The following is a 72,089-nucleotide window of genomic DNA, read 5'->3' on the forward strand; positions in this document are numbered from 1 at the left end:
GGGCCTCATCTCTATGACTTGGGATATTTATTTTAGCATTTTTTTTATCAATATCATTCATCATTTGTTTGTTATGATTCTCATAATTATTATTTAGACATCGTAACCTACAAACTCAATAATGTTCATATGCTATTGAGAGTGAAGAATATATATATATATATATATATATATATATATATATATATATATATATAACTACACTTTTGTTCTTTTATGTGAGAGGGAACAAGAGCAATTTCTGTTGACACTTTCATCACTCACTATATAAATAAGCAAAACGTCACAAATGTTTCGTGACTCACTTTACCGAGAAGTTCGACATTGATCTTATTGTTTGGTGATGATCCTCAAAATAATAATATTTTAGTTTTATCAAAATCTGATGTGTACAGTTTGATATATAATTACTAGTTTAAAGGATACTCTGAAAATTGTGACAGTAGTGTGATTATATAGATATATAGAATTAAGGATGAAAATGTCTGATATTCGTGTGTACCATGGTATGAGTATTTTAAATTGGGATAGAAGATGAGAAGTGTGCGAAATTCAACCCTCAAAACCAATTATATTAATATTAAAAAAAATTGTATGTTGTTTTTGTTAATGCTTAAGGTTACTTCTAACATTTAAATCATTCTGCATAGTTACAACGAATATATATAATTTATTATATTTTTCTCAAATTTTATGTCAACATCACTTTTTCAACTTTTTTTTTATCTCACTATTTATTTTCACCTTTATTAATAACAAAATTTTATTTCATTGTCTTCCCTCTACCTATTCAATATTACTCTTAACTTTTTGTTTTTTTTTTATTTATTCTCTTTATTTTTTTTTCCAATTATAATAACAATAAAATTATTATATTTTTCATTATTATAGTAAAAGTGTGTAGGTATGTAATGTTTATATTTATTTTTTTAATTTTGATATTATTTATTTTAAAGTTATTTATAATTTTATACATATTTAATCCGGTAATTGGTACCTATCGAGGATCTGGCACGTATCTGATGAATCAGGAATGCTAATACAAACCATACATACCTGTAGGTTCGAAGTCAGGTTCGAAGTCAGGTTCGAAGTCAGGTTCGAAGTGAGAGTCAAGTAATAAAATAAAAATCGAATTTAAAATGTATTTCACAGCTGGTCCATGGGTAACCTTGCCATCTCTGTATAGAATGGTAACTTCCCCAGTGTACAAATAGTTAATTAAACGAGTAGTTAATATAGCCTAATTTTATGGTCATTAATAGTGGTAAGTGGTAACTACCAACAACTAGATAATGCTACTCATTAGTATTTAATATTTTTAGTATATAAATATATTCTCTTCATATTTAATAAACAAGAAAAATAGTGGTTTTTAATCTCTCAACAATTAACTTTCTATAAACTACTCTCAAATATTGTTATGTGTTGCTCTTATCTAATTTCTGTCTTTTCATGTTCGACTAAATAAATTGAGATTGGTCTATCTTCATTTTTGTATGTGATTAGTTTGCTCAAAAATATTCTTTTTAATTCAATATATCTCCACGAATAAACTTAAACATATATGTTATGCCTTTTAATTTTTGCCTAGGGAAATATTAGAGAGATAGATTAATCATTAGCTAAAATTCAGGGACTTACTTAAACCTCGACCAAATTTATCATAATAATAAATATTTTTTTAATATAAGATCTTATTATGATCTCCATAATCATATACACAATTCTTAAGGCGTTATGAGTGAGATTCATAATAATAACTATACTAACATAGGAATAACTTTTAACACAAATTTAGAATTAAAAACAATTAGGTGATCAATTAACAATGACTAAATTAAAACTACTACATATAGAATCAAGTTTGCAATGAGTTACTTGAATATATAGTTTTGCAACAACCATACATATATTCTATGGTATACTTAACCAAATCATAAACTTAATTTGAAAATATCAGTCCACTTGACCTTAAAAACTTGAAGCGTTCCAGCTTTACATGACTCACAATTGTAACAAAGAGTCCCCGGATCATTACTCCACAATTGACAATCTGAGTTTTCATGAGACCCATTAAATGTCACGTTCCAATTGGTTGGGGTCACATAAGTATAATTACAAAAGTAAGACGGCTTGCAACATCCTGACTGAAAATACAAATTAACCAAAAAATTAGCCATATGTTTATACTAATAAAGTCTACATGTGATTAAACCTAGTACCTCAATAGGAGACAATTCTTTTGTAGCAAACTCCATGAAAGTGTCGTTAGACTTGTCATGTGTGAGCCTCTTGCAGGCATTGGTTCGAATCAAACACTTATGAACCTTACCCCAATTGTGAGAATTCGTGACAAGCTTTCGCAAATTCTTGGAGTAAGCGTTTAGCTGATATTCGTCGTAAGCTCTATCGGGTAACTCGATTCCCTTCCCTTTGTTGGTGATTGCGGCCTGATAAATTGACATGATACTATAGGTGCTTGATAAAGGAATGAGGAGACACCATATACAGGCAGCACAACCGAGAAAGCTGGAGTGTTTTGAACCGATACAGCTACAGATTGCAACAGTTAAAGAAAGAACCATCACTGTTAAGGCAATTGCAATGAGTGGCGTTTCAAGGATGAGGAAACAGCTTGATTTTCCGGTGGAGATTGTTCCTACTCCGGTTGTTAAGAATGTGAAAAGGAATATGATGCAGCTTATACATGTGTAACACATGTTTATCTCGTCTAAAGCCATTGTTATGGTTAACAAAACTTAGAGCTTTTGATTGTTTAATTTGCTGGTGGAAAAGAAGAGGAGAGTAATTTAAATGTTAATATGTTGTTGCTTTGAGGGATCAATCTATGGTCCGGTGTTATTTAATTATTTAAATCAAATTTTAGTAATTTATATTATAATTGGTAATAAGATCTGAATTATCTTATGGAGGGAAAAGGCTTATCTGAAGGAATTTAATGCATGCATGTGCTGCTGGAGCTGGAGTAAAAAGTAAACTCTTACAGCTGTACTAGGTTGTTTTTATCTTTGGACTTCCTTTAATATTTTAAAAAATATGTTTTTACTTTTATTTTTATTAAAATTTAAATGTAAAAATTTATCTTACAAAAGTTTCAAATTATATATTTTTTTTTTCAAAAGCCTAATTATTTCAAATTCTAAATTACCCAAGATCAAACAAGCTAGGAACCATTTTCTGGTCCTAATATCTTTCAATTTTTTCCCCAAATTATTCACCTTCCTTCTCTAAATTATTAATTAACCCATTAATTAATTCACTAACTCTCTCTCTCTCTTAACCCATTAATTAACCCCTCTCTCTAAACTTAATTATTAATTACTCCCTCTCAACTATTAATTAACTTATTAATTAATCCCTTCTATCTCAATTAACTAATTAAAATATATTATATAAATATTAAAATAAAAAAAACACATATATATTTTATTTTTTTTTAAATTTATAAATACAATATATATAATATATAATTAAAACTAAACATACTAAACTAAATAATTTAAATAAATATTATAAACTAAAATAAAATATTATACACTAAAATAAAATATATTATATAAATATTAAAATAAAATATTATACACTAAAATAGAATAAACTACATAAACGTTAAAATAAAATACATATTTTATCTTTGTAATTCAATTTTATTTCTACAACCGTTCTTATCTTTTTAATGACTTGTCGTTTAACTTTTGAGTTAGATAAATCATATTAATGATTTGTCAATCAAAGTATATAATTAATATCAACTTTTAAGTTAAATTTTTAATTCAATTTTTTAATCTTATATTTGTATTGAATTGTCAATCCAACTTTTGTCAATCTTATATTTATAGTGACTTGTCAATCAAACTTTTAAGATTTATATCAATTTTTATAGTGATTTGTCAATCCAACTTTTGTTAATTTTATCTTTAGAGTGATTTGTCAATTCAACCTTTAATATTTATATCGATTTTTCTAGTGATTTGTCAATCCAAATTTTGTCAATCTTATCTTTATAGTGCTTTGTCAATTCAATTTTTGAGTTGATAATTCATATAACTTTTAAGTGTATTATCAATTCAAATAATTAATGTTAGTGCCAATTTTTTGTATAAATAACTCCTCACAGTATTGAAAATTCAAATAGATTCACAAGGTTAGATTTTTATTTTTAAACTATGTTAGTTTGAGTTTTATGTATTTACAATTTATTATAATACTTTTTTTTATTTGTGACAGATGGATAATCCTCTCAACAAAATTGAAAGATCAAATGCAATATACAACTTAAGTGGTTTTGATGCTGATCAAAATCATGAAAATGAGTTAGAAAGTGATGACTTTGAATGCGATGAAATACACTGTGTAGAGCAAGATGACTCAGATCATAGCACTGACAACGATGAAGAACATATTCCAACTGCTCATTGGTTTGAAACTGAAGAGATTATTGTTAATTCAGGTAATTGTTCAAACATCGGTCCACTCGATTATAATTTTTTTGAAAGTCAATCTTTTATAGAAAAACAATATGCAATAAGTGCGATAAAAGAATATCACATAAAAAGTTCGAGAAATTTTCATGTTGTAAAAAGTGATACAACACAATATGAGGTATCATGTGTTGTAAAAGATTGTCCATAGAGAATTCAAGTAATGAAATCAAAGAAATTTGGGTTATTTGTAACCACTAAACTACCTCTTGAACACACTTGTTTATTGATGACACTAGAACTGTTGATAACAAGATGGAAAAATATATCTTTCTTATTATCTCAAATAGATTTTTACAACTCCTTATAGGAAAGCATAGACTCTTCATATGCTTGGCTCTTCAAATGACAAAACAACATTATTCTGCATATTAAATAGCTCCCACCCAAATCTCTTGGTTATCCCACTCATCCCTAGTTATTACTCTATTAAACATAAAAAATACCTTATTAATTTAAGTTTATTCAACAAATTTCCCCTCTTAAACTTAAATATTCTTCCCATCTCTCATTCCAATCAGCCTTTTACAACTCTCCAGCAGCGTGGTCGGTAATGACTTGGTGAATATGTCAGCGTCTTGAGCTCGACTTTCAACATGCTCCAGCTCAACCTTTCCTTCTTTGACTTGTTCTCGAATGAAATGAAATCGTACATCAATGTGCTTGCTCCTTCCGTGATTAACTAGATTCTTTGCCAACTCGATCGCCGACTTGTTATCAACTCGAATCACAGTCCTTTCATCTCGGATCACTCACAAATGCCTTAGTAAATTTGAAAGCCATACTACATGACACACATTCCAAGAGGCCGCCAAATACTCTGCCTCGCAGGTCAACATAGTTACAATAGACTGCTTCTTTGACAACCAAGTAAAAGCAGTATTTCCGAGTAGGAATACATAACCCGAAGTACTTTTCCGGTCATCAACATCACCACACCAATCACTATCAGAGTAACCCACTAATCGGTAGTTATATGATTTTGAATAGAAAATACCAAGGGAAAGAGTTCCTCGAACATATCTCGGAATTCTCTTCAAGGCCTTCCAATGTGTATAGCTTGGATCCTCCATGAATCTTCTTGTTATCCCAACACTCAACATTAGGTCGGGTCTCGTGCTTGTAAGATACCTTAGACTTCTGACTAAGCTTCGATATCTCCCAGTATCAGCTCGTTTTTCTCCATCAAACTTTGAGAGTTTAGTGCCTGGTTTCATTGGAGTTGAAACTGGGTTGCAGTCCTCCATTTTTAACTTCTTTAAAATTTCAAACGCATACCTCTCTTGGGATATAAAAATCCCTTCCTCTGACTGCTTCACTTCTAGGCCAAGAAAATATTTCATCAAACCTAAGTCTGTCATCTCGAACTCCTTCTTCATTACCTCCTTGAACTCCTCAATCAGTTTTGTGTTGCTTCTGGTGAATATGAGGTCGTCGACATAGAGAGTGACTACCATCATATCATTTTCTGATTTCTTTGTGTACAAGGCATGCTCGTACGGACATTGCTGGTACCCATTTTTCTTGAAATACTCGTCAATTCTCTCATTCCAAGCACGAGGAGCCTACTTCAGCCCATAAAGGGCTTTTCTCAATCTCAACACCTTCTTCTCATCACCTCTCTTCATATACCCAAGTGGTTGCTCTACGTACACCTCCTCCTTCAGCACTCCATTTAGAAAGGCTGATTTCACATCCATCTGTAGAATCGGCCATTGGTTTTGAGCAACTAACGAGATCAGAAGTCGGATTGACTCCATTTTCGTGACAGGAGCAAAAACTTCATCATAATCGATTCCCTCCTTTTGTCTATAGCCCTTCACCACAAGTCGAGCCTTATAACGCTCAACCTCTCCTTCGACATTCATCTTTTTTTTGTACACCCATTTTACTCCAATGGGTCGAGTTCCTTCAGGAAGATCGGTTAGCTCCCAGGTTTTATTACGTTCAATTGCCCCAATTTTTCATCCATAGCCGATCTCCATTTCTCGTCTTGTACGACTTTCTCAAAATTCAAATCTTCTGAGTCGGCGAGGAGACATACAATGTGGACTTCATTTATAGTGTCATATATCTCCCGTAGACTTCTTATTCTGGGCTGTAGAGGCTCGGATTCATCTTCTAAAAGCTTGGTGGTTGTTGATATCGGAGGCATAACAACCGTTGAACTTGTTTCTTCCTCAATTGGGTTACTCCAGTTCCATGTCATTGATTCCTCCACGTGAACATCTCGACTCACCACCAATTTCTTATTAATAGGATCAAACAATTTATATGCCTTAGATTTTTCATCATACCCGATAAATATGTACTTCTTGCTTCGATCTTCTAACTTTGTCTTATGTTGACTTGGTACTTGCCCATAGGCCACACTACCGAATACCTTGAGATGAAAGACACTCGGCTTCATACCACTCCAAATCTCTTGAGGCGTCTTCTCTCATAGTTTGGCATGTGGACATCTATTTTGCACATAGACTGCGCACTGCACTACCTCTGCCCAAAACTGTTTCGGCATATTCTTTCCTTTCAACATAGATCGAACCATATCGAGTATAGTTTGATTCTTTCGTTCTGCTATACCGTTTTTCTGCGGAGAATATGGAGCAGTCAAGAAATGCTTGATTCCATGTTCCTCGTAGTATTTGTTGAACTCGTTAGAAGTGAACTCACCTCCTCTGTCAGATCGGACTGCTTTGATAACTTTGTTTGTTTCTTTCTCCACCATCACTTTAAATTTCTTGAAGTTTTCAAACACTTCTGACTTCTCCTTCAGAAAATAAACCCACGTCTTTCTCGAAAAATCATCAATTAAAGAAAGGAAGTATCTTTTACCACTAAATGATTCTGGAGTTATTGGCCCACATAAATCAGTGTGAATCAGTCTGAGTTGCTCCTTTGTCTGTATTCAGAACTGCTTGGGAAAGAAGTACTCTCTTGTTTCCCGATCACACATTCTTCACAAACCTCTTTTCGAATATAATGTTAGGCAGTCCAAGCACCATCTCCTTTTTCACCAGCTCGTTCAACTCCCGAAGTGAAGATGACCGAACCGATAATGCCACTTCATGGCCTCATCCTCTAGATCAAGTTGCATACATTTATCTTGAACTATTTTAAACTCAAGTTTGTACATACGATTTTTCTTCACTTCTACCTGGGCAATGAGTCTCCCAAGTTTATCCTTCAGCTGCATTTTTCGGTCCTTCATTATAGCCGAGTACCCTTTCTCCATCAACTGTCCCATGCTCAGTATGTTGCTTTTGAGATCAGGTACGTAGTAAACATCTCTGATTTCTCCGATTCCCCCATTTTTCTACTGATACCTGATCGTTCCTCGACCTTTGACGGCTACTTTTGAAGCATCGCCGAAAGAAATTGATCCGGACTCCACCTTTGAGAGTATTTTGAATAAGCTCTCGTCGCCGCACATGTGGTTACTTGCGCCAGTATCCAAGTACCAAAATTAGTTATCAGAACAGCTTGGTTTGATCTCAGTTTCTGGAATTTATGTCACCAACAACAACCCTTCATCTTCTTTCTCAGCAAAAAAGTTGGTTGGTTCCTCCTTTTTCTTCTCGAATCTACAATCTTTGGAAATATGACCCAGTTTTCCGCAATTGTAGCATTTTATCGAGTAACAATCCTTGGCAACATGCCCATTCTTTCTACAATTATAACACTCAATATTATTATTTGTGTTTGTCCGGCCACCCCGAGCTTGACCTCTGCCATGCCAGTTCTGTTATACGACTTGCTCACTTCCTCGTCCTCCTCTTCCTCTACCACCTAGGCTTCCGCCTCTTCCTCTGCCTCTGGTACTCTGAGCATAAAGCACCTTCTCCTCTTTTTTTGTCGCCTTCGCCTGGAGAGCCTGTTCAAGAGACTCCCCCTTCTTGTTTTTCCTTCTCTGCTCATGCGCTTCTAAGGACCCAACAAGCTCTTCAATGGTGAGCGTTGATAGATCCTTAGATTCCTCTATTGCGCACACAATATTTTCGAAACTATTTGTCAATGAATTCAAAATCTTTTCAACAACTCGGTTTGTTCACCACGGTCTCCACTCGAGTAATGAACTCAGATACGCTTTCAGACTCTTTCATCCTCATGTTTTCCAGATCTCCCCTTAGGTTTGAAGCCGGACTTGCTTCACCCGTTCGTCTCATTTGTTTGCTATTTCGAGTGTATCTCATGCCACTTTGGAAGATTTTGCATCAGCTATCTTCTCAAAACCAGATTCGTCGATAGATCGGTATAGTAGATATAGAGCCGCACTATCTTTAGCTCGAACGACCTTCAACGCGTTCAACTGGGCATTTGAATACTCATCCGTGTTCTCCGATTCCTCATACCCAGTCTCGACCACATCCCAGTTATTTTGGGAACCGAAAATGGCCTTCATCTGCACCTTCCAGTTGTCGTAGTTGACGCCTTTTGTCAACTTGGGTAGCGGGATGCCATTGGTTATACCTACCATTCCTCTTAAGTGTTTACACTCAACACACACCTCACAAGGCTCTCGATCACTCTTGTTTTTCTCTCTCGGCAGCGCACACCGCGACGTTCTCTTTTGAGACCAACAAGTTTTCTCACGCTCACCTCACACACAATAGCTCTGATACCAATTTGTTGATAACAAGATGGCAAAATATATATTTCTTATTATCTCAAATAGATTTTTACAACTCTTTATAGGAAAACATAGACTCTTCATATGCTTGACTCTTCAAATGACAAAACAAAATTATTCTGCATATTAAATAGCTCCCACCCAAATCTCTTGGTTATCCCACTCCTCCCTAGTTATTACTCTATTAAACATAAAAAAATACCTTATTAGTTTAAGTTTATTCAACAAGAACGAGATCATAAGAAACTAACATTAGATGACTGCAGATGTAATAAAACTACAAGTAAGTATATTGAATATTTTATATTACTTATAAATTTATTCATTTTATGTTGTCATATTATAAATTATTTTCTTATATTTATGCCATGTTACAGAGAGTCCTTATTTGAAAATAAGCAACATCCGTAATCAAATTACATCTACGTACAACTATCATGTTAGTTACAAGAAAGTATGGATCGGAAAACAAAAAGCAATATTAGATGTTTATGGCGATTGGATGACTTCTTATGCTAAAATTCCTAAATTTTTTTAGCGCTTTGATACATTTTAATCCAGACACAATTGCTTTCATTGATGCTGAAGCTCATGGTACAAAGCCCAACACATATGTGTGCAAATGTATTTGGTGGGGATTTAAACCAATGATTGACGGATGACAGCATGCTCCGCCTGTTATTAGCATCAATGGTACTTTTCTAAAAGGAAAATACAATGAAAAATTATTGATTGCAATGGGTTCTGATTAAAATAATCAACAATATTCCATTGCATATGCTTTAGTTCATTACGAGACAATCGTCAATTGGTCTTGGTTTTTACATCATCTCCGACTATGTATTTATCAAAATAGAAAGAGTGTATGCATTATTTCTGACCAACATGCTGGAATTATTGAAGTTATGAAAATAATAAAAAGTGGTTTCACCCATGAGTGAGGTATACATCGATTTTGTTTGTTGCATTTACGTAGTAATTTCTGTTCAGCTTTTCTAGGCGCACATTTGAAGATGCTCTATTGGAGGGCCGAATGTACTTCTCAGGTACAAAAATTTGAAGGAGAAATGACGCAAATTAAGGAGATTAATCTTGATGCCGAAATATGGTTGCAAAAGATTCCACTAGAAATGTGGACTATGTCTCATGATAGAGGTTATCGTTATGGCCAAGCGACAACAAATACGGTTGAAAGTTAACGGACTCTTACGCTCGACTAGATATCTACCAGTCACATCAATGATAGAGTATACATATTATCGATCTGTGAAATTAGTCGCACAAAGACGAACTGCGACGTTTAATGAACTTCAAAATGGTCAAACTTATTATCAAAGGTCAAGAGAATTATTTGAAATTGTTGAGAAGAAAACATCATCACACAAGGTTATTTCATACAATAAACAAAGAGGAGTCTTCAAAATCGTTACTGCACAATACAGAACCATAAATGGATATTGGAAGGATGGTAACACATATTATGGATTTATATAGAGGTTTTTACTCTTATGGAAAATGGAGTCCATATCATTTTCCATGTTCACATATTGTGTCAGATTTTTTGACATGCAACTTAGATTGTAAACAATATATTGAATAATGCCACAATTTATCAAAACTCTGTGAAATGTGGAAATATGAGTTTAACTCAATTCTTAATCAAGCATATTAGACGTTTCCACTCGCAAATAATTGGGAAAGGTACGGTGTTCTCATTGTTGATGAAGACATGAAGAAGAAAAAAAGCCTGGTATAAGGGGTCAAAGATCGCGTATTCGAACTAAAATGGACAACCCTCGAAAAGAGAGAACTTGTGGACGATGCAGACAAAAAGGACATACAAGACGGAGTTCGCGATGTACTAAACGTGATTAATATTTATTATGTATTTTATTTTATTTTATTGTAATGTTTATGTTATGTATTTTATTGTTGATGTAATGTATTTTATTTCAACGTTTATGTAATGTATTCTATTTTAGAGTACTTTATTTTAATTTATAATAGTTATTTAAATGATTTAATTTAATATATTTTATTTTAACTATATATATTATATTTATAAATTTAAATAAAAATAAAATATATGTGTTATTTTATTTTAATACTTATATAATATATTTTAATTAGTTAATTGAGATAAAAATGATTAATTAATAATTTAGAGAGACGTTAGATTAATAGTTAAGAGAGAGAGAGAGAGTTAATTAATGAGATTAAAGAGAGATGATTAATTAATTAGTTAAGAGAGAGAGAGAGTGAATTAATTAATAATGTAGGGAGAGTTAAATGTGTTTGCAGACTACATACTTCATTCATCTGTTGTCCCATTTTTTATGTTATGTTTTTTAATTTTGCTTAGGGAAATATTAAAGAGATAATTCATCATTAGTTTAAGAGAAATAATATATATACAATACCCTTATACAACACCTTCATACAACACCTACCTGATTTGATAAGAAAAAGAAAATATTTTTCTCTCTTTTGTATTTTTTTCAAAATATATTTTCTCTTTCTTAACAAATTAAGTAGGTGTTGTATGAAGGTTCTCTATATATCATTTCTCTTAGTTTAAATTCGGGACTTACTTAAATCTTGACCATTATGTCATTAAAAATTCAAAAGAAAATGTGAAATAGTGGGTCTTAAATAAATTTATCATAATAATACTATAGTAATACTAGAACATATGAATAACTTTTAACTTGAATTTAGAGTTAAAAACAATTAGGTTAAGTCAACTAGCAATGAAAAAAACTACTACAAATAGAATCAAGTTTTCAATGAATTACATGAATATATGAATATATAGTTTTGCAACAACGATACATATAATATATGGTATACAACCAAATGATAAACTAAATTTGAAGATGTTAGTCCACTTGACTCACAAACTAATTTTGTAGATGTTAGTCCACTTGACCTTAAAAACTTGAAGCGTTCCAGCTTTACATGACTCACATTTGTAACAAAGAGTCTCGGGATCATTGCTCCACAATTGACAATCTGAGTTTTCATGTGACTCATTAAATGTCACGCTCCAATTTGTCACGCTCCAATTGGTTGGGGTCACGTAAGTAAAATTACAAAAGTAAGACGGTTTACAACATCCCGACTGAAAAAAAGAAAAGAAAATTAATCTTATGAGTCCACATGTGGTTATTAAATATAGTACCTCAATAGGAGACAATTCCTTTGTAGCAAACTCCATGAAAGTGTCATTAGCCTTGTCATGTGTGAGCCTCTTGCAGGCGTTGATTCGAATCAAACACTTATGAAACTTGCCCCAATTGTGAGAATTCGTGACAAGTTTTCGCAAATTCTTGGAGTAAGCATTTAAATGATACTCGTCGTAAGCTCTATCGGGTAACTCGATTCCCTTCCCTTTGATGGTGATTGCGGCCTGATAAATTGACATGATACTATAGGTGATTACTAAAGGAATGAGTAGACACCATATACAAGCACCCCAAAGGAGATAGCGAGGTTCTCTTGAATTAATACAGTTACAGATTGTAATAGCCAAAGAAAGCACCATCACTGTTAGGGCAATGGCAACTAGTGGCGTTTCTAGGATGAGGAAACAATTTGATTTTCCGATGAAGATTGTCCCTACTCCGGTTGTTAAAAATGTGAAAAGGAATATGATGCCGCCTATACATGTGTAATACTTGTTTATCACGCCTAAAGCCATTGTTATGGCTAACAAAAATTAGAGCGTTCGGCTGTTTTGCTGATAGAAATGAAGAGGAGAGTATTTAAATGTTAATATGTTGTTGGTTTGAGGGATCAATCTATTGTCCGATGTTATTTATTTAAAGTAAATTTTAGTAATTTATATTATAATTGGTAATAAGATCTGGATTATTTTATGGTCTGAAGGAACTTAATGCATGCATGTGCTGCTGGAGCTGGAGTAAATTAAATATTCTGATCAAGTCAACTCTTACCTGTACTAGGTAGGTTGTTTTATCTTTTGACTTTTTAAAGATTTTAAAGAAATATTTTTACTTTTATTTTTATTAAATTAAATTTTAAATATAAAAAATATTTTATAGTACTTCATTCAAATTCTAAACAACCCAAGATCAAACAAACCAACTTGCTCTATTCATCTTAGGTGAGAATAGTATTTAACTATTAATGCATCTCCATTTTCCACACAAGACTTTTCTTAAAATAAAGAATCCTATAAATACTAAGAAAAAAACTATCCCAATACAATTATTCTTTAATACTAGATTTGGTGATATATCTATTTACTAACATAGATTACCAATGAATTGTGATTTCTTTCTTTTAGATACTAAGAACAATAGTATGAATAATTGTTCTTACTAAAGTAGTTTTGATCGATAATTTTTTTATTTAAAATATTGTTCTATTTTCAATGCATTGAATTGAAGTAAAAAATACTTATTTAATTTAAGATATTTTAAATAAGAATTAAACCCATAATTTTTTTCTCTTAGAAATCATTTTTAATTACTTAGCGGGTTTAAAATTTGATAAACAATTAATGTGGATAAATAAATGTAATTGCTCAAATACATGTAAATAAATTATCTATTGAGAATTTTGTAAGATTAAGTTAACTAGCATTTAGCCCGTGCATTTGCACGATTAATAATATAAATCTAGCATTTTTAATTTTATTTTTAACCGTTTTAAATTTAAAGGCAAGTCAACCCACAATCCGACCCAAGTATCCAAATTAACCACAGCTCTCGACCCGGCAATCCGGACACTTTAAAAATTAAGCATCATTATATATATATAGATTAGTTAGTTAAAAAGTTGAACTTATATTAATATTAAAACGTCCCGCGTTTATCAAATTTGGTGTTGAATTTAAAATATAAAGTCTTTGTAGCCTAGTTGGTTAAAGAGTTCTACTTGATTTGTTAGGTTGCAAGTTCGAAACATACCTCTAGCATTTTTAATTTTATTTTTAACCGTTTTAAATTTAAAGGCGGGTCAACCCACAATCCGACCCAAGTATCTAAATTAACCACAGCTCTCGACCCGGCAATCCGGACACTTTAAAAATTAAGCATCATTATATATATATAGATTAGTTAGTTAAAAAGTTGAACTTATATTAATATTAAAACGTCCCGCGTTTATCAAATTTGGTGTTGAATTTAAAATATAAAGTCTTTGTAGCCTAGTTGGTTAAAGAGTTGTACTTGTTTTGTTAGGTTGCAAGTTCAAAACATACCTCTAGCATTTTTAATTTTATTTTTAAACGTTTTAAATTTAAAGGCGGGTCAACCCACAATCCGACCCAAGTATCCAAATTAATCACAACTCTCGACCCGGCAATCCGGACACTTTAAAAATTAAGCATCATTATATATATATAGATTAGTTAGTTAAAAAGTTGAACTTATATTAATATTAAAACGTCCCGCGTTTATCAAATTTGGTGTTGAATTTAAAATATAAAGTCTTTGTAGCCTAGTTGGTTAAAGAGTTGTACTTGTTTTGTTAGGTTGCAAGTTCGAAACATACCTCTAGCATTTTTAATTTTATTTTTAACCGTTTTAAATTTAAAGGCGGGTCAACCCACAATCCGACCCAAGTATCCAAATTAACCACAGCTCTCGACCCGGCAATCCGGACACTTTAAAAATTAAGCATCATTATATATATATATAAATTAGTTAGTTAAAAAGTTGAACTTATATTAATATTAAAACGTCCCGCGTTTATCAAATTTGGTGTTGAATTTAAAATATAAAGTCTTTGTAGCCTAGTTGGTTAAAGAGTTGTACTTGTTTTGTTAGGTTGTAAGTTCGAAACATACCTCTAGCATTTTTAATTTTATTTTTAAACGTTTTAAATTTAAAGGCGGGTCAACCCACAATCCGACCCAAGTATCCAAATTAACCACAGCTCTCGACCCGGCAATCCGGACACTTTAAAAATTAAGCATCATTATATATATATATAAAAAAAAGTGATAATTTGAAATATATATTGATATTCAGAAAAAAAAAAATTTATTCAAGAATTAAGTTATTAATCTGAAAAAAAAGGATAAGATGAATTCCCAAGCATTTTTATTTATATTTAAAAATAATAAAAGGAGCAGACAGAATTTCTTTGGTCAAATTTAGGACCTTACACTCGATTTTTACTTTATTTTATCTATCCTAGAAAGAGATCAAGATAAATAATATCAAATAGGTTTTTGAATTATTTTGTGACCCTCGAGGAGCCGTATGAGGTGAAAATCTCATGTACGGTTCTGGAATAGCGACGGTAATAGTGATGTTATCTCATAATTGGGGTTTTGAATAAGACGACCTTTTCCTTTTTTTTCTTTGAAAAAGTAATAAGAATGAGGGGTGTTAAGCTTTTTATCATCCTGGCGTCGAGCTATTTTTCCGCAGGACCTCCCCTACCCAAATGAAAATGGAAAGTGTTCAATTGGAACATGAAAACGTGACTAAATTGGTCCTAATTACTCTTCGGGACGGAGTGGAAGAAGGGAGGATATTTTCGAACGAAGAAAAGGATCCAATGACTTCGAAAGAATTTTTAAACGTTTTAAATTTAAAGGCGGGTCAACCCACAATCCGACCCAAGTATCCAAATTAACCACAGCTCTCGACCCGGCAATCCGGACACTTTAAAAATTAAGCATCATTATATATATATATAGATTAGTTAGTTAAAAAGTTGAACTTATATTAATATTAAAACGTCCCGCGTTTATCAAATTTGGTGTTGAATTTAAAATATAAAGTCTTTGTAGCCTAGTTGGTTAAAGAGTTGTACTTGTTTTGTTAGGTTGCAAGTTCGAAACATAGCTCTAGCATTTTTAATTTTATTTTTAAACGTTTTAAATTTAAAGGCGGGTCAACCCACAATCCGACCCAAGTATCCAAATTAACCACAGCTCTCGACCCGGCAATCCGGACACTTTAAAAATTAAGCATCATTATATATATAGAGATAAGCCATATAAACATATGGCAATTGCAGAATTAAGAAAAAAATAATAACAAAAAAATAAAAACACAAGCTGCAATTAATGTCTACATTTACTTTGAAACACAATAAACTTATAACACTTATCAAAAATGTTAATTGAAAAGATAAAATATATTATTCTGGGATGGGCTACTAAAAGACTTTCTTATGCAGGTCGCATTGAGCTGGTCATTAGAGTCGTTATGAGTATTATCGAATACTGGGCGCAACAGATCGTCCTCCCGAAGAAAGTCATACAAGAATTTGATCAGCTTATGAGGAATTTCATTTGGGGGACTCAAGGGCGTGGTGGGAAAAAGATGATCAAATGAACGGACACATGCAAGCCCAAAATCGAAGGCAGAATCGACATTAAAGATAGTGTCTCCTGGAACAAAACTCTCACCTACAGGCACTTTTGGGCGTTGGAAAAAGAACAGGATTTGCTTTGGGTCAGATGGGTACACTCGAGGTTCATCAGAAAAGACATCAACATTTGGACATGCAAGATCAGAATGGATATGGCGTGGTCCCTTAAAAAAATTCTGAAGCTTAGAGACAGCGTGGACAAGATGATCAACATTCAAATTGGAAACGGTAATAACACCCTGTTTTGGCATGACCCTGGTTTGAAAACGGACCCATCCTTCATAACAATGTCTTCTCTATCACTCATATTAGGCGAGAATGTCTATTGGCCACAGTTCAACAAGTTAAAAGCGGCAATTGGAACAACCTTCTGAGTACTATTCTAAAAGGTGCGAGAATCTTTGACGCACTTTCATCCTATAATCTGAATAACCATGAGGACTCTCGTGTCGAGAAAAATGGTAGATTCAACTCAGGGTGTTTGGGATTGTGTTCGTGATCATGGGGACGTTGTCCCAGGGTTCCACTTAGTGTGGTCTACCAAAGTGATCCCCATACAACAATTCATTTTATGGCTCGCCTTCCGTGAGAGACTCAATACCCGTGATCGGATAAAGAAGTACATGAGCATCCCAGATCCTAATTGCCTTCTTTGCTCGGGAAATGAGGAGTCCATTGAACACCTCCTTGGGAACTGCCATTTTGCCTCCTTACTTTGACACAGATTCTTCGCATCAATGAGCCTCCTCAACTTCCCAAACGAATGAACCTACATCAAGGACCTCGCCATCATCAAGACCAAGAGAAACGACTTCAGCTCCAATACCTTTAAGTATTTTTTTCGCCAACATTGTTTATCACATTTGGATGGAGAGGAACACTAGAGCCTTCTCAGGTGTCCGCAACAATGCGAATACAGTTTGGAACAATATTATCACTGACGACAACTCTCTCATCCGAACATGGAGACGTATTCCCACAGGTGAGAAGAATTTGTTAATCTGTAAAAACTGGAACATCGTTTACGAGAAAGTCACCATGACCACTGATTTCATTGTACTTTAATTCTCAATTCTTATTTGTCATCTTTTATCTCTTTTTTTTTTGTACCTCATTCAGTTTGTTTTTACTCTGATTTTCTTTAAACTCATGTAACTCCTTTGCCTTTTTATGGCTTTTATTATATTGACACTACGTCGTGTTTCAAAAAAAAAATGTTATGCGAGTATTACAATAAACTAGATCAATGAGATGTAAGCGGAGTATTTTAACTCATCATAGTTTCAAGTCTTTAGTGTGAGGGATGACAGTTGTTTTAAGTTTATTTTTTTGTGCCGTATTTGAATAATTTATAACTAATTTTATTATAATTTAATTTGTTATGATTCATATTTTTCCAGTTAATCAAAAATAGTATCAATAAAATTCACAAAGAAGTTTTTAATGCAAGGCCTTCACATCCATGGTACAACTCTACCTTTATAGAAGTGAGACCTACACAACATAAAGTATGACCAACATGTGTTAACTCAACTAAGAGCTAGTTGGAATGTTGGTTTTTATTCGAAATTTTTATTTAAATTCTAATTATCTCATTATATATATTTTCAATCATTAAATAATTAAATTCATTAATTAAAATATACTTATTTTATTTTTATAAAATTTAAATTTTAAATACAAAAATATTAGTAATTCAACCCATTACAAACGGGAAATTGGATGAAATGACCCTACAAATAAGGGTATTTGCATCCGTGGTAATGTTTAATAATTTTTGATCTGATGACCACTTATTTTTTTTTTGACGATTTTACCCTTTTCGCGTAACGCGAAGGGACTTCGCGTTTCGCGAAGTGAAACGGTATTGATATATATACTCAAATTTTTTCATTTCTCTCATTTTCTTTCTCTCTCATCCTTTCTTTCCTCCGGATTTTGTCGCCGGCGGCGTAAACTCCGGCGACGTCGACTATTATGAATGAAATCTACAAGATAAGAAACCTAATCCCCGAATCTATGTTTATATTACACATTTATGTTATTATTTGTATTTCTTAATGAAACCCTAACCCTAAATATGTTCTTTTTGGTGATATTGGTTCATATTGAATCATATTTGTTCATATTGGGTTATATTTGTTCATATATGTTCATATTTGTTCATATATTGGTTTATTAGTTCATATTGGTTCATCTTATTGATTGTTCTTTTGGCTGTGATGATATTTGCAGATGATATCGTTTCTGGTAGTTACTTAACGAAGCGTTAAGTACTTAGCGAAGCGTTAAGTACTTAACGAAGCGTTAAGCACTTAGCCAAGCGTTAAGTACTTAACGCTTCGTTAAGTACTTAACGCTTCGCTAAGTACTTAACGCTTCGCTAAGTACTTAACGCTTCTGCACGCGCGCGTAGGAAGACGAAGAGGCGCGCGTATATGCACGCGTCGTACCATATATTTTAAAAAATAAAACATTTGGACATTCATTTCTTTCCCTCTTCTATCCTCTCGATTCCTCTCTCTCTACAACCGTCTCACTGAAGAACACATTGACAAGGCCGATCTTCCCGTCCCCCTCGTGTCCTCCCTCTCTATCATTCATTCCCCATAAATCTCAGGTTAGTTTTATTTTGGTTGTTGCATGTCTTTTTTTGGTTATGGGTTTTCATATTTGCATGTTTAGTTTTAGGGTTTTGGCTGTTTCAGTTCATTTGGTTAGGTTTAGCGTTTAATGTTTGTTTCTGGTTATTGATTATTGCATTATATTTGCATGTTTGTTTCTGGTTGTTGGTTATTGTTTCTGGTTTATGGATTCGCGAATTACTTAACGCTTCGCTAAGTACTTAACGAAGCGTTAAGTACTTAACGAAGCGTTAAGTACTTAACGAAGCGTTAAGTACTTAGCGAAGCGTTAAGTACATAACGCTTCGTTAAGTACTTAGCGAAGCGTTAAGTACTTAACGCTTCGTTAAGTACTTAACGTTTGATGTGGTCTATGTATATGAACTTACATTTTTGTTGTTGTTCCTTTTGTAGATGGCAGAAACCACCGTTCGTGATTTCCCTGGACGGATTTCTTGGAAAAGCGCCCTCTGCCTGAAGAAGATTGTTATGAAGTTTGAGGAAATGGATCTTGTGGAGAAGGTGTACAATACCCAATTCCGATATATAGTCTCTGCTCCAGTGTTGCAGTTCTCAGGAACTATTGTACATCACATGTTGCTTAGGAGGGTAACCTCAACCTCCAAGGAGATTACTTTCAATATCAATGGGCAAGAACTTGTGTTTGGTATGAAAGAGTACGCCTTGGTGACGGGCCTAAACTTCGGAAGGTTTCCTGAGGTGAACGAAGAAGAATGCCGAGGTTGTCCACCTCTGTTGGTAAAATATTTTAAAGGGAAGACGAGTGTAGTAATGCAAGACTTGGAGACTGCTTTTTTGAAATGTAGAGATAAGGAAGATGCCTGGAAGATGGGGCTGGTATGCTTGATTTGCCAGTACCTATTTTCATTTGACCCAAGGAGGGTGGTATTTGCCAAAATCCTCCACATGGTCGAAGACGAGGAAAGTTTCCTCCGATTTCCTTGGGGGAAGGTGACCTTTAGAGCCACCCTCAAGGGTTTGAACAAGAACATGAGACATCTCAGTCACACATATTATAAGAAGAAGAAGAAGAGTACTGATCCTTATGCTCCTTTTGCTTATAACATTTATGGGTTTGCACTGGCATTTCAAGTGTGGACATACGAGGTCATCAAAGGTTTTGTTCCTAAATTTGCTAGAAAGAATGAGCTTAATGATCCTCTACGCCCAAGGTTGTTAGTCTATCATTCCAACAGGAAGAACACCTTGATCGAGATAAAGACTGCCCTGGAGACAACGGATCTGACTGAGATGGAAGAGTCCTCCATGGAGAAGAGGTTATACAGTGGTGAGGACTTTGAACAAATAGATGAGTCAACTGATGAATTTTTTGAGGGATTTACAGAAGGGAAGTTAGTGAAGGAGGATTATGATGATGAAGAGGAGGGAAGTGAACCTGAGGATGAACATGAAGAACCTACTGCCAAACCAAACACCCGGAAGAGAAAGGCTGCGCTTAATCTCAAAGAAGCAGTAAACCTGAAGAGGAAGCTTGCTTATGAATCTAGTCCTGCCAACATTCCTAGCCCCCCATCCGCTACTACTCCTGGATTACCTCCAACATCTTCTGTTGGATGCAAATGTGAAGAGCTGAAAGAGGAGGTAAAAGCGCTGAAGGAGGAGCTCATCAAAGAGGTGAAGGAGGAGCTCAAAGAGATGAAAACAGCTTACGAAGAAACTCAAACAAATCACAAGGCTTATATGAAAAAGTTGGTTGTTAGTATGTGCGAACAGTTATTAGCCAAATCCAACCAAAGGATGGCCACTTTATTTGTGAAATTAGATAGTATGGAGGAGGAGAGGAAGAAGAAGAAGAAGAAGAGCAAATTGGAAAAGAAGGCCAAGACTGAGGTGGGAAGGTGGAGGAGGAGAGTGAGAAGGTGGAGGATATGATGACGAATGAGATGGAGATGAAGGATGGGAAGGTGGAGGAGGAGAGTGTGAAGGTGGAGGATAAAACTGAGGTAAGTTTTGATTAGCGAAGTCTAATGTTTCGGGAAGTAAACGTTAACCACACTGTTATTCTATTTTTGCAGGATAGGAAGGCGGAGGATAGTGTGATGAAGGTGGACGAGACTGAGAATAGTAATGAGAAGGTGGATGGTGGGGAGATTGAGAAGGTTGAGAAGGTGGAGAAGGTTGAGATTCAGACTGATGTAAAGGTGGATGGTGGGGAGATTGAGACTGATGTGAAGGTGGATGGTGGTGAGACTGAGAATGATGTAAAGGTGGATGGTGGGGAAATTGAGAAGGTGGAGAAGGTTGAGATTCAGACTGATGTAAAGGTGGATGGTGGGGAGATGTTGCTCTACGATATGATGCAAGAAATAATTGACAAAAAGAAGGATAAGGTCAAGGTTGAGAAGGTTGAGAAGAAAGCCAAGGTTGGGAAGGTTAAACTCAAGGTTGAGAAGGTTGAGAAGACAGTCAAGGTTGAGAAGGATGCCACGGATGGGAAGGATGAGAACGATGGGAAGGATGGGAAGGATGGGAAGGATTCGAGGGATGGGAATGATGAGAACGATGATGATGATTTCCAATTATACAACACTCCACCTAAAGGGGTAGTTCCCAAAAAAAGAGTGAGGAAGCAGAAGAAAGATGAAGACTACACCAACCCTTCTTTGTCAAAACAGCCAAAGACGAATGATCCATTAACTATCAATCCCCTTCAAAAATTTGATGATGAGTTGTTGGTTCAATTACAGAATTGGTTGAAAGATGAAGCTACCAATGATGAGACAAAGACTGTGTTTACTTGCGAAGCACGAAAGAAGTTGTTTGTTAGAGTTCTAACAAAGTCCACATGGCTTAAAGATCCTGTAAGTCTTGCATTTCATATTAATTCTTTAAGTTATGAATAAGGTTTTTGATATATGCTGCCTTTTCCCCCATTTTGTAGGAAATCGACGCAGTCTGCCACTTGTTGCGCAAAAGGATTGAGCAATATCCCAAGACATATAAACATTGCAAAGTATCAATAGGGGATTGCTTATTAGCAGATATGATGAGGCGAGAGTACCCGAACTATAAAAAAGATCTTGAAAAATTTCAATAGCAGACGTATTTTCTCAGTACTTCTGGGGAGCGCCTCATAGACATATGCCAGACTGGCCAGTAGTAGACGATATTTACGTGCCTTTGAACATTGGCAACAAGCATTGGGTACTGTGCGTCGTTCGTGTACAAGATAATCACATTGACGTTTATGACTGCGACTCGAGTATTTATAGGAATCTCGATCCATACATGAGACCTTTGTGTGAGATGTTCCCACGAATATATGCAATGGGAGCCAGTGATGCTGAGCTAAAACGGTATCCTAATTTCAATTTCCAGAAACTGACATATAAAAGGTTGCCACACCCAGCCAAAAATGCAGTCGCCAAATATGGGGAAGTCCCGAGAGCAGATGAAAGTGGGGATTGTGGTGTATTTATGCTTATGCACATGGAATACTTGACTGCTGGTTTAGGTGTAGAGAAGGTGACTTCCAATGAAATGGAGTTTTTTCGACAAAAGATGGCGGTCCGGTTATTTCATCAAATTACAGAACCTTAGTTTGTATTGTAATCGTTTATTGATTTTTGGATAGAACTTGACTTGTGATTATGTAATCTGAACTTGTATTACTTTTTGGGTAGAACTTCAACTTAAGTTACATTTAATGTTAAAATATTTGTAGTTTTAATGTAGTCTGGTTGGTTGGTAGTATGATATTTACATACCAAAGAATTGAACATATAAATCAATGTATGAACATATAAATCAATGTACCAAGTAACTAACTTAAACTCACTTAAACCAAGTTTTACTTAACGAAGCGCTTAACGAAGCGTTAAGCACTTAACGAAGCGTTAAGTACTTAACGAAGCGTTAAGCACTTAACGAAGCGTTAAGTACTTAACGAAGCGTTAAGCACTTAACGAAGCGTTAAGCACTTAACGAAGCGTTAAGCACTTAACGAAGCGTTAAGTACTTAACGAAGCGTTAAGTACTTAACGAAGCGTTAAGTACTTAACGAAGCGTTAAGTACTCCTTCAGTACACAGATAAACTAGATACAACATACAGATTACAACTTATCCGATTACAACTTATCCGAGTACAACTTATCCGAGTACAACTTATCCGAGTACAACTTATCCGAGTACATAATACAACTTATACAAAACACTTATACAACTTATCCCAATCAATCTAAAGGCTCATATTGTTGAGATGATGGCTCGTGTTGTTGAGAAGAAGAGTCATGATGCTTAGATGATGATGCTTTTGCAGTAGATGGAGCAGGCATGACTGCTTTGCATGTGGCCCTATTATGTCCTAGTCCACCACATGAGCTGCATCGTCTCGGAGCCTTACGTACCTCACCTTGAGATGACCTACGCTTTGTTTGTGGGCGCCCTTTCTTAACCTTGACAGGTGGTTTTAGACATACGCGTTCCTTGATCATTTCGGGAATATCCCAATCGTCTTCATCACCAGCAGGGTAACATGTCTCCGCATATGCATTCATCCAAGATTCAGTTGTGTAATATCTGTAAGAATGGAAAATAAAACGATTAAACAATTGGTTAAATAGATTGAACATGTGAGCTGAATAATACCTTGAACAAAAGTCATAACAAACCAAATTGCGGTGACGGGCAGCAGCCATTGCATGAGTACAAGGAAGACCAGAAACTTCAAATACCCTACAAGTGCAGTTCATGTCTTTCAAATTGACTTTAAAGTGAGACTCATTGTCATGCACATAAAACTCGAATCGGTTAAGCGATGATACTGTATAGAATCTAGCCTTCTCGAATCCCTCACGTAACCACTTTTCATATGTTGGAGATAACACTTCTCGGTGGTTGGACGCTCTTTCTCTTCTCTCATTAAACCAACCTTGTATTGTCAATCTTAAATAATCGGCCATTGAGGAAATGGGGTACTTTCTGGCTTCCCTGCTTTGACTATTAAAACTCTCAGCATAATTGCTTGTCAGTTGATTGTATCGCTTACCGGGGAAAAATGCTCTACTCCATCTTTGAAATCCAATTTCTTCCAAATAGGCAGCAATCCTATTATCTTTAACCCTTATCTTGTCAAAGAAACGATTGAATTCGTGGACGGTGTACGCACGAGAAGCCATATCAAACTCCATATGACAATTATCAGTTTTGAATTTCGCGTTGATATTCATCTTTATGTGATATGTGCACGCACCGTGGTATGCTTCTGGAAAAACAGCACATAAGGCATTGGCGATGCTTGGGTGTCTATCGGATACGAAGACGAGATCATCAACTAATCCAATTGCTTCTCTCAATTTTTGCATAAAATAAGTCCAAGAGTTATTATTCTCTGAATCAACAACTCCGAATGCGACAGGATATAATTGTTCATTAGCATCTAATGCAATAGCCACCAATAGTTGACCTCCCACCTTGTGCTTAAGAAAACTGGCATCAACACACAATACGGGACGACAAAATGCTTTGAAACCCCTAATAGAGAGGCCTAGGGACATGAACATATACTTGAAGTGCCCGACCTCGTCTGTTTGGATGTCTGTTATGGTACCAGGATTATGCTTCTCCAACATATATAAGTATGAGGGTAATTTTTCATATGAATCCTCAACCGTTCCTCGCACCGCCACTAATGCCATTTCCCTAGCCCTCCAAGCCTTATTATAAGTCAAATTTACCCCATAAGTTGCCTGCATGTCTTCAATTATTTTCTTAGGCAAGTGATTATGGTGATGGTCCATATACTTACTCTTCACGCATTGCCCAATAACCCATGCTGGTGTTTGCATTTTCTTCTCTGGCCTAGATAGAACTGAGCATGAGTGTTGTTGGTCGAATTTCCGGATCTCAAACATCTCAGATAATTTACCTTTCACGGCACGCAATCTCCACTTGCATTTCTCATCCAAACATTTCACATACCAAAGATGTTTTCTTGACTTCTCCACCTTGAATTCAAAATGATTAGCCATCGCATATTTATATAGCATCAGTTGTAGTTCTTTTTTATTTTCAAACAAGGCACCGACTTCCAATACAGTTTCAGTAGTTAACGCCAACGCAAATGAGGGGTCTGTCGGTGATATGTCTGTCGGTGATATGTCTGTCGGTGATATGTCTGTCGATGGTGTACCAAATGATGATCTTCTTGCACTACATGGTGTACCCAATGATGATCTTCTTGCACTAGTAGGTGTACCCGTTGATGCTCTTCTCGCACTATGTGGTGTAGGTATCGATGCATGCAAGTCCTGAGTAAGTGGGATGTGAGGCAAAGAGTTATCTCCGGCTTCATTACTTTCAACAAAGACCTCCGAGGGTAAAGCTTCTGGTACAATTTTCTGAGTCAATTGTGGGAGAATACTTTCTTGAGTTGGGTAGGTAAGTAGTGGTATCTTTTCTTTAGTAAATTGTGACTTCTCTACTACAGACACACACAATGGTGACACGGTTCTACCCAAAATCAAGCGTGATAAATATATGTTCAGATCCTCATCATCTTCAATAAAAACGGGTTTAGGATTTGTGATATTCGGAATATCATACTTCACTTGCAGCACTAAATCATAGGTAGATTTCTGCACTTGAAGTCTTTCATGGAGTTTATCAATTAATTCAGCATAACGAGTACTTTGGGGTAAATCCAATGTTTTGATTGAAGAGGCATCAAAAAACCATATTCCATTAGCATCAACTTTCCACTCTCCATTATAGAAAACGAAAACTTCGGCTGCAAGAAAAATGGGAAACGGGATAATTAATACTGTGAAATGGAAACCCTTCGCGAAACGGGAAGTACTTAGCGAAACGGGAAGTACTTAGCGAAACGGGAAGTACTTAGCGAAACGAGAAGTACTTAGCGAAACGGGAAGTACTTCGCGAAACGTGAAGTATCATCAGATGAAACCCTAAACAACGCAGTGATTCGAAAATGCATAAATGAACAACAATAAACTTGATATACATAAACTTACCAATTGTTACAATGCTTGTGCTCGTCGTGGAGCTCATTGAGTGCCGCCGTTGAACTCCGTCGCCGGCGAGATTAGAGAGAAGGAGGAGAAAAGCGGAAGGGAAGAGAGAAAAGAAGAAGAAAAGAAATGAAAAAAAGATGGCCGGATTTTATTATATAGTAAGGGTATTCTGGACTTTTCACAGCGTCTCACTTCGCGAAACGCGAAGTCCCTTCGCGTTACGCGAAAAGGGTAATTTCGTCCAAAAAAAATTAAGTGGTCACCAGATCAATTTCAATTATCTGGTGACCAGGGAGGCAAATACCCTTATTTGCAGGGTCATTTCGTCCAATTTCCCTTACAAACTCAACTAATCTACTTTTTCATCAAATAAGATTTTTAATAAAACCCATTAAAACTCTCAGATAACCCATTATCAAACAAACTCTAAATATTTAATTTTTTTAATTGTTTTTAATCAAGATTGTGTATCAAACCATTTTAATGTCCTTTTTTCATGACAAAATTGTCTATAAAAAATATTTAATTTTTTATTATTATTTTATTTTCGTTATTTTCCTTGCCAAAATTGTGTACCCACCACATCAAATAACACTATTAAATGGTTCCTCTCTACAAAATTAATCCCTAGTACACTCTCCGAACGACTTCACTGTCTTGACCGAACTATATATACTAATTAATTAATTAGGTCTTCCGACTTCAATGGATCGTGTTCCCTCCTTCCCATCTTATATTTATTATTATTTGCATCGATCATCATCTTCCTTAAGCTAACAACAATGGCTAATTGCTGTTTGATTACAACGAACATCCTCATATGCATCTTCACTTTTGCAACGACAATCATTGGGATTGCAGTCATGGCTAAAAACAATTGCACTGCAATCCTTCAAACTCCCTTCATAGTAGTGGACTCCGGCATTCTCATCTTATCTGTTTTGTTTTTAATATGCTCTGCCTACAACAATTGCAAGAGATTTGCAGAAATTGGTCTCACTCTCATGATTCTCTTCACGGTCGGATTCCTTGTCCTTATCTTTTACAACATGTCTATCATGAGACATGGAAAGGGTGTTTATTTGCCTGATCGAAGGTACGACGAGTATCAACTTAGCAAATACTCGAAACCCTTTCAAAAGATGATCGAAAATTCCAACACATGGAATCAGATCGAGAAGTGTTTGAAACGTAGAAACGCATGCAAGAGGCTTACTCGTAAAAAGGCTAACAATACATTGATGGAGTTCTATACTAAGCCTTTGACACCCATTGAGGTTTTTCTTTTCTTTCTATTTCATATAAGATGAATTGCGCACCTTATATTATTCTTCACTCTCAAATTTTTTTGTTTTTTTGTTTTACAGTCAGGATGTTGTAAGCCGTCATATTATTGTAATTTTACGTATGTGAGTCCTACAAATTGGACATCGACGGGGAATGATTCGTTGACGAATTCGGATTGTCAAACGTGGAACAATGATCCAAACACTTTCTGTTTTAATTGTAAAGCGTGTAAAGCTGGTGTCCTTCAAGATTTTAAGCATCACTGGAAGATGATTTTTGTACCGATTAAGTCACTTGTTAGTATTGGAAATAGTCCATTTTAGTTAAACTTGTTGGATTCCAACAATTCTCCATATGTTTTGGGAGAATTTCTTTGTTAGTACAATATCTAATAATGTTCTTTAAAACTTTTTTATTCATCTTAAAGTGCCCCCTTGTTTAAAGCTTTCTCTTCTTCTTCAACATGATAGATTTAAATTTGAAAAAATGTTAAGAATAGTCATTCGGTTTCTTCATGAATATATATAAGTGGATAGTATAATAAAAATAAAATAATTTTTTTTTATGAAAAAAACAATTAAATAAAAAAAATGTTTTTCATATCAAAAATAATATACCTAGAAATATATGGTTTGAGAAGTGCAATATTGAAATTTTATAGTTGGAACCTCAAACAATTAAACTAACTAAAGGACCTTCATGAATAAAAATAATTTTATTTATTCTTAGTAAGATTGTTCACAATAGAAGAAAATTTTTACTGAGTTTGAGAATAGGAGAAAATCAAATATTTTTACTATATGTTATCTGTAACCCCTTTTGGTTTTAAGAATTAGATTATAAATACTACCAAACAAACTGCCACAAACTACTATATCACCACAACCTAAGCTCAAAATGTATTTATTTTTTCTGTGGAAATCTTTAAAAAAATTAGAAGAAAAGAGAACTTTTTAGATATGCTTACATAAAAATTAACTTCATATTTATAAGAGTAATATTAATAATAAAATAATATTAACTGTCATGATTTTAGGAGAAGACAAAACAAACATACGAGCATGTGATTATTAATTGAAACGATACACATTTCAACACTCCCCTAAAACTTGACTATAGATGTTCAACAAGTCAAAATTGCGACATAAGCCACGGAAAATAGGTCTAGGTAGTCGTTTAGTTAAGATGTCAACTACTTGACTTTGAGATGTAATGTATTGTATAGATATAATATGATATTCCAGTATTTTCGTTGATGAAGTGATGATCGATCTCAATATATTTTGTTTTGTCATGATGAACTATGATGAACTATGTCTCTTGACATTGTCAATGTAGCTTGATTGTCATACAACATGCGGATGGGTCCATGTGAGCTTAGCTTGAGATTTTCGAATAATCTTTTAATCCACAATCATTCACCCACTCTATGAGCTAATGAGTGCAATTCAGCCTCAACACTACTACGAGACACAACATACGTCTTCTTGCTACATGAAGTTGATCTTCTGTCTGAGATGAATCATGCCCAATCAACATCATTGAAGACTGTTATATCTCAACTAGAGTTACTTTTGAAAAATAAACCATCAGTTCCTAGTGCAGTATTTCAATAGCGAAGAATTCTCATTACCGCCTCCATGTGAGTGGTTGATGGGTTGCTCATAAATTGGCTTACCATGCTCATTGTAAATCCTATGTCAGACAATGTATGTGTAAGATATATGAGCTTTCCTACCCGATGTTGATATTTCCCTTTATCTACGGGTGATTCAGAGGTTCAAACACTGAGTTTCACATTTAGATCTATTGAAACATGTTGAGTTATGGAGCCTACACTTATAATAAACTCTACATTGTTAATTAAAGTTTATTGGGTTTGTATTTGGTTTTGGGCTTGGGCCTGACCAAGAGTTATTTAGGTTTATTACATTAATGTTTACCCTATAAATATGTGATTATTAAGGGTTTACATAAATAAGACATAATTTTAGAGAGATAAAGTGTGAGGCAAAAACTCTGTATTCTTTCTTCTTCTTCATAGTGAAATCTGGTGGCGGCTAAAGTGAACATAGCTCAATTTGAGCGAACCACTATAAATCCGTATCTTCTTGTGTTCTTCTTTCTTGCGTTTTTTATAGATTTTTCAAGCAGACTGAATTTGGGAGATATAAATCCTAACAACTGGTATTAGAGCATCTAGACTAGATTTGAGCATTGAAAATGATGGCAAGTGAGAACAGTATAAGACAAGGGATTGGAAGATTCGATGGGACAGATTATGTCTTCTAAAGAATACAGATTGGAGATTATCTCTATGTAAAGAAGTTTCATGTTCCTTTGAGTGAGAAATCAGAGAAGATGGATGAAGCTATTCGGAAACTCCTTGATAAACAGATTTTGGGAGTTGTACGATTGACGCTAGCCAAGACGGTTGCTCACAATGTAGCAAAGGAGAAGACCACCATGGGTCTGATGAAAGCTCTTTCTTATATGTATGAGAAACCATCTACTAACAACAAGGTACACTTAATGAAAAGACTTTTTTACTTAAGAATGGTTGATGGTACTTCTGTCACTACTCATTTGAATGAATTCAATACAATTGTATATCAATTATTATCTGTTGAGATTGATTTGGGGGATGAAGTTAGTGCCCTGATTTTGTTAGCATATCTACCAAATAGTTGGGAACCTATGAGGGCAACAATTAATAATTTAGTTGGAAATGCTAAACTGAAATTTGTTGAAGTTAGAGACCATATTCTTGTTGAAGAGGTTCGTAAAATTGATTCTGGTGAAACGTTCAAAGGTTCTGCTATTAATATGGAAAACATGGGCATAGGTAATGATAGAAATTTCAATCGAGGTAAGAGCAGATCTATGTCGAGGAGCAAGAGGAGTCAGTCCAAGTCTAGACGGACAATTGAGTGCTGGAATTGTGGTAAACATGGTCATTTGAAGAGGAAATGCAAAGCACCGAAGATAAACAATGATGATAAAAATGATGCAGCTAACGTTGTTACAGAAACTATTATTAATGCGTTACTTCTTCCTGTTGATAGCCCGATAGATTAATGAGTTTTGGACTCGGGAGCATCTTTCCACATCACTGCCCACAAAGAATTAATGGAGAACTATGTGCCTGGAAACTGTGGGAAAGTTTATCTCGTAGATGGTGAGCCACTATATATTGTTGGTATGGGGGACATCAAATTGAAGATGGAAAATGGTTATGTTTGGAAGATTAATACGGTGAGACATATTCCAGGTTTAATGCACAATATGATTTCTATTACACAACTTGATAAAGAAGGTGACAATTTCAGTTGTGGAAATGGTGCATGAAAGGTGACTAAAGGAGCAATTGTTGTTGCTCGAGGTCACAATACCGGAACGTTATACACGACTTAAACTTGTAGAGAAACAGTTGCTGCTGTAGTTGATGACTCGAAGAACAATGAGCTATGGCATTGCAGGTTGGGCCATATGAGCGAAAAAGGGATGAAAATTCTTTTGAAGAATGGACAAATTCCAGAACTGAAGTCTGTTGAACATTAGTTATGAGAAAACTGCATTCTTGGAAAACATAAACGAGTGAGTTTTTTAAAGATTGGGAAGTAGCTTAAGAAATAAAGGCTAGAATTGGTACACACTGATGTAAACCTTTCTTATTTGAAAGTGTTTGATTGTTTATCATATGTTCATATTAATGAATGTGATAGGAACAAGCTTAATCCAAAGTCTAATAAATGTTTTTTCATTAGTTATGGTAATATCGAGTTTGGTTATCGTTTCTAGGATAATCAAAATCGGAAGATCATTCGTTGCAAAGTTATATTCAATGAACAGGTTTTCTATAAAGATTGTGTTGGGAAGACATCAAATGGTGATTCCAAGTTGGAAGAGACTGATATAGTCGATTTGAGAGAATTTTCAGCTGAATATATATCGACTGTCAAAGAAGAACAATGTGTTGTTAAAGATGAACTTGTTGAGAACGTGGCCCTAGAGGTCAATCAGCAAACACCGGTTATACAGTTGAGAAGGTCATCAAGGAATCGAAAACTAGTTGAGAGGTAGTCTCCATCTCTGAACTATATCTTGTTGAAAGATAGAGGTGAACCTGAATGCTATGAGGAAGCAATACAATATGATGAATCAGTTAAGTGAGAGTCTGCGATGAAAGATGAGATGGACTCTTTGACATTGAATCATACTTGGGAGCTCATTGAGCTACCAAAGGAAAGAAAACACTTCACAACAAATGGGTCTTTAGGATTAAAGAAGAACATGATAAAACTATGAGGTACAAGGCAAAGTTGGTTGTGAAATGATTTCAATAGAAAGAAGGTATTGACTACAATGAGATTTTCTCTCTAATAGTTAAATTGATGATAATCAGAACTATTTTGAGTTTGGTTGTGAAAGAAGACCTTCATCTTCAATAAATGGATGTCAAAACTGCTTTTCTTCATGGTGATTTAGATGAAGAGATTTATATGCGACAACTAGAAAAATTTGAAATCAAAGGAAAAGATGAGCTTGTGTGTAAGCTTCAAAAAAGTTTGTATGGTTTGAAACAGGCTACAAGACAATGGTACAAGAAGTTCGATAGCTTCATGAAAAGTAACAATTTTCAAAGGTGTGAAGTTGATCATTGCTGTTATATCAAGAGGTTTAATAAATCATACATTATTCTGCTCCTCTACGTTGTCAATGGTAAGCATGTACGAATGATTATGATTCTTATAAGAAGATATTCCAAGATTACCTAAGAATGTACCAACGAAAATTTCTAATTACTTTGATAGTAATTTAAAATTGGACAAGCTTAAGGTTAATTACAACTTTAGACGTACACGTCTTAGACATGATGTCATTAGAATATACTCTCTAATGGATTTATCAAATTTGACTATGTAAATCAAAGATAACATTGTGGATCCACTACCAAATTATTGAATAAAGAGTTAGTTTGAATGTTTTTTAAGACATGAGCTACTATAAGTTGGTATGAAGGAAAACCCAGCATAGGTAGACTGGAGATCCCAAGAACTAGGTTCAATGGGATAATCTAATTATACTAACTTGAAAAGTTATTGTTAAGGATTAATCATATAACGAAACAATACATATTTTGACGAGGATAAGCATAACGCTTTTAATGATTCTTTGTGAGCAAAGAGATCACTTATGTGAGGGAGAAGTGTAGCCGTTTCGAAAGAATTGCACGGCTCAATTCTAGATCCTCTCAAAGAAGCAGACGCGTGTTCCATGACCAAAACGGACACAACCATGAGAGCTTCAGGGAAAATTCTATGTGAAAGTGTGTAATCATTTACACAAAAGTCAAAATAGTTCAAGGACATCGAGTCTACTAATGAGATAGTAAAGTTATATGTTTTTTCACAAGGGAATGTTCAAAGGGCACACCTACCTATCCTATGTAGAATTTAACTATTGAACCTTTCACCGGGTTAATATTTCAATTTCCATTAATATGGGGATTTTTGGAATTTTTAAACTACTTCTATAAATTTCATTAATGAATGGAAATTAGAATGTGGGTAATAAAATAAAATCAAATTCACATGAAATTCAAACGTGAATTAAAGGGTGAAATTTGATCCAAATGTATAATTTGAATTAATTAATTTAAATTAATGGATCTAAAATGTCTTGATGATAAATTAACAAAATGTTGTTAATTTGTAATGTAACTTACATGAGTTTGTTATTATTATTATTATTATTTGTTATGATAATTAATATTATTATTAACAAATTTGGAAAACCATATAACGTTAGTATTTAATTGTAAATGTCTTAATTATTTTGACAAACAATTACTCTGTAATAAAGAGAAAAACGTTAAGGTAAATGAAGAGGCAAACAATGCCAATCATTTGATCAAATAATGATTTTATTTAAAGTTTTAACTTTTCAACAATATAAGATATATCAACTCTAATCTAAAACTCACTTCATCCTTTATATTTTCTCACTCTAGAATTCCAAAAGCTCTCTTCTTGTTCTGTGAGTGTTTTTCGAGTTCTTTGCTCGATATTTTTCGTTGAAACTCGGCGATAGTTTAGGTACATTGATCAAGTTCGATGTGTAGTGATTCCAGTGTAGAATTACTAGTAGACTTGTTGTACATTGGGAGACAACCATCTGCGATAAGCTCCAGCACAAACGAGAGACGATGAAACTATTTTAAGGGAAATGTGCTAAGCACATGCCTCAAATCAACCATTTATTCGGTGATATTGTTCTTCACATATTTTATTTATTTCATTTATTTGTACATCAATTGATATATATTTCTGTAATTTATTTCAAAACAAAATTTCTAATAATAACTCCCACAAAATGGATCTTCGAACTCTAAAATATATTTTTCTTGGCTATAGTCCAAATCACAAAGGTTACCGTTGTCTACACCTTCCTCCCGGAAGAATATATATCTCTCATTATGTCACTTTTGATGAACAACATTTCCATTTAAGAATATAGAACCAACATCCACTTCCACCAATCCATCAACACAAACAGTCTCTCAAAGTTTGCCTTTTCCTTTTCTGTCAAGTTCATCACCTCCAATCTTTTCAACTTTAACATAAAAATCCAAAATCTACCATCTCCCCAACACCTGAACATTCATCATCGTCATAATCATCAAAACTCAAAAACCATCTTCACCAAACTACTCGCCAACATTAAACTACAACAATCCATCTTCACCAAACTACTCGCTAGTATCAAACTCTAATCATACATCCTCACCAACCCACTAAACTTCAATCAATTCTCCTACTCCTATACATGGTCTCTCCATCGTTATACATGTTCTTGAATGTTCCTCTCATCATATGATCACACATGCTAAATCTCGTTCTCTTCATAATATCAACCTTGCCGGTATCTCCACCTCTTCACTCACATGTTTTCCATTGCCAATGAAGATACTCAATGACATCCTTCTATGGTAAATTAGTTTAATGCTCTCATTCAAAACAAGACGTAGTCTCTTGTTCCGCGATCATTGCACAATATCGTGGTTGCAAATAAATTTTTAAATTCATCCAAAAAACTGATGGTTCAATTGAACGTCACAAAGCTGTTTAGTTGCAACATGATTTCATTAAGAAGAATGCATTCATTATCTAAATCATCATCTTATAGAACGGGCGCTCAACGCTTTCAAATGAATTCTCTCACAATAAATAAATAGTTTATACAAGACATTCTTCACAATTTCAATAATCTTCTTACATTCTTCTTCACCATACATATTGCAAAAAAACAATTTCACAATAGTCTAATTTGTTCCTGAGATCAAATGTGCAAATAATAAAACCATCATATTAAAATTTTCTACATTTCCCTAATATTTATCAAAAACATTCTTCATCTATATTGGCATATGTCTAAAATCTACCTCTTCGTGCGACAAAAATTCTTTCAATACTCAATAAATCCCAAAAATATCATCCAAGTAAGTTGTAATATTAATATATTTTGAATCAGAAATATTTAAAGTAAATAAATAAAAAAATTTGAAGAAAATATAGACTCTTAACATTTTACAATCCCAACTAATTGGAATTCCAAAATCATGCTTGACAAAGATCATCTCTATAACCATCTTCCTCCAAAAATAACCTCTCAAAAACTTTCTCATACATCCACCTCACACTCAACATTAAATAAATATAATTTCATCTGGTTGCAATCACATTTTATAAATTTGCATAAATATTTTCAGCCTAAATGGTGATTGCCTCACATATTAAATTGTTTCCCTAACTCTTTCAACGGATCGCTAGCTTCTTTTAAGTCATCTTGCACAATTAAATTTATGATATGTAAAATATATCTAATATGTAACCATTTGTCAAGTAAAACACAAAGTCTCCCAACTAACACATATTTTTTTTTTAAATATTTAGTTGGAACATCATTAGAACTTGCATTATTCGCTATAACATTAAACACATTGCGTAAACATAAATCAACAAAGTACAATTCAACAGCTATTCCAATATCTTGACCCTTATGACTTGATATATGATGGAAATTTAACACATTTTTATGCAATTTTTAATAATTATCAATAAATGAGCAGTAAAACACATGTAATTAGTCTTTTTGCAAAGACATCCAAATATCTCTAGTTAAACAAACTTTAAGAGTTTTCTGTTTAACTTTAAGTTTATCTTTTTTTCATCACAAAATAGTTGATAGGAATCCCTAAGTCATATTAATTCTATTGACACAATAAATGAAGGCTACCATGCTTTCATATATTAGTATTTTCAATAAACTTAAATGAAAGTGTATCAATAATAATAATCTCAATTATAGTATTTTCTAACATTTTTTTTATATCAAATTTCAAGTCAATAAACTTAGTTTTAATAAACATATTAGACATTTTCACTCGTAAATAATTGAAAAATGTACGGTGTTCTCATTGTTGATGAAGACATGAACAAGAAAAAGTGTGATAAAATAATCAAAATTTGTATATTCAAACTAAAATGAATAACCGAATAGAAGTAAAGTTTGTGGACGAATGTGGATAGGAATAAACAAAAATAATCGGTATATATATAATATTTATTATATATTTTATTTTCTATAGAAGGTAATTTTTATCTAATGTATTTTATTTTAACTTTGTATTTTTATTTTAGTTTATAATATTTATTTGAATGATTTAATTTAGTATGTTTAATTTTAATTATATATATTATATTTATAAAGTTAAGTAAAAATAAAATAGGTGTGTTATTTTAATATTTATACAATGTATTTTATTTTAATAAATAGTATTTATATATTTTTTAAATTTTATAATTAAGTATTATTAATTTTAATTATATATATTTTATATAATAAAATTAGATAATTAATGAATTTAGAGATGGAGAAAAGTAATCAATGAATTCATTAATGAGTTTAGAGATGGAGAAAAGTAATTAATGAATTCATTAATGAGTTTAGAGAGGAAGAAAAGTAATTAATTAATTAATTCATAAGTTTAGAGTGAAAATTTGGGTATTTTTGAAAAAGGAATGAAAAGGTGAATATTATGAAAAATATTATTTGAATCATGGATAGACAAAGAAATGCCTCTATAACATGCCAATTGAACTTTAAATTTATTTATATAAAAAAAAGTTTAAACATATTCAATTGTTCATTTTGTTAGAAGGGAGATAACATTTGATTATTTGAACTTACTCATCAAGAGTGTCTGACACCTTAGCACAAAAACTATAGTAATGGTTAATAACACTTATTTTTATTTTTATTTTAAATAATATTATAAAATGTATAGTCGTTCACAACAACATAAACATTACATTTCTAAAGAAAATCACTCAAATAATACAAAATTAATGTGTGCGGAGATATTTCAAAATAACAATAAGCATTGTGAAGGATCCGCAACGGTTGTTTTAAGATTGTTAAAATTTTCTATTTCTATAAAATCAAATTATCTACCAAAAAAAAATAATAATAAGGATATACATTGTTTCAGGTCCACAAATCTAACTGCTTTAGTTTACAATTCCCAATACACACCCATGGTTCCCGGTAAAAACCCATTTTCTAGAGTTTATATGATCTTTAATTATTTATTTATATATATATATATCATTATTATTTAGAAAAAACATTGAGAGGGAGAGATAGATGAATGTTTCTTCTTCTTACACAGAAGAATTAGAATAATCTCGGTGGGTAGAGGCCGGTGCATGCCAGTTGGAAATTAAGGATATCTCAAATTGAATCAATATGATTGCTTGGTTTCCCTTGATTGGAAGAAAACAACATTAATAACATGTTTTGAATCCATATATTATTATTATTATTCAGCATATTCACATTCACATTAGGAGTGGGAGGTTGAGTCGTGGTGTGTAAATATATATTATTATATATATCAATTTCAAATAAGGAAGGGGAAAGTGAAACATATTAACTTTATGTCTATCCCCCGTCCATAAATATTTGTACACGTATATTTCACATTTCATTTAAAACAAAGTGTGACACTTTAAATATCGCGTCTTTTATTTTTAATTATTAGATTGGATTCTTTTAGGAAACGGTCAAATTAAGGAAGGAAATTAAGCATTAATTAGAAAAAAGCTACATATATTATTTTAATCAAAGAAGCCATTAGTGACGATGAACAGTGAATACTCATGATTAGTTATGATCATTAATTTGACATAATGTTTTTTTGTTATTTTTAAGAACAAACATATATTATATATAGGTACCCACCCACATGATCGTGATCGTCCCAAGTTTAATTTCAGACATTCAAATCTATTGTAGACTGACGAAACAAACATCTCATTCATTCATTCCTTCTAAAGATATATGCATGCATGCATGGGTTACGGTATAATGAGAAAGAACAACATAAACTTGTCTCATGATCTCTTTAATGTTTTCTTGATCCTCGGCCTATCCTTGAGCCATCAATATGGTCTTTCCCATGGAGCTGTGTCTAACACCATCTCCGCAAATCAAACGCTTTCTGGAGATCAAATCATCGTGTCATCAGGCCGAGTATTCGCACTTGGTTTCTTCAAACTAGGTAAGGACGACTCCATCAAAAACTACATAGGAATATGGTACAACAGTCTCCCTGGTAATCAAACTGTGGTTTGGGTAGCAAATAGAGATAAACCCGTCTCCAATAGGTATTCCTCCCAACTCATTTTCTTAAACGGTAATTTGGTGCTTCTCAACGAATCTCAAACACCTATTTGGTCCACCAACATTTCATCTTCATCATCATCTCCTGTTGGGGCGATCCTAGGTGATGATGGTAATTTTGTGCTAAGGGTCGACGACGTTTTGAAATCCATAGTTTGGCAGAGCTTTGATTACCCTGTCCACACATGTTTGCCTGGTGCAAAGATTTCATATAACAAACGCACTAAAACTCACAGGACCCTCACTTCATGGAAAAACTCGGAAGACCCTTCCGTTGGGCTATTTTCATTTGAACTGGATGGATACAACAATCAATACATTATGCAGCACAACGGATCCGAGCAGTACTGGACTAGCGGCGCGTGGGATGGGAAGATCTTCCGCTTGGTGCCCGAGATGAGGCTCGGCTTCCTCTTCAACTTCAGCTATGTTAACAACGATAACGAGAGTTACTTTATATTTAACATGTACAATGCTACAACTATTTCTCGAGCATATATGGATGTAACCGGGCAATTCAGGGTAGTCAGTTGGGTGGATGGTGTTGGATGGAATTTATTCTGGAATCAGCCTAGAACACAGTGTGAGGTTTATGCTTTATGTGGAGGAAATGGAGCCTGCAATCAGATCACACAGCAATTTTGCAATTGCTTGGAGGGGTTCCATCCCATGTCACAGGATGGTTGGGATCTCAATGATTTTTCAGGTGGCTGTGTTAGAAATATCGATTTGCAATGCGGCAATAGAAGTCAAGACAGGTTCAAGCTGTTCACCAACATGAGATTGCCCGGGAAACCAAAGTCTCTGCCCGACCAAAAGGATATTACGACATGTGCTTCTTCCTGCCTCAATGACTGTTCGTGCTCTGCTTATGCTTACGACAACGAAGTATGTTCGGTTTGGAATGCAGAGTTATGGAATCTACAACAACTCGCTCAAAACGAGGGTAATGGTAGGAGTATTTATATCAGACTTGCTGCTAAAGAGTTTGCTAGTGACGCGGGAAGCGCTAAAAAGACTATTGGTGCCGTTATAGGTTCGGGTGCTGCTATAGCTGTTTTGGGCATGGTCATCTTCGTTATATTGAGGAGGAAAAAGAGGTCGAACGTTGAAGGTTATTTGGTTGCTTTCATGTACCGGGACTTGCAAAAGGCGACCAAAAACTTCTCGGAGAAACTAGGAGGTGGGGGGTTTGGTTCTGTTTTCAAAGGGACGTTGCCTGATTCAACGTTGATCGCGGTTAAGAGGCTCGATAGTATCAGCCAAGGCGAGAAGCAATTCCGGACGGAAGTGAGCACGATTGGGAACATTCAACATGTTAACCTTGTCCGTCTTCGCGGGTTCTGCTCCCAAGGAAGCAAGAAGTTGCTCGTTTACGAGTACATGCAAAACGGTTCTCTGGATTCCATTCTTTTCCATCAAAATGATTCAAAATCTATTTTGGACTGGAAAACCAGGTACCAAATTGCCACAGGAATAGCTCGGGGCTTGGCTTACCTACACGAGGAGTGTCGGGACTGCATCGTCCACTGCGATATAAAACCCGAAAACATCCTTCTAGATTCCGGGTTCTGTCCCAAGGTGGCAGATTTCGGCCTGGCGAAACTCATGGGTCGAGATTTCAGCCGGGTGCTTACATCGATGAGAGGTACAAGAGGGTATCTTGCTCCGGAATGGATATCGGGAGTAGCTATAACGGCAAAAGCTGATGTTTATAGCTACGGGATGATGCTATTCGAGTTGATATCAGGACGAAGGAACTCTTATCAATCTGGAGATGGGAGAATGAAGTACTTCCCGATTTGGGCTGCGAATTTGGCCGTAGAAGGGGGAGATATTATGAGGCTGTTGGATGCTAGATTGGATAGTGAAAGTACCGAACCTGAGGAGGTGATGAGAATTTGTAGGGTGGCTTGCTGGTGCATACAAGACTGGGAAGGGAATAGACCGACAATGGGTCAAGTGGTTCAGATTCTTGAAGGGGTTATAGAGGTGGAACAGTCTCCGGTTCCACGGGTTCTCCAAGACATTGTTGAAGAAGATGAAAGCTTGGTTTTTTTTGAAGAATCATATTCTTCTTCAAACAAAACCTCACAAGCCCATGCCACTTCTTCTTCTGACCATTCTCAATCCGAAAGCATTTCTTCATCCATTCTCTTGAAATAAATGGATCAGTAATTAATCTAGCTAGCTAGCCAGAGTTAATTAGTTTATTTGTCTAGGGTTTGATTACATTTGAATAAATTGAGAACGTGTACACTTTTTTTTTTAGATCTTTTAGATCAACTATTTCCACTTGGTCATCCTTGGGATTAATTCGATGCTACACCACACCTGTATCTCACTCATTAAGTGACACATATACATAGTAAAACATCATCTTTTTCTTAATGGATACCTGTACTACTAGTACCTGTAGCATCGAACTAACCCTTGTGGGTGTTGTATTTTCTATGTTAAATATTAACATAAAGGTTTATATTCAGTTGCAAAAGAGAGCATGCCCGTTTGGGGTTTAAGATTTAGTTGTATGATCACTATTGTGCACAAGATTTAGACATTTTATTTATAAAAATAAAATAGTGAGAAGATTTAATTGTCAAATAGATCAATTATGATTTAACAAATAAGAAATATATATATTAATAATGCTTAATTCCAATAATGTAGAATGTGGCCACTAATGAGTAGTCGTTCATTGTTTGAATTAAATTAATTTTATTAATTAAATGAAAATAATATTTGAACAAATGAAATTTACACCGAATCAAATGTAAATTATTGGTGAAAATTTAATCCAAATAAAAAAGAATTTGTCAACTGTTAAAATTAATCTTAATGGATTGAATAAGGCAATTTACAAATGTTATTAATTGTTATTTTAACTACAAAATACTTATTGATAAATGTAACTTGCAATGAAAATGAAAAGACAAACAAAGATAATCATTGGATGAATAAATGGATTAGTAGCCATTGGATTACATAATTGATTAATAATTTTAGGGTTTAAGTTTCTTCTATATATCCATTTACCTTTATTTCTTTTCATACATCATCTCATCATTTATTACTCTAGAATTCCAAAAGTTTTTCCTTATATTCTCCAATGGATAAGTTGTCTTACTACATGTTTTTTACCATAAAATATGTCTTACTTTGTTGGTAGAGACATATAATGAAATGAACCACGAGAGAGTTGTCTAAATTTCTATTTATACCATGTTCAAAGAATATATATTAAAACATTATTCGTTGATCTATTTGAAACGTCAGAATGAGAAATTTCAAGACATTTTGATTTAGAAGAAGTTCTATGAGATCTTCAATGCTCACCGATTCACATACACAAGTGAATCGACAATGAATTTTACAGATTGTAGATAATCGATCATATTTTTGTTCCTTTCTTTTGAGTTTGAATAAGAAGTTGTAACTGAACTAACTGCGCCCTAGATTAAGTTGCAAACATTTTTTCTAGCGTCGTCCAAAGACAAAATAGCATTTCACAAGCATCACAACAACTTGAGCCAGTATATAGGTTCGGTGAGAGAGAAGAGAGGAGAGAAGTCAACTTATGATGCGTTGATTCTGTTCTTCCCATGATTCGAATGCATGATTAATGATCATGGATGCCGACAAAAGTTCCTTTTGTGGGAGCAATAGTTGGACTCGGAGCAAGAAGGGTTTCGTTGACATAGTAAAAATGACGAATCCCTTTTAATATGTGTAATAATTTGGGATCACCAAAGTACGAAATCTTGTTTAATCAATTTCACGTAAATAAGTTAATTAAAAAAAGAAGTTAATAGAGGGATAATATTGATTTCTTCCTACTAGGATCAAAGAATAAACTATTTAGAATCTATGATACCATGTAAAAGATACAAATATTAAAAAAATAATCAGAGAGAATATTTTAATAAAAATATTGTGTGTTTTATTTATAAACAATAAATCTATATATAAAAATGAAATGGGATTGTAAAAAATATTAAAAAAAAAAAGCCTAAGAATATAAAAAGATTTAAAATGAAAAATGAAAAATTATCTACTTGTATATTTTAATTATTTTGTTTAATATGAAATTAAAACAATAAAAATTAGTTGAGCAGTTTATCATTTATCCAAGAGTGGCATTCCTCACCGAAAATTATCATTTGCAACTAAACAATTATATTGGCTTATAGTCAAAATCAAATGTTAAATGTACATATATTACACTATCTTAGTTACATTGTGTGTCACGACTTGGTGTTCAATCTTACTCTACATCTTTGTCATACAAAGTATCTTGATACATATTAGTTTCCGTGATGATAGACACTTAATAATCATTTAATTGTATTTTTCTTCTAAACAATCTTATATGATAAAACTCAAATCTCATTCTAGTACTAAATTAGATTATGCAATGACACATGTTAGAATAGGCAATCTACAAGTGTTTTTGTTAGTGGTAACTTTCTATCTATTTAATAAACAAGAAAAATAGAGGTTTTAATTCACCTCATCAATTATTTCTCTCAAAACTCACATGATAGTATTCTTTTTTTTATACAAGGCCGTGCAAAAGCTCTTTGTTCTTTAACAAATTCGCATATCTTTCAATGGTAATTTCAGGGTAGTCAAAATCGAGAGTTTACGTAAAATCGCTAAAAGTTATAAATTCGTAAAATTTAGAGTTTACTTTATTTAGATTGTAAGAGTTTAATTTGAAAAATATTAGTTATATATTATTATTAATCCTATATAATTAATTATTTATTTTATACCTAATTAATTTTAAACTTTTATATATATAACTAATTAAAAATAAAATTAAGTAAATAAAAATTATATTTACAAAATTAATTGTATTAATTTATTTATTTGAATAATTAATAAAAAAAATTATTTATAAATTTATTTATTTTAATGTAAAATAGCATAAAATCATATAATTAAAATTATTTATAAATTAAACTCATTAAATCGTAAAATTTTATTCTCGTAAATTTAAAATCGTAAGAGTAATTATTTGAGAGTTTAACTAAAATCATATTATGTAAAATCTTAAAATTTTAAGAGTTAACTCGAGATTTTAAAAGTGTATCAAATATATTGAGAGAAAAATCAATAATAATCACACATCAGTAACAAATTATGATACAGAATTGATTGTGTTTTAACTTTTAAGTTATGTTTGTTATTTTTTTAAAAAATTATTTATTTCAGTTATTATAAAGAATAAAAAAAGAAAAAAAAAAGTGCAAAAGTACCACTCCCTTTCCACCTCATCTTTGGTCCAATTCAATTACTGGGCCTTTATCATTATCATTAGCGAGATTCATAAGAGCATCAGCCTTCCCTTTGTATATCATAATTTTCAAAATCACTATTTTGATATCACAACCGTAAAGCCTCAAGTGATATCCATTTGTGACACTTGGTTACTTATTGTATTAAACAAGCAAAATGTTACTCAACATAATTTTTACGACAACACTTTGCGTGAAATTCAACATCGATCCTATTTTCGGTGATGATTCTCAAAACAACTGTATTTTACTTGTATTGAAATCTTATGTATTTAGTTTAATATATAAATTACTAGTTAAGGGGTATTGTTAAAATAAAAAATTTAAGTAATGATTAATTAATCTTTCTAATATTTCAGTAAGCAAAATTGAAAGACATGTTATGTAAGTTTGTCAAGAAAAAAAAATAGAACTGGTTATCTTTCAAATATTGAGTATGCAAAATTAAAAGGCATACCATGTAAGATTGTCAAGACAAAATAGAACTGGTGTGTGACAAAAGTCCTTTTACTAAGATACTAACAACTTCTTCTTCCATAAATATCTTATAATTTTGCAACAACCATACATTGTATTTTATGGTACACAACCAAATCATAAACAAATCATAAACAGAATTTGAAGAAATTAGTCCACCAAATCATAAACTCAATTTGAAGATGTTATTCCACTTGGCCTTAAAAACTTGAAGCGTTCCAGCTTTACACGACTGACAATTATAACAAAAAGTCCCGGGATCATTGCTCCATAGGTGGCAATCCGGGTTTTTATTCGACCCATTAAATGTCACACTCCAATTGGTCGGGGTCACATAAGTAAAATTGCAAAAGTAAGACGGTTTACAACATCCAGACTGAGGAAAACAAATGAACCAAAGAATTAGTCATTTATTTAAACTAACAAAGTAGTCCACATGTGGTAAGTAAACCTTGTAGTTGTACCTCAATAGGAGACAATTCCTTAGTAGCAAACTCCATGAAAGTGTCATTAGCCTTGTTATGTGTGAGTCTCTTGCATGCGTTGGTTCGAATCAAACACTTATGAACCTTGCCCCAATTGTGAGAATTCGTGACAAGCTTTCGCAAATTCTTGGAGTAAGCATGTAGCTGATATTCGTTGTAAGCTCTATCGGGTAACTCGATACCCTTCCCTTTGATGGTGATTACGGCTTGGTAAATTGACATGATACTGTAGGTGCTTGATAAAGGGATGAGGAGACACCATATACAGGCAGCACAAGCGAGAAATCTGGGTTTTCTTAAACCGATACAGCTACAGATTGTAACAGTTAAAGAAAGAACCATCACTGTTAGAGCAATTGCGATGAGTGGAATTTCAAGGATGAGGAAACAGCTTGATTTTCCGGTGGAGATTATTCCTACTCCGGTTGTTAAGAATGTGAAAAGGAATATGATGCAGCTTATACATGTGAAACACGAGTTTATCTCTTCTCCAGCCATTGTTATGGTTAACAAAACTTAGTGCTTTTGGCTGGTTGAAAAAGAAGATGAGAGTAATTTAAATGTTAATATGATGTTGCTTTGAGCAATCAATCTAATCAACTTTGGAGGTGTTATTTATTTAAAGCAAATTTTAGTAATTTATATTATTGGTAATAAGATTTGAATTATTTATTTGTTTGGTGTGGAAAGGTTTATGGTCAAGTCCACTCCTACAGCTGTACTAACTAGTTTTATCTTGCAAGTTTTTTTTCTTAATTAAAAAAAATATATTTTACTTTAATTATATTAAATTTATAATTTTAATATAAATTTAATAATTTATCTTACAAATATTCCAAAGTTACTTTTCATCAAATAATTTTCTAAAATAACTAAAATATCTAATTATTTATTATCTTACATATATTTTAAAAAAAATTATTGAGAGCACGATTTTGGGGAGCGACTCGTACAGCGAAAGTAACATCGCTGTTATACAAAAGAGACCTCGTTGTTATACGAAAAGGACTCTTTTCGTATAACAACGAGGTCTCTTTTGTATAACAGCGATGTTACTTTCGCTGTATGAGTAGCTCCCTCAAAATCGTGTTTCCTATCCTGTGGGGCATTTAATTTGTTTTTAACAATAATTCATGTCCTTTCGTTTTCATTCATGGGCCAGCTGCCAGGCTCTCTTTATAAAGTTGCCTAAATTAATGGAAACTTTTTCTTGGCAGCTTCTTGGAAATTAGCTGGCTAGAAAGGATTCCTTTTACGAGATCATTATCTAGAGGAAAAAATAATAAAAATAAAAATCTTATTTTAAGTAGGACCATTTAGGAATAATCCCGAAATAAAGGATCCCTTCTACTATTAGAACAGTAGAACTGTTTTGTGCGTATGTTTTCTCAGATTTTTTAAGGATTTTATTAATTTTTTTTACTATTATTTTATCACCAAAATACTTTAACTTTATCTTTTAAATAAAAAATCACTATAATAATTTACTTTTTCTTTTTTACAAATAACAAATATAGGTTTTTGGAATAGGCAAGGTCAAAAGTCATTGTCTCCATCTTCACATAATCACACTCAACCACTAAATAAAATAAAAGGTTTCATGACTTGACTTCAACAGATCGATCTAGTTCACTCCTTCCCATCTTATATTTATTATTATTTGCATCGATCATCATCTTCCTTAAGCTAACAACAATGGCTAATTGCTGTTTGATTACAACTTACATTCTCATATGCATCTTCACCTTTACAACAACCATCATTGGGATTGCGGTCATGGCTAAAAACAATTGCACCGCAATTCTTCAAACTCCCTTCATAGTAGTCGACTCCGGCATCCTCATCTTATCTCTGGTGTTTTTAATATGCTCTGCCTACGACAATTGCAAGAGATTTGCAAAATTTGGTCTCACTCTCATGATTCTCTTCACGGTAGGATTCCTTGTCCTTATCTTTTACAACATGTCTATCATGAGTCATGGAAAGGGTGTTTATTTGCCTGATCGAAGGTACGATGAGTATCAACTTCACAAATACTCGAAACCCTTTCAAAAGATGATCGAAAATTCCAACACATGGAATCAGATCGAGAAGTGTTTGAAACGTAGAAACGCATGTAAGAGGCTTACTCGTAAAAAGGCTAACAATACATTGATGGAGTTCTATACTAAGCCTTTGACACCTATTGAGGTTTTTCTTTTCTTTCTATTTCATTTAAGATCATGAAATGTGCACTTTATATTATTCATTACTCTCAATTATATTTTGTTTTGTTTTGTTTTGCAGTCGGGATGTTGTAAGCCGTCGTATTATTGTAATTTTACGTACGTGAGTCCTACCAATTGGACATCGACGGTGAATTCGTCGTTGACGAACCCGGATTGCCAAACGTGGAACAACGATCCAAACACTTTGTGTTTTAATTGTAAGGCGTGTAAAGCGGGTGTGCTTCAAGATTTTAAGCATCATTGGAAGAAGATCTTTGTGCCAATTCAGTCACTTGTTAGTATTGGAAATAGCCCATTTAGTTGAACTTTTGGGGTTCCAACAATTCTCCATATGGTTTGGGAGAATTCCTTTGTTAGTACAAATTTCTAATAACGGCTTTAAAACTTTTTTATTCATCTTAATGTGTCACTCTTGTACTAGGCTTTCTCCTCTACCACAAGATAGATTTAGATTTGAAAATTTTCTTAGAACTGTATTTACTTGGTTTTCTTGATAAGAAAAAAAATACATAAAAATTCGGGTAGAGTTCAGTGTTTAGTAAGACTATAAATGTATAAAGTGATATATCATTTTTGCTCTTTACTCCAAGTATTTGGTCATTTAAATGTCATATTTTATTTTTGTTATTATTTAAAAACATTATTTAAATGTATTTGGTGTGATTTTTTTTTGGTTATTTAAAACAATTTTTGGGGGAAAACAGTTAAAACCACTCCATTAAAATTTTAAAAGTGGAAGAGTCAATGATTAAAGCTAGACAAATCTTAGCTATGATTAAAAGATGACAATCAAACGATTCTAAAAAACCTGATTAGTATCAATCAAACATACAAGAAATGAAGATTACAAACAAATATTACAAACTATATGAAATCCTAATTATCCCAAATAGGATTTTTATTTTTATACCAACTTGATGTTTCAGCAGGTTGTCTTCCTCTTCCCCTTGTCCTTTCTCTTCCCCTTCCCTTTCCTCTTGCAATGAAAGGGGATGAACTGAAAAGGTTGATAAATACTGTCTATTCTCATTTTGATTTATTTCTTTATATGAACTCGTTCTGATTTGATAGAAATAATTATTGTTCAGGATTTCTGGTCTCTTCACCTTGTTGTTCTCAACTTAAATTCGAGATCATTGTCTTTATTTTCTTCAACTTCAGCTTTGAAATCCTCACCAACTTTGGATTCCTCTATATCAACCTTGGAATTCTCTTCTTTCTCTTGATTAGTCTGAGTATCTTCCTCTCTATTTTCATCAGCAACCACTTCAATTTGATTTGATTGAGAATCCTCAACTATCTCTTCAACATGATTAGGTTGAGATTTCACCTCATTCTCTATACTGCCTTCTTCTTGTACAAAATTTTCTTTATCTTCTATTTCATATTCTGTTAGATAAAATTAGACCGGTTAATTGAACTTAACACAAATAAACTTTCTATGCAGGAACAGACAAAGAACCGGACCGGTCAAACCAATGAACCGGTTAAGGAGCTCAACCGGTCAAACACTTAAACTGACCGGAAACATGACCGCACAAAGAAGGCAAGATCGGCCAAAACTAAAGGCCGGAAACACCAGACAGTCGGTCATTTAGAAGCCAAAGGAATAACCGGAAGCCATCTGGTTAAGACAAATAACCGACCAGACCGGAAGCCATCCGGTTAAGACAAATAACCGACCAGCATAAGAAGATACTTCGGGTATCTGTTGAGAATGATACCAAAGGAACATACTGAACATTTCCATATCCATACAAGTCTGAGGAAAGTCTGCAGGCTGCAGAAAACCATCCTACAAGATCTTTCCACTTCAGGATAAATCAGAAAGGCAATCATCCAAGTACAGACAACTGTCTAACCGACATATACCACATTGAGTAAAAGACAAACCTAGCCGGTTTGACCTACATATTGGAAGAACAGATCGCCAGGTCTGAAAAGTTGACCGCCAGGTCTGAATCACTGAACCTCTGCTCAATCAATCAAATTCAAGGAAATGAAATATGACCGTTGGCAAATTTCACCTATAAAAGGAGCAGCTGAAGAGGAGTAAATGCGGGACACAGTGGATAATTAATTTACAAGTGATAAGAGTGTGTTCTATCTCTAGAGAGTTTAAGTGCTAAGTTGAAGTGTAATTCTACAATTTCGGTTAAAATTGTACGAGTGTTATCGAGTAGGAAATAAGTCTCGATCGGATTGTATTTGTATTCCTTAGTGAATATCCTTCTCGCGGTTTCGAGAGGAAAGGGTGACGTAGGAGTTTTATCTCCGAACATCCATAAAAAACCTGTCTTGTTATTTACTTTCCGCCTGACTTACTTTATAACCGAGCTGTTCTAACCTACCTACACCGCTTTGACCGACTCTACACTACCTAAACCGAATCACTAAGCTACAAAACCGACCCAGCAACTTCCAAACCCGTCCTATCTCGTGAGTGTGCTGCTTCAACCTAAAACAAACATCTTCCACGCTTGAACCTGGTTCAAGGGTTTGTGACAGTTTGTGTAGTATTGAAACCCCGGTGTTAATCTCTAATCGGATTAATCACCACCCTTTGAGTTGTTTTCGATGAATCGGTTGAAAGCAACACTACATCATGTTTTGATCTACACAACAGATTGGAAAATAACAATATCCATTCTGATAGTGAAGATGAGATTCCGGTCTTCAGGCGATTTGTCCATGACCAAATGGGTAATGACGAAACGCAGCCGGATCAAGCTGTCCCACGACAGGAAGTTGACACACTTCGGTCTAAACCGAGGAAATCGGTCGGTCTGACATCCTTGCTCAGCCTACCGATATGTCTAGCCTTGATCAAGTAAGCGGTAACTTGGTAGACATCCCTAAACCGAATTTCAAAAGGAACACTAAACATCCTCCTGAGCTAATCATAGGTGACCCTTCAGAACCTGTTCGAACTAGACGTCAAATTCTGGAGGAATACTTCAATTCCGCCTTTATATTCCAGATTGAGCCGAAAAGAGTAGATGAAGCATTGTCAGATCCGGATTGGATCTTGGGAATGCAAGAAGAGTTAAACCAGTTCAAGAGTAATAAAGTCTGGTACCTAGTCCTTAGACCGAAAGATCAACCGGTCATAGGAACAAGATGGGTATTTAGAAATAAACTCAATGAAGACGGTTTGGTCACGAGGAACAAGGCCAGATTAATGGCACAAAGTTACAAACAGGAAGAAGGCATTGATTTTGAAGAATCATTTGCCCCTGTAGCTAGGATTGAAGCTATTAGGATTTTTCTAGCCTTTGCTGCCTTAAAAAATTTTAAGGTTTTCCAAATGGATGTTAAAAGTGCATTTTTGAATGGTGACCTACGTGAAGAGGTATATGTTGAACAACCACCCGGTTTCAAAAATGCTGAACTACCTAACCATGTATACCGGTTAAACACATCTTTATACGGTCTAAAGCAAGCTCCTAGAGCCTAGTATGACACACTAACCGCATTTTTGTTAAAACATGACTTCACCATCGGTTCGGTGGATAAAACGTTATTTAAGTTTGAGAAAAAATAGCATATCCTACTTGTTCAAATCTATGTAGATGATATCATCTTCGGTTCAACCGATCCTAAGCTATGTGACAAATTCTCAACCTTGATGACTAACAAATTTGAAATGAGTATGATGGAAGAATTAAGTTTCTTCCTAGGTCTTCAAGTTAAGCAACTCAAAGAAGGAACCTTCATCAGTCAACCCAAGTACACTAAGGAACTGTTAAAGAAATTCGGGATGGATACATGCTCCTCAGCGGCTACTCCAATGAGCTCATCGATCAAATTGGACAAAGATGATGAGGGTCAATCAGTAGACCTGACCGCTTACCGAGGCATCATCGGTTCTCTTCTATACCTGACAGCAAGTAGACCGGATATTCTATTTGCAGTCGGTGTGTGTGGACGATTCCAGGCCAACCCAAAACAGTCTCACTACACAGCCGCAAAGCGAATCTTGAAATACCTAAAGGGAACACCTAACGTCGGTTTGTGGTATCCCATGGACTCATCCTTTAACCTAATGAGTTATTCAGATGCAGACTATGCAGGTTGCAAGGTTGATAGAAAAAGCACAAGCGGAACATGTCAATTTCTAGGTGATCGGCTTGTTTCATGGCACAGCAAGAAACAAACATCAGTTGCCACATCAACTGCAGAAGCTGAATACCTGGCAGCTGGAAGCTGTTGTTCACAACTTCTTTGGATCCAACAACAACTGAAGGACTTCAGTGTCATAGCCGAAGAGTCTCCAATCTTCTGTGATAACACAAGTGACATAGCAATCACCTACAACCCGGTTCTACACTCCAGAACCAAGCACGTTGACATAAGACACCACTTCATTCGGGAACATGTCATGTTGAAGCAATAGCGGCTGGAATACGTATCGACAGATCAACAAGTAGCCGATATCTTCACAAAACCTCTGCAGGAAGCTAAGTTTTCTCAATTCAGACTCACACTCGGTTTGACCGATATTAGTCAGATCATCCCTAAGGATGCTTAAAAGGGAAATCGGTTCGGACAGACAAAACCGGTAGTTCCTCCTAAACTGTCGAATTTCAAATTTCCCAAGGTGTCTATGGAAGAACCGCCTGGTCTATCAGTCAGAGTAAACCGACCGGTTATTTAGTGCATGCATCAAATAACCGCATCGGGACGAACAACTGATAACTAACCGGTTCGAAAATAGTTTATCTTAGATTATTTGGCCTTCGAACAAAAGTGGAATAATTACCTGTGTTTAAACTTATCTGTCCTGAAATATTACCTTTTCAAAGTAAAATGGTTACGCCTAAAAAGACGTGAAGATTTGATATCTTTCATGGTCCAGGTCTATGACCAACATCCTAGGCTTTAGACATTCTTATTTCATGCAAAACATCTTATCCTATGGTTAATAGATATCATTACTTGTGACACACTAGATAATAAGATTATCCCTCCACTAATATATAAGTTGAGCAAACCTTAAACAAAACAATCACAAGTCATAACTCCCTCTCTCACTAAGACAAAAATGTCTCAGTTTCCAAACATCCTTCAAGTAGACTTCAAATCTGCCCTGAGCACTGAACACTATGATGTATTCAAGATGATCAAATCACTTGAAGACACCGGTCTTCAGTACTTCCTAGATGACAAGCACGTCATCTACTCTGAATCTGTCCTGGAATTCCTGTACAATGCTAGGGTTTTCAGAGGAACTCCTCATTTTGATACTCATATCCAATCAAAAGTGGGAGGTATAGTCTTTGACTTCACCGAAAATGACTTTGCGAGGTGTTTCAGCCTACCAAAGCAAGGGCTAACCGATCTCAATGTTCCGGCCGACTTAAAGGCTGAGATTTCCCTCACCTTTGCACGGTCTAACTAACCCGTTGATGACCATGGTACGAAGTCACTGTTGAGAGCTGAATATCAGCTCCTCAATGACGTGATCGGTCGAAGCATCTTAGAAAGAGATGTGACGAACACCTACTGTACCGCAACCTTTAACATGATGGCTGCTATAACCACCGGTACACCGGTTAATTAGTCAAGAGTATTGTTCGACGTCCTAATCTGGATGATTGGCGTTCGAATAGTCGGCCTCGTTCCCCAACTGAGCTGTCTGCTTCTAGAGCTTGGAGTTCCGACCTGTCCAGGCGAAGGTCTGAATCAAGCTCAAGTGCTCACCAAGGAAGTCACCGACTCATTTTATGAGCGGTTTGAAAAGGATTGGAAGAGGAGGAACCGACACATCAACTCCAACGGTCACGCCAACTCCAGCGGATATTAAGTCACTCCTTCCTACAACCGGCCAGTTTGCTGCACGCACCGGTTGTATCATGTTTTAATTCTATTATGATCATTCGGCCTAACTTATGTTATTTTCGGTTTCAATCGGTTACTTTTCTTATCACATCCGTCATTAATGAAAAGTAACATTTAATCAATGAGGTAACCCCTAACTACATAAGTAATTACTATCCAACTAACTTGGTTACCTTTGAACTAAATCCCTACCTCGAGCTCCGCAATCGGTCAAAAGTAACATCTTCCCAATACACTTTGGAAACATAAATATTCTTTTCTCTAATGAGACAAAACTGATCTTCAATGTTAATATTTTCCCTCCAAAACCGGATCTATATAAGGGGCCGTCCCCTAATCAACTTAACACATCTCAAAACAAAACTCTCTTGAACTCTCTCTCTCTTAACAAAGTTTGAATCATGCCGAGCCGAACTCTACCAAACTTCTTAAGCATTGATTTTGATTCATGCCTGGAGATCAATGATCAAGAAACAAAGGAGATGTTGTTTGAATCCCTCATTAACACCGGTCTTTGCACTTTTCTCGAAGAATCCGGCCCTATACTTCTTGAGGATGTTAAAACTTTTTCAGAAGTGTTTGCATAAGAGGAAACTACATTGTTTCCACGGTGAGAGATCACACTTTCTGGCTGGATGAAGCCAAATTTCCTCAAATGTTCAACCTGCCCACCGAAGGGTTTTCGAACTTCCCGCCCCAGGAAGGCAGCGCCGCAGTATCTTATGCTTGGCTGTTCTCAGGAACCGGGGTGCCGGTGGAGAACAACGGGCCAAAGACCTGTCTTCGCTTTCACATCCAGCTTCTCCTTGAAATTGTCCATCACTCCTTACTCTGCCAATCCCCCAACCAGCGCTACTCCAAGAAGGTGTATAACATGATGACCTACATTATGAGTTATGCTCCCATAAATTGGTCATCGGTCATATTCAACAACCTGAAAACTATGGTGTTGACCAAAAGAGGTCTCGGCTACGCTCCTCACATCAGTCGACTCATCCTCAAGTACCGTCCAGAATTTGGACCAGGTACACCGGCATCTCTTTCAAACATTCTTGATGTGGATGAGGTGGAGGACAAGTTCTCTAGGATGATTATTGCCTAAGTTGTATCGTTATCTCTTTTGTACTCCTTTCCTTTATATTTTCAAACCGATCCATATATCGGTTTTCTATCTTGTACCTTTATTTAATGAAAATCCATTTCAGTTTCATAACCGGGTCAGAAGTTGCAAAAACTCAGATCACTCATCTAACTAAACCGGTTAAAATCGATAAACAAATTTGTATTCGTTGAATTATCCGGTCAGAGTCAAAACACCGCATCATCGCGGTTAACAAATCACTTCATAAAACGGCTTCAAAAAGGGGCTGCTTCATCAAAACCGAAATTGAATGACCACTCGAAATTTTTTGAGGGAAATTTCCCACCCAAAAACTCCCGCTCAAAAATCCCGCCTACAGGTTGCCGCTTTGATTTGCCGCCCACGGGTTACCGCCTTTTGTTTACCGCCCTTCAATTTGCCGCCCAAACCAATTGGAGGGAAAATTCCCGCCCAAAGGTGATGGGACGGTTTGCGACGGTTGGGCTTCTAAACCGCGCCTATAAAAAGGGACCTTGGCCATTTCATTTCACTCTTACGCGAAACAATTTTCTCTCTCTAGCTCTCAAACTCTCTCAAAGCGGTTTTCTCTTGCTCTCTCGGTTCAATCATCAACAATGGGTCGTGATTCTGCATTATTCAAACATATCATCCAGGTGGATTTTGAGGAAATCAGACAAAACGGTTCGGCTCCAGCAAAGGAAGTTCTATCCCGGATTTCCGAGGCCGGTCTCGAATACTTCTTAGGTGGTCCTTTTGTTCTATACAGGGAAGCGGTTGAAGAATTCTTTATAACCACAACTCTATCTGGCAGTGCAATAACTGCAACCGTTGGCGGCAAACAGTTCGACATAACCGAAGAGTCGGTTGCTGAAATCCTACGCCTACCAACAGATGGACGCAACGCTTCGATGGATCTAGATCGAAAAACATTCGAGGCGGCTTGCAAGATTCTCTCGGCAACCGCGGCTCCTGTAGAAGTTTCCGGTAAGAAGTCATCACTGCGACCGGAATACATACCACTTTGTGACATCTTCACCAAGTCGGTTCAGGCGAGAGGTGGAAATTACGACAACCTCACCAAGGCAAAAATCGTGATGCTTGCCGGTCTACTAAACGGCATAAATGTTAACTGGGCAAAGGAGATTTTTAACAATTTAAAGGACATGGTGAAACCGGATTCCACCCGGTCATGGGGGTACGCCATCCCACTCGGGAAGATCATGCTCCACAACAACATCAACACCGGTCCGGGTGTTATTCTTTCTTCAAGCAAGATCATAAGGTCTCGCCAATTCTTAGAAAAGAAGAAGCCGGCCCCCGGTTCTACAGGTGGCGGAAGGAAGAAGTCTGCCGCTAAGAAACCGGTTCCGGTAAAGGGCAGGTCCAGAAGCAAGAAGGACAAACAATCGATGGAATCCGCGGAACCGCCTTCTGAAACGCGAGATGAGGACGATTCGGCCTCCAGCTCAAACCGAACTGCTTCAAATAATACCGAAGAAAATCTGTCCGGTAAAGAAAAAGGACCGATAGAACAGGAACAATCGGCTAGTCTTGAACATGAAGATACCGGTGCAGACGACCATGAGGAGGAAGACGTTCCCGTTGACACCGACCAGAAGGTGGCCGAGAATATTGTGCGCAGAATAATGGAGGAAATTGATCTGCAAGCTCATGCGGCATCGGAAGTATACAGTGAGTGGTTCCGGATCCGGTGCAACAAATTCTTCAAACATGTGTTACCGGATCTAACCACTGGACAAAGATTCGAAAGGATTTTGGAGATAGAGGAAGACGTCATCAGCCTCACAAACGCTACGAATCCCAACGAAGCCATGGACCGACACGCAATAGTAGAACCGCGTGCTCGGTTACTAAAGTTAACCGAACATATGCGAAAGCTTACAGAAAGGTACATTCCAGGAACACCGAAGTCTCAACTTCAACTTTTGGTGTTGGATATCCTTGCGGTCAAGAAAGGAGAATTTATCGACGAGGTAGCGCGGCTTGAAGCGGTGCGCGAACAACAAAATACAACTCTTGAGACCGGTGACGGTCAGAATCCAGGTGATAAGTCTCCTCTAGCGGATCAAGCTATCAACGAAACCGACGATAGGACAGAGCCTCATCTCACCGACAATCTTGAATCAGATCAAGTCCGGGATTTAGTACCGGCAGTCACGGAAGAAAGAGTCAAGTCTCTCATTCAAGAGTTTGTCAACACCGCGGTTAAGCCATGGAAGAAGAAAATTAAGAAAGTCGTGGTTCAAACAATCAAGTTGGCCGACACAACAAGGGATGATCTTGTGAAGGCAAACAACTGGATCACAGAGGTCGAAGTCAACTACCGTGACGACACTGTTCTGTACGACGCTCATCTTAAGCAAACCGTAGACTTGGAAGATACGACCTCAAAGCTGGTGAATGACTTGGAACGGTTTCAAGAGAAAACCGAGCAACGACTTACAAAGGTCGATGAGGACCTGGGGCGGTCAAGCACCGAAGCCGGTTCCACACTTGACAAGGTCACAAGCCTCGAAGAAAAGAATGCAAGTCTTGAGGAGCGAAACGACAAACTTGAAGCCGACCTCAAGGCGGTCACCGAACAGGTGAATGAACTAATAAAGGCCAAGCTGGCTGCCGATAAAGCGGTTGAGGAGGCAGACGCTCAGGCGGCTAAAGAACTTCAAGAAGCGCTGGATGAGGAGACAAGGAAAACGAAGGAAGCACCACGATTGTCTGAGGCGGACTTAGCCGAACGCGCACGAAATGTAGCGGCTAGAAATTCGGCACTTGCAAAGTCCATAGCAGCTCAGGAGGCCAAGGATGCAGAGCGGTTAAACACTGAAAAACAAAGGCTCGAAGAATATGCCAAGGCTCACAAGAAGTCCAAGGCGGCTTCCTCCTCTTCGGTTCCGGTAACACGAAAGAGGAAAGTCTCTGCAAGGAAGGCTCAAGTCGTCGAGATGCTGGGCAGAATCACCGAAACAGTTGTTGAAGAGGATGACTTCGAGGAGGATCTCGAGCCGCGACATACAAGACAGCGAGTTCTCAATGCGGTTCCAGTCAGCACGGTCGCTCCACCGTTCTCTCCTCACAAGGACACCACGAGAGCAGGAGGTTCTTCTTCAAGGTCGGCTCAACCAGCTAGGGGACAACCAACAGATGACCTGATGGGAGACTTCCTGTCATCCAGATTGAACTAGGGGCTTTATTTTCTATCTTTACTTATGTTTATTTCGGTTTCTACATATATAATATTTTTGCCCTTTTGCGGTTATCTTTAATTATATATATATAGTTATTTTTGAAAAACCGGCCTATATTTGCATTTCGACTGGATTTTGGATATTTTAAATAAAATAACCAAAAAGGGAGAAATTGATAGGATAAAAGATAGAACTTTTTAAATTTTTATCAAAATTTTCCAAAATTTTTTGAAAAATCCTCCCAAGTCAGTTTCCAAAAATCCGGCCAAATAAAACTCACAAAACCGGCCTACATTTGCAATCTTACATGATTTTGATAATTTTAAATAAAATAATCAAAAAAGGAGAAATTGTTAGATAAAATTAGACCGGTTAATAGAACTTAACACAAATAAACTTCATATGTAGGAACAGACAAAGAACCGGACCGGTCAAACCAATGAACCGGTTAAGGAGCTCAACCGGTCAAACACCTAAACTGACCAGAAACATGACCGCACAAAGAAAGCAAGATCGGCCAAAACTAAAGGCCGGAAACACCAGACATCCCGTCATTTAGAAGCCAAAGGAATAACCGGAAGCCATCCGGTTAAGACAAATAACCGACCAGACCGGAAGCCATCCGGTTAAGACAAATAACCGACCAGCATAAGAAGATACTTCGGGTATCTGTTGAGAATGATACCAAAGGAACAGACTGAACATTTCCATATCCATACAAGTTTGAGGAAAGTCTGCAGGCTGCAGAAAACTGTCCTACAGAATCTTTCCACTTCAGGATAAATCAGAAAGGCAATCTTCCAAGTACAGACAACTGTCTAACCGACAGTTACCACATTGAGTAAAAGACAAACCTAGCCGGTTTGACCTACATACTAGAAGAACAGACCGCCAGGTCTGAATCACTGAACCTTTGCTCAACCAATCAAATTCAAGGAAATGAAATATGACCGTTGGCATATTTCACCTATAAAAGGAGTAGCTGAAGAGGAGTAAATGCGGGACACCGTGGACAATTAATTTATAAGTGATAAGAGTGTGTTCTATCTCTAAAGAGCTTAAGTGCTAAGTTGAAGTGTAATTCTACAATTTCGGTTAAAATTGTACGAGTGTTATCGAGCAGGAAATAAGTCTTGATCGGATTGTATTTGTATTCCTTAGTGAATATCCTTCTCGCGGTTTTGAGAGGAATGGGTGACGTAGGAGTTTTATCTCCGAACATCCATAAAAAACCTGTCTTGTTATTTACTTTCCGCCTGACTTACTTTATAACCGAGCTGTTCAAACCTACCTACACCGCTTTGACCGACTCTACACTACCTAAACCAAATCACTAAGCTACAAAACCGACCCAGCAACTTCCAAACCTGTCTTATCCAAAAACTGGTTCTGCCTATCTCGTGAGTGTGCTGCTTCAACCTAAAACAAACCTCTTCCGCGCTTGAACCTGGTTCAAGGGTTTGTGACAGTTTGTGTAGTATTGAAACCCCGGTGTTAATCTCTAACCGGATTAATCACCACCCTTTGAGTGAGACGCGCTAACCGGTCCAACCTCGGTCCCCCAGCCGCGACCTAGATCCTAACATATTCTTTAACCACATTTGCTCTTTGAAAATAGACACCTCTGTTTCGTTTTCCTGTATATTTACTTTTGACTTTTATGAATTTTTTGATCTTCTTCCTTAACCAAATCACATTTTGGGCTTGAATGTTGGAAGGTATTGCAGAAAGAGCATATGTCTGGCCTTCACTCATAAGTGATTTCCATGACAATCGGTTTTTCGTTTCTATCTACTATTGTCATACTTTTCGGCAGTGTGCTTCTAGGATGCACCTCAATGCTAATTCTACCAAATGATAGATGTTCTCCTCCTTTAGTAATTGAGTCAATGTATAATGTCCTACCCAATAAACCTGCAAAATGACTAAGGACTTCAGAATTGTACATATGTGTAGGTATATTCCAGAGCTTGAACCATATTTGTACAGTTTCTTTTGGCTTACTCAATAGGTTCAAGTCTTCGGACCATTTTTTCAACTTCACACTACAACAAAAATGATTTTCGGCGACGCTTAAAAAGACTTCTGCCAACCTTTAAAAGCGTCGCCAAAAACATTACCGACACTTATTCTTGCGTCGCCAGAAGCAGGGTGGGCGCAAGTTTTTACCACGCTTATTTAAGCGTCGGTACAAGCGTTGCCGAAAGGCGAAAGTTTTAACGACGCTTATTTAAGCGTTGGCAAAATTAAAAAACGTCGCTAAAAGTCTATTTTATTTTTAAACTATTTTTTTTTAAATTTGTTTTTTTCTATTTTCATTTTAGATGTTATTTTTTTATCTCTACTATTATCACATTTGCCCTTCATCTCTCAAGTACCTAATGAACATAACCCCTAAACCCTTAGGGTGAACCCATATTTCAACACATTATAACCTTAAAAACACTACAGAAACTAATGAACTCTCTCATATTTTACTTCTAATTTAATTAAATTTAAATAATAATTAAATAAAAGACATATATTAATAATACTATAAAAAGTTTAAAAATTATGTTATATAAAAAATATTAATTAAATTTTTTATGTTAACAAAATTTTAAGTCAAATTTAATTTAAAAAAAATTAAAATAAAATATTTACAAAGTTTAAAAATAAAACATAAAAATTATTAAAATTTAGAATATTTAAATTATAAGGTTTTAACAAAGTTACAAAGTTGGTATATAAAAAAAATAAAGGTGGTGGTATAGATATAAAGGTTGGTAAAAGTTTTTTTCTTTTAATTTTTACCCACGCTTAATATGGGTTGGCATATAAGGGTCGCTGAAAGTATGTTTTGTTGTAGTGTCATACAATTGGATCCTATATATGTATGCCTATTTTTCTAAAATTTCCTCCAAATTAGATCCCTTCTTGAATTTAAGGAAATATAAATCATGGACATTTGCTGAAATCTTCTTTATCCATTTTCCTTCCCATTGCTTCAATAATGCATCTTTAGTAATTGGGAAGGATATTCTGTTATTCCCTATGTAGTTTTCCACAACTACATTTTTCCATTCCTATAGTTTTCCTCTACTTCAGTAGGCAATTTAAATTCAAATTGAGAATTCAGTACCTCCACTTTTGTCTATGTATTGTCCAAGTAGATTTTCCCTTTACAGGCCTAATCTTCTGACTTTTTTGCATTGTTGTTCTTCCAGACTTCATTAATTTCTCATGTCGAGTTACTCCTGATAGTATATGACTTAGATTTGGGAGTCTTCATCAGCTCCTTCATTGTAGTAACTGACCATTGAACAATTTCTTCATATTCTTCTTTTTATGAGGCTACGTTCTAAACGGTGAAAATCTGTTTTCTCAGTTTTCAAAGTCAGTTAAAGTGAAACCAAAATTACAGAATTGATAAGCTTGGTTGATCTTACTCTTTTTGTTATTTGTTGTTATTTGCCAAGATTTTTGTGTGATCTTGATGCAATTGATTAGTGACTCTAGTTTATATCTAGAGTGAACCCCTATTTGTAACCCTTTTTTTTTATAATAGTGAACTGTTAAGTGCCCTTACTAGTCCCATAGTTTTTACTCTCAATTTGAATAGAGGTTTTCCACGCTAAAATTTGTCTTGCATTATCATTTTGATTTCATTCGATTTTGTTCATCTCTTATACTCAGTTAATTGGAAAATCATTTTGTTTTAAAAAATATATTTTCCCATTAAAGTACTATTAGAGCTTGGTTTTATTTGAGTATAAAGATGGAGACTAATACATCTTGAATGATGAACTTAAATGGTTATAATTATAATATATGGGCTAAAATGGAAGATTTACTGTATGTGAAAAGTTTGCATTTGTTAGTGTTCTCTTCAGCTAAGCCTGCAGAAAAAGTGTGGATGATTGGAAATTTTTGCACAGACAAGTATGTGGTTATATTCGTCAATGAGTTGATGACAATGTTTTGAACCATATGATTTGTATTACTCATGCTCGTACTCTTTGGATTAAACATGAAGATTTGTATGAGAGAAGACATGTAATAACAAACTATTTTGATAAAATAATTGATGTCCTTAAAGTATCAAGTTGGTTCTCCGATGACTGATGACTTGAATACTTCTGTGGGAATTATTAATCAATTGGAGTCGATGAACCTCAACTTTGATGACGAGATACATGGCTTATGTTTACTTGGTACTCTGCCTAATTCATGGGAGACTTTTAGAACAACTCTTTCTAATTTTACTCTAGATGGTGTTCTCTCAATGCATTTAGTAAAAAGTAATGTGTTGAATTAAGAGATGAGACGAAAGACACAAGATTGTTCTTTACAATACGAGGTCTTGGTTACAGAATTTAGGGGGAGAAGTAAAAGATGAGATATAAGTAATCGAAACAAATCTTGTGGGGCTTCTAATAAGTGGGAAAATATCGAGTGTCATTATTGTGACCTGAACGACCATATCAAGAAAAAATGTTTTAAATTGAAGAATAAGAATAAGAAGAAAGCTCAGAATACACCCATTACTTCTAACTATAAATAAGGTAAAAATCATGATGATGTTGCTATTGTTGATGATTTCATTACTGTTTGTTATAATGATGTTGAGAATGTTAATGTGTCTTGTGATGAGATAGATTGGATTGTAGACAGTGGTGCTTCTACTCATGCTACATCACGACAAGATTTTTTCTCAACATATGAGGCTGGTGATTTTGGTATTGCTCGTATGGGAAATACAGGTCAAGCTCAAGTGGTTGGATTTTGTAATGTTTATGTGGAGATGACCAATGGTACTATTCTTGTTCTAAAAGGGGTTAAGCATATTCATGATATTCGCTTCAATCTTTTATCAGTTGGAAGATTGGATGATGAAGACTTCTATAATTCTTTTTCAGGCGGTGTGGAAGCTTAAAAATAGTTCAATGGTTGTTGCTAAAGGTAAGAGACTTTCGAATTTGTATATTGTTCGTTATGGAATATCTAAATGTTACATCAACACTTGTGAAGCTGATTCTTCTTCTAAGTTGTGGAACAAACGTTTGGCTCATATTAGCGAGAATGACTTAGCTATGTTGGCTAAGAAGAATGTGCTATGTGGGGTTTCAAATGTGCACTTAAAGAGATGTCCAACCTGTTTGGCTAGAAAACAAAGACGAGTGTCATTTAGATCATCTAAATTGAAAAGAAAGTCAGAATTACTGGTGCATTCTTATGTATGTGGGTCAATGAAGTTAGTATCACTTGGTGGTGCATACTACTTTGTAACCTTCATTAATGACTATTCTCGAAAGGTTTGAGCTTATACATTGAACACGAAAGATCAAGTTTTAACCACATTCAAAGTGTTTCAAGCCTCAGTTGAGAGGGAAACTGGAAAAAAATGTGAAATATATTAGAACAAACAACGGGGGAGAGTACATTGGACCTTTTGATGAGTATTGTCGACATTAGGGTATTCGTGGCCAAAATTCGCCTCTGAAAATACCACAGCTAAATGGGTTGGCTGAAAGAATGAATATGACACTAGTGGAAAGAGTGAGATGTCTTTCACAAGAAAAGTGGCCAAAATACTTTTGGGGTGAAGCATTGAATACAGTGGTACATGTGTTAAATCTCACACCATTGTTTCATTGAACTTTGATTTGTCAAACCATGTTTGGAGTGGTAAAATGGTCTTTTATGATCATATTCGAGTATTTGAGTGTATGGCTTATGTGCATATTCCCAAAGATTAGAGGTTAAAGATGGAAGACAATATCACGAAGTGTGTTTCTCAGTTATGAACTCGATGAGTTTATATACCAGTTTTTTTTATTCGGTTAATAAGAAGTTTATTCTTAGTCGTGATGCTATATTTATGGAGGATTTTACCATTGAATATATCGACAAGGTAGATGAGGTTGTTCCCACTCAAGTAAATGATGAGATGGTTGAAATGAATTAAATTCCAGTTGCTCCTAACTTGATAAGCACCAACAACGATCAAATTGAAAATCAAGGTATGTGTTTATATTATGGTAATCCTTTAAATACTAATAATTTTGTTAATGTTTAATTTAGTAGTGATGTTAATGCTGGAAATGACCATCATCAAGTGAATGAAAATTTTGATGAGTCAATTTTTCTAATGAACCAAGACGGTCTATCGAGAGAGACATCCTTCAGTTAGATGCTCAATAAATGAGTACATATTTTTCACTAATGGTGGAGAACCTAAGACGTTTCAAGAATCATTGGAAAATGGTAATAAAAAGGAATGGTTTATTCCATAGAGGATGAGATGCAATCTCTTTGTGTGAATAAGACTTTCGAGCTAACAAAGCTGCCTAAGGGAAACAAGGCTTTGAAAAATCAATGGTTTTATCTGATGAAACAAGATGAACATAATTCACAATCTAGATATAAAGCTCGATTGGCTGTAAAAGGCTTATTATAAAGAAATTATGATAATGGATAAAATATTATGACAAAGGTGTTGTCACAAAACAAGTTTGAGTTTTGTCACTCAATTGTCGGGTTAACATTGCCCTCCAACTAGTCGGTCGAGGGAGTTTGTTGGGTTTTGTCTTCCTAGATGGAGAGACTCAACTTAGTATGGTCTATATTTAGGCCCGTAGTATATAATGTGAAGGGACATTATTTTTTTATTGAGTTTAACTAGGTTTTGAGAACAACAAGAGAGAGAGATCGAAGCAAAAACATATTCAAGAGTTTGAGGTAGCAGCTGGAGAAAATTTATGTTTTCTGAAGTTTGCAATGTTTGATCGACTTCAAACGTTGACAACTTACTGGTTAGTTTTGGGGCTACGTTCTAAATGGTGAAGATCTGTTTTCTAGGTCTTCTAAGTTAGTTGAAGTGAAACCATAATTGCATAATTGATAAGGTTGGTTGATCTTACTCTTTCAGCTCTTTGTTGTTATTTGACAAGATTGTTGTATGATCTTGATGCAATTTATTAGTGACTCTAGTTTATATTTAGAGTGAACTCATATTTGTAACATTATTGATGATGGTAGATTATTAAGTGGCCTAACTGGTCTTGTAGTTTTTACTCTCAATTTGAAGAGAGGTTTTCAACGCTAAAACTTGTCTTGCGTTGTTGTTTTGATTTTATTATGTTTTTCTCATCTCTTATACTCAGTTAATTGGGAAAGCGTTCTGTTTTGAAGAATATATTTTCCCATCAATGGGCTCCAACAGGACCGCTCTTTTCCGACAAGCCTCAAGTTTTTCACTCGACAAAATCTTCGTCAACTTGTCCGATCCATTCTTATAGAGTGCACTTTTGACAAGTGCAATTATTTTGTTTCAAGCATGTTTCGAATCTATTGGTATCTCACATCAATATGCTTCGATCTGGAATGTAATGACGAGTTCTTGAAGAGGTGGATAGCGCTCTAGCTATCACTAAACACAACAAATTTTTCTTGGTTACAACCCAACTCTTCAAGAAATTTCTCCATTCACAAAGCTTATTTGCGATATACTCAGCTTTTGGAATCAAAATCACCTTCCATATCTGAATCTGCATACCCAACTTGCATAGGATCACTACCGCCAAAACAAATCACACTCTGGAAGTACCTCTCATATATTTTAATATCCATTTCACAACTTCCCAGTGCTCTTTACCAAGATTTGAGAGAAACCGACTAACTACTCTAACATAATAAGCAATATCATGCTGAGTACAAATCATGGTGTACATCAAACTATCCACAAAGGACGAATAGGGAACTCTTCTCATTTTTACTTCCTCCTTCTCACTCTTAGGACACTTTTCATAAGTGAGCTTGAAATGACCTAAAAGTGGAGAACAAACCGCATTGACTTTATTCATGTTGAATATTTCAACAATTTTATCGTTGTAGTCTTTTGAGATAACCAAATTTTCTCATTTTTATATCACGAGAAATATTCATGACGTGTATCTTCTTCGTCGGCCCCAAATCTTTCATCGTAAAAGATTTGCTTAACTCTCTCTTTAGTATATCAATCTTTCTAGTATTATGGCCGATGATTAACATGTCGTCAACATATAAAAAAAGAATATTGAAGTCTTCTTTTGAGTAAATTTTGACAAACACGCAATGATCTGACGATGTTTTTTTGTACCCATGACTCATCATAAAAGAGTCAAACTTCTTGTAATATTGCCTTGGAGCTTGTTTGAGATCATACAAGCACTTTTTCAATTTGCACACAAGATGCTCTTTTCCCTGACTTTGAATCCCTCTAATTGCTCTATATAAATTTCTTCTTCCAAATCGCCATGAAAAAATGTAGTTTTCACATCCAATTGTTTAATCTCTAGGTTCAAGGACGCTACTATACCAAGAGAAACTTAGATCGAGGACATCTTCACAACCGCAGAGAGTAACTCTTCAAAATCAATATATTTCTTTTGACCAAACCCTTTAACAACCAATTGAGTCTTATATATTGGTTGTGAATTGTTATTTTTGATCTTAATCCTGTAAATTTATCTATTCTTGAGAGTCTTCTTGCCTTATGGCAACTTTACTAAGTCATGTTTGTGGTTCTCATGAGATGATTACATCTCCTCTTCCATAGCTTTCAACCACGACCTTTTCTCATAAATAGAAATTACCTCTTGGTGGGTTTTTGGCTCCCCTGCATTTGTGAGCATCACATACTCACCTAAAGGGTACCTCATCCAAAGACGACACTCTCTAATAGATCTTCTCTAAAAAGATTAAACTGGTTCATCTTGAACTTTTTCATCAACATTTTCAATTGAATCAATATCACTGGATGGCGGAATTTCATCATTAATGATTTCATCACTATCATTTGGCACATCTTCTCCATGATTAGGATGTGTGTCATGTGTAGGAACTAGATCTAACTCAATAGATTCATCGTTATTCTTCTCATTGTTTCTATTTTATCAATATATGTTATGTTCTGGTTTTTGATAAAAAAAAAACAGCATCTCACTAATGAGCTTTTTCCGAATTGGGTCATAGAATTCATAACCAAACTCATCCAACCCATAATTGGTGAACACCCACTGTCTCGCCTTCACATCAAGCTTAGATCTTTCAGAATATGAACAAAATCTTCGTACCCAAAGACACGTATATGATCATAAGAACTTCCTTTCCCGGTCATATCCTGTCTGGAACCTCAAAATCCAAAGGAATGCATGGCGTGAGATTCAAAACATCTATCACTATATTCAAAGTCTCACCCCAAAAGGATTTCGAAAGATGTGATTGTGCAATCAAACATCTCACTCTTTCAACTAGTGTTCGGTTCATTCTCTCAGCTAAACCATTTAACTGAGGTGTTTTTTTATGTCAAATCAGTTGCTTCCTACAATACTCATTAAAAGGACCACAATTCTCATCACCATTATTCGTTTGAACACACTTAAGTTTTACACTAGTTTGTCTTTTCACAAGAGCATGAAACTATTTGAAAACATCTAACAATTAATACTTGGACTTTAAAGTATACACACAATTCTTCCTTGAATGGTCATCAATAAAAGTCACAAAATATAAGACATCGCCAGTGTCTTTGTTTTCATAGGACCACACACATCAGAATATACTAAATCAAATATACTTGGTTTTCGCGAGTGAGGAACATTCTTGAAGGCAACTTTAGTCTGCTTCCCTACTAAACAATGAGTACACTTCTTTATAGAACTATTCTTCACTCTAGAGAGAAGACTTTTCTTAGATAATATCATCAAGTCTTTTTCGCTCATATGACTAAGTCTATTGTGCCAAAGTTCAACGTATTATTCATCATCAATTGCATTAATTGAAGAATTTGTAATCATTACCCGCATCATATACAATGAGGAGCACTTTTCTCCATTTTCCAATATCAATGAGCTTACTAAAGACTCAATGATATTTTTCTTAATTCCAAAAAAATATCAATGAGCCTTTAGTAAGCTTCCATTTTCCGTCTCAAAAAGTATTGCAAAGCCTTCATAATCGAGTTTCCCAGTGGAGATCAAATTCATACGGATGTGAGGGATGTGCTTCACAGTCTTCAAAACTAATGTGTTGTCATTTTCAAGCTTTAGGCACGCGTTTCCAAAACTAATAACTTTAGAAATGTGATCGTTACTCAATCTAACACTTCCACAATCACTAAAAGTGTAGGATGTCAAGAAATCCCTCGGCAATGTGGCATGTATTGAAGTGTCGCTATCAATCACCTAATTAGTCTCCTGGCAAGCGAGATTAACATCATTGTCTTACAAACTAAAGAAAACATCGATGCCCACATTGACTTTCTCATGTTTGTTACTATCATCGATTTTCCTTTCTTTATCATTTGTATGTTTGTTATCTCTTAGGAACGTTCGGTAAATTTTATTAATATGCTCATTTTTACCACAATGATAACACTCAGTATTAGCATTGTTATGTCTGTTTTTCTTTTTACTTTTCTCATTCGGGCCTCTACTCTTTAGTCTTCCCTCTTCTTTTAGTAAGTAGGCCATATATAATTGTGATTCAGGTCATAGTCCCTCATATATAGACTTTTCTGAGATAGGTGAAGAAGATTATAGTTTAAAAAATAACAAAGTCATTCTACCTAAGTTAGATTTGAATACTATTATACGTTTCGATAAATTTAAATATTTAAATTAGACACTTTTAAAAAAGGTGAATAAGGGTACATTATCTTAAAAATAATAAGGATTAAAAATTAAATAGGGATACCTATTCAAACTAGCAGATTACAGTTTCATTGGTTGATATAGAATTATTGTTGATGTTGTGTTATCTAATAAATGATCACTTAGCTTTCTTACTCGCATGATTTTCATTATTTACTGGTTACAATGTTGATGTTCTTCTATTTATGTACTTTGCAACATATATAATAAGTTGTGAAGATGAATTATTGAAGTGTAATCTACGCTATATTGACATCATCTCTTTTCCTATTCATTAAAACTTATTTTCCTTTTACAGAAACTAGATTTTATGTGTTCATTTTAACTATATCATGTATACACTTGATATGCTCCTCTATTGGTACATACTTAGTTATACAAATCTTGAATCTTAAGTCATTGAGAGTCTAAATATGTATTTCTTAATTCTATATATATTTTTAGGTAGTATTTGGTAATATATATATATATATATATATATATATATATTAATGTTATAAATTATAAGAAGGTATTAGGAGCTATAAATTATATAGGTTATTAGTATTTGGTTGGGAATTAAAAATATATATAAATTATATATATTTTAGTATTTTGTGTTTGTTATGTGGTATAAAAAGTAGTAAGAAATGTAAAAGACTATTTTAACCTTATATTTTTTAAATTATTATTTTAATATTTATAAGAAATAGTTTGCATTATTAATTAGATGAAATTTTATAAAAAAATAATATATAATTATTTTATAAATATATTTTTAAAATAAATATTATTATTATGTTAAATTACTTTATATATAATTTTTTATAATTTAACTTATATAATTATATAAATAAAACTTATTTATATATTAATTAATATTTAATTTTGAAATTCATGTATTATTATAAATATTTGTATATTGAAATAATATTAATTATTTGTATAAAATATTAATAATAATTTTAATAAAATAATATTTGAAATTAGAATTTTATAATTATAAATTAGTTTTAGAAATAAATTATATAGATATAAGTTGTATTAATTAATAATAATAATAATATTAGTAATTTATATAATTAATTATAAATATTATTTATTAATAATATAATACAATTTTATTTTATAAATTAATTTTATATATGACTATTATTTTTTAATTAAAATTATTATTATCTTTAAATAATAATTATTTAATTATGTATAAAAGTTATCACATTAAAAAAAATTATACTTAAAATAATATAAATTTTTTATAGAGATAAAAATATATATATAAATTAAAAAATCAAATCAAATTAAATTTAAATTAATATTTAAATATAATTTATTATTATTATTATATTTTAAAATATAATAAAGAAATTAAAATTTTAATAATTTTATAAAATTAAGGGTAAAATAAGAATAGTATGTTTTATAATTGCTTATACATTCTTGTAACTAGGTAGGTATAATATTATACCCCATATAAGATATAAATTATACTGAATTGATATTGTATTTATAAATATACATAAATCAAACATTTCTTCTAATTTACCGTGCATATAATTATACTTTATCTATGAGATAGTACACCTTACCAAACATAACATAATACTTTATATCGATAAATTGAGATAAACTTAAGTTGCGGAAACCTTCCTGAATCTGTAATGAAGAACGATTAATTAAGTCGTTCTTCGAATCTTCTCTCGATCTTGATCTTTATCTCCCAGTTCTGGATCTAAACCTGGATCGGAATGTGTGATGTGTGGGTTTAGGCCTTCCAACCTTTATTGATAGCCCATTGAGTTCTTGAGACAATGACCCTCTAAAATGTAAAGAAATCAGGAGGATCATTGAGAATCAGAAGATCACTATTATGGGTATTCTTGAGACAAAAGTCAAAAGTCGAAACGTTGAGAAGGTTAGCAAACTGTGTATTGATAGTAGCTGGGAAATCATTCACAACTCAAATGACAAAACGGGCAGAATTTGGGTTATTTGGGATAACAAAGTTGTTGAGGTGATGACTCTTTTTTCGAATGATCAAGCAATCCTGGTGGAGGTCAAAGACAGAATCACAAGAATCGTGTTTAATCTTGCTATTATCTATGGTAGCAACTCAAGCACGGAAAGAAGACTCCTCTAGAATTGTCTTAGAAACTGGATCGGTATTGATAAATCTTGGGCTGTCCTCGGTGATTACAACGTAACTAGAAACGAATCTGATCGTAGCCCAGAATCTGAAATTACTCGGGATATGATTGAATTTAATGACTGCATCAGAGATATGGGTTGTATCGAGCCTACCAATTCTGGGAACTTCTTCACTTGGTCTTCTACGAGAGGGAATGAACAAATTAGAAAAAATAGAATTGACAAATGTCTGGTAAATGAGAACTGGATTAACCAATTTCCGTGAAGTCAACTTCATGTTTTGAATCCGGGTATATCTGATCACTGCCCGATTAAATTGTTCTGGGAAAAGGAAGAAAGGTTCAAAAGGCCCTTTAAATTTTTCAATTTTTGGATGGATAACGATAAATTCAAGGGTATCCTCGAAAGCGTATGGTCAACAGATGTCAGAGGTTCCAACATGTACAGGGTTTCTGAGAAGCTTAAGCTCCTGAAGAATCATCTCCAAAGCTTTGACAAGAAGAATTTCAGCAATATCTCCAATAGAGTTCTGGCTGCTAGAGAAGAACTGGAAGAGGTTCAGAAAAAGTTATTAAGGGATGATAGTGATGAACAACTCAATGAAACAGAAAGATATGCGCTTGAAAACTTCAGGAAGCTGAGTCTGCTTGAAGAGAATTTTGTTAGACAGAAATCAAGACAGAGCTGGCTTTCGTTGGGCGACAAAAACACAGCTTTCTTCTACAGAAAATGCAAGGCTAGAAACATGAGAAACAATGTGTACAGGCTGAAGAATGATGATGATGAATATGTTCAGGGTCAAAAGGGTGTCCAAGATCTGGCTATTGATTTCTATAAGCAGCTTATGGGTACAAGAAAGCAGCATCAAAGTCACCTAAATACCTTGTATCAAATTATTGATAGGAAAATCTCTGCAGAAGATAGTCGCGAGTTGATAAGGGTGGTCACGAAGGTTGAGGTTAAAGAAGCTCTGTTTAGTATTGATGGGAATAAAAGCCCGGGTCCTGATGGGTTTAATGCACAGTTCTTTAAAGATAATTGGTCGGTTGTGGGTAAAGATGTTACTGATGGGGTTCTGGAGTTTTTCAAAAACAAGAAGATGTTAAAGCAATGGAATACATCGGTCCTAACCTTGATCCCCAAAACTGCGGTACCTGAGAAAGTACAAGATTTCAGACCAATTTCCTGCTGCAATGTGATTTATAAAATAATTTCAAAAATCATTTCTAAACGTTTTAAAAATGTTATAGGAAAAATAATAAATCTTAATCAATCTGCATTCATCCCCGGTAGGACAATCTCTCATAATATTCTTCTCATGCAGAGCCTATTAAAAGGCTACGAGAAAAAGAAAATATCCCCGAGAGTGGCTTTCAAAATAGATATCAAGAAAGCTTTTGACTCTGTTAGATGGGAAGCCATTCGAGACTTTCTAGTTGTTTCTGCTTTTCCTATGATTTTTATCGATTGGATTATGCAACGCGTTTCATCATCCTGCTTTGTTGTTAGCGTCAATGGAGTCCACAGAGGCTATTTCAAGGGTGAAAACGGGGTAAGGAAAGGGGACCCCCTCTCTTCTTACCTTTTCGTAGCTATCATGGCGATCTTTGAGAGCATCTTCGCGATGTTCCGAAAGAATCGTCCATACATCTTTCACCCATTCTGTGAGGTAGAAGAGGTAACACATTTATGTTTTGCTGACGATTTGTTCATTCTAGCGCACGCGGACGTTGATTCCATTAAAACTATTAGGGCTGCACTAACGTTCTTTTCTGAGGTAACAGGTTTAACTATTAATGAAAGCAAAAGTGTGGCATTTTATGGAGGCGTGAAGGACGAAACAAAGTAGGACATCTTCAACATCATGGGCATCAAGGAAGGCAGATTTCCCATAAGGTACTTAGGAATTCCGTTAACTGCGAAGCAGATCGAGATCTCACACTGCAAGCCGCTGATTGAAAAGGTAAAAAACACGATATCTGGCTGGGCAGCGAAAAAACTTTCTTATGCCGGGAGGATCGAACTTATCAAAACCGTGGTTATGGGCATAGTTGGCTATTGGGCGCACCAAATGGTCATTCCGAAAAAGGTAATGAAGGAACTCGACACACTGATGAGAAACTTTATCTGGGGTAATAGTGGAAGAGGAGGAAAGAAAGTCAAATGGACCGCTCTCTGCAAACCAAAGGACGAGGGAGGCATCGACTTGAAGAACTGTATCGAGTGGAACAAGTCTCTAACCTTCAAGCATCTGTGGGCTTTGGAGCGCAATCAGGAGTCACTATGGATCAAATGGGTGCATACGAGATTTATGAAACACGAAACCAGCATCTGGACCTGCAAAATTCACGAAGGTATGAGCTGGTCTCTAAAAAAGATTCTTAAACTAAGAAGCGATATTGCAGATCTTTATGACATCCGACTAGGGGACGGGAAAGGCACTCTATTCTGGCACGACCCTTGGTTTGAAAACCAGCCTATCATCGAC

At 34.8% G+C, this 72,089-nt stretch overlaps 7 protein-coding genes across 7 annotated transcripts; 3 read left to right on the forward strand and 4 right to left on the reverse strand.

Moving 5' to 3' along the window:
* Positions 1-1,937: 1,937 nt before the first annotated feature.
* LOC124935326 (tetraspanin-9-like) lies at positions 1,938-2,468 on the reverse strand. The gene is made up of 2 exons (XM_047475766.1): positions 2,226-2,468; positions 1,938-2,150 (listed from the first exon to the last, which is right to left on the reverse strand). Exons 1-2 carry the CDS (start codon positions 2,466-2,468, stop codon positions 1,938-1,940), a joined length of 456 nt encoding a protein of 151 aa, XP_047331722.1.
* A 2,525-nt stretch (positions 2,469-4,993) lies between these two features.
* Positions 4,994-5,962, reverse strand: LOC124935327 (uncharacterized mitochondrial protein AtMg00810-like). The gene is made up of 2 exons (XM_047475767.1): positions 5,503-5,962; positions 4,994-5,247 (listed from the first exon to the last, which is right to left on the reverse strand). The coding sequence occupies exons 1-2, from the start codon at positions 5,960-5,962 to the stop codon at positions 4,994-4,996; spliced, it is 714 nt and encodes a 237-aa protein (XP_047331723.1).
* Positions 5,963-12,028: 6,066 nt separating this feature from the next.
* Positions 12,029-12,835, reverse strand: LOC124935328 (tetraspanin-9-like). Its single transcript, XM_047475768.1, has 2 exons — positions 12,317-12,835; positions 12,029-12,256 (listed from the first exon to the last, which is right to left on the reverse strand). The coding sequence occupies exons 1-2, from the start codon at positions 12,833-12,835 to the stop codon at positions 12,029-12,031; spliced, it is 747 nt and encodes a 248-aa protein (XP_047331724.1).
* A 14,025-nt stretch (positions 12,836-26,860) lies between these two features.
* On the forward strand, positions 26,861-27,848 carry LOC124937016 (tetraspanin-8-like). Its single transcript, XM_047477531.1, has 2 exons — positions 26,861-27,406; positions 27,497-27,848. Exons 1-2 carry the CDS (start codon positions 26,912-26,914, stop codon positions 27,737-27,739), a joined length of 738 nt encoding a protein of 245 aa, XP_047333487.1. The 5' UTR covers positions 26,861-26,911; the 3' UTR covers positions 27,740-27,848.
* Positions 27,849-37,847: 9,999 nt separating this feature from the next.
* LOC124935330 (G-type lectin S-receptor-like serine/threonine-protein kinase At2g19130) lies at positions 37,848-40,328 on the forward strand. Its single transcript, XM_047475769.1, has one exon. The coding sequence runs from the start codon at positions 37,848-37,850 to the stop codon at positions 40,326-40,328; it is 2,481 nt and encodes an 826-aa protein (XP_047331725.1).
* A 3,625-nt stretch (positions 40,329-43,953) lies between these two features.
* LOC124936840 (tetraspanin-9-like) lies at positions 43,954-45,043 on the reverse strand. The gene is made up of 2 exons (XM_047477362.1): positions 44,404-45,043; positions 43,954-44,315 (listed from the first exon to the last, which is right to left on the reverse strand). The coding sequence occupies exons 1-2, from the start codon at positions 44,920-44,922 to the stop codon at positions 44,103-44,105; spliced, it is 732 nt and encodes a 243-aa protein (XP_047333318.1). The 5' UTR covers positions 44,923-45,043; the 3' UTR covers positions 43,954-44,102.
* A 955-nt stretch (positions 45,044-45,998) lies between these two features.
* Positions 45,999-47,048, forward strand: LOC124936796 (tetraspanin-8-like). Its single transcript, XM_047477324.1, has 2 exons — positions 45,999-46,614; positions 46,711-47,048. Exons 1-2 carry the CDS (start codon positions 46,120-46,122, stop codon positions 46,954-46,956), a joined length of 741 nt encoding a protein of 246 aa, XP_047333280.1. The 5' UTR covers positions 45,999-46,119; the 3' UTR covers positions 46,957-47,048.
* Positions 47,049-72,089: the final 25,041 nt, after the last annotated feature.

Source organism: Impatiens glandulifera, chromosome 4 (genome assembly GCF_907164915.1).
Source record: "Impatiens glandulifera chromosome 4, dImpGla2.1, whole genome shotgun sequence".
NCBI classification, from domain to species: Eukaryota; Viridiplantae; Streptophyta; class Magnoliopsida; order Ericales; family Balsaminaceae; genus Impatiens; species Impatiens glandulifera.

Excerpts from the sequence above, each read along its gene's own strand:
- LOC124935326 (XM_047475766.1), bottom strand. The coding sequence starts at position 2,468 with ATGTCAATTTATCAGGCCGCAATCACCAACAAAGGGAAGGGAATCGAG. Across the intron at positions 2,151-2,225 it reads AAGAATTGTCTCCTATTGAG|TCAGGATGTTGCAAGCCGTC; the intron begins GTACTAGGTTTA and ends TTGTATTTTCAG.
- LOC124935327 (XM_047475767.1), bottom strand. The coding sequence starts at position 5,962 with ATGGTAGTCACTCTCTATGTCGACGACCTCATATTCACCAGAAGCAAC. Across the intron at positions 5,248-5,502 it reads TCGAGGAACTCTTTCCCTTG|ATGAAAGGACTGTGATTCGA; the intron begins GTATTTTCTATT and ends GAGTGATCCGAG.
- LOC124935328 (XM_047475768.1), bottom strand. The coding sequence starts at position 12,835 with ATGGCTTTAGGCGTGATAAACAAGTATTACACATGTATAGGCGGCATC. Across the intron at positions 12,257-12,316 it reads AGGAATTGTCTCCTATTGAG|TCGGGATGTTGTAAACCGTC; the intron begins GTACTATATTTA and ends TCTTTTTTTCAG.
- LOC124937016 (XM_047477531.1), top strand. The coding sequence starts at position 26,912 with ATGGCTAATTGCTGTTTGATTACAACGAACATCCTCATATGCATCTTC. Across the intron at positions 27,407-27,496 it reads AGCCTTTGACACCCATTGAG|TCAGGATGTTGTAAGCCGTC; the intron begins GTTTTTCTTTTC and ends TTTGTTTTACAG.
- LOC124935330 (XM_047475769.1), top strand. The coding sequence starts at position 37,848 with ATGAGAAAGAACAACATAAACTTGTCTCATGATCTCTTTAATGTTTTC.
- LOC124936840 (XM_047477362.1), bottom strand. The coding sequence starts at position 44,922 with ATGGCTGGAGAAGAGATAAACTCGTGTTTCACATGTATAAGCTGCATC. Across the intron at positions 44,316-44,403 it reads AGGAATTGTCTCCTATTGAG|TCTGGATGTTGTAAACCGTC; the intron begins GTACAACTACAA and ends TGTTTTCCTCAG.
- LOC124936796 (XM_047477324.1), top strand. The coding sequence starts at position 46,120 with ATGGCTAATTGCTGTTTGATTACAACTTACATTCTCATATGCATCTTC. Across the intron at positions 46,615-46,710 it reads AGCCTTTGACACCTATTGAG|TCGGGATGTTGTAAGCCGTC; the intron begins GTTTTTCTTTTC and ends TTTGTTTTGCAG.